The sequence below is a fragment of the Vicia villosa genome, linkage group LG4 (genome assembly GCF_029867415.1).
Source record: "Vicia villosa cultivar HV-30 ecotype Madison, WI linkage group LG4, Vvil1.0, whole genome shotgun sequence".
Classification (NCBI taxonomy): Eukaryota; Viridiplantae; Streptophyta; class Magnoliopsida; order Fabales; family Fabaceae; genus Vicia; species Vicia villosa.
This window is the reverse complement of record NC_081183.1, coordinates 182,125,641-182,197,729: the sequence shown is the minus strand read 5'-3', so window position 1 is coordinate 182,197,729 and position 72,089 is coordinate 182,125,641. Positions and strand designations below refer to the sequence as shown.

Below are 72,089 nucleotides of genomic sequence, written 5' to 3'. Positions count from 1 at the left end.
CCTCTCATTGAACTTAACTTAATGGTCCAACTAATCACAGTCCAGTTAGTCACAAAACCCCAGTCAAATAATTCATTTATAATTAGTGTTTTACAATTAATTATAATATAATTTATTAATAATTAATTGTGTCAATTCACATTCGATTAATAGAATAATTAATCTAACAATCATCCACTTGGATGATAATAATTAATTATTAAAAATAGGGTTAAATATGTATGTGGTACTTCTAAATATCTCAAAATTTGTTTTTAGTCTCTCTAAATATTTCCTTAAAGAATGGTCCTCCTAAAATTTCCCATCCACACTTTTGGTCCTTAATACTAAAACCATTGCTAAAACTATCACTAATTCATTCGCTAAGTAATAAACCGTCGCTAAAACCAATGTTAATTATGTTGCTAAGTTGTAAAAACCATCGCTAAGTTGCAGGAGGGACAAAAAATGTGAATGAAAATTTTTAGAAGGACCATTTTTTGAGGGAAATATTTTGAGATACTAAAAATAATTACATATATCATACCTATTAAAAATTAATTACATTTAATCATAAACACTTTTATAACGCATTATCATCCTGGATAAGAGTATTCATATTATACTTGTAATTTTGTATTTATGACCTCAGGAGTGTGAATGGTGAAGATATAATAACACAATATTATTGCATGCTAAAAAATTATTGTATCTTTTCAAAATCTATCGAAACATCAAATTATGATACTTCCTAAGATTAAGAGAATAATATATAACTCAGTATAACTAAATAATACTTTTTAAAATTATTGTATATTTTAAAGTCTTCTTAGAATATGTCATACTTATAGTGTGTACACTACTACAATAAACACATTTAACTTCGGAAGCGAAAAACATTTAACATCGACTACATAAGCATGGTAACGAAGGTGTCATGAAAAGCGGCCACTTTACCCCCCGATATTTAAAACACAGAGGGTTAAAGTTATCTGCATATGGGTTCGAACCCTAACATCTGCACTTTTGTTATTTTCAAAACTAGCGCATCAATTAAACCGAGAGAGTAAGATAATTTTTTTTTAAACACGTTAAATTCCTTACACAGAATACTAATAAATTAATTTGTTTACAAACTAGATTGTTTACCCAGACTATTACATTGTTTACACATAATAAAATTAAAGTTAAAAAGTGATTATTTTTCTATTTTTAAAAATAAATTTTATAAAAAAGTTTATTAAAATATTACAAGTTCTTTTATATTCGTATTTTTAAAATTGGGAGACTAATTTTGATATTCTATAACATAAATATTTATTATTGAAATTTAAAATATAATAAAATCGTAATTTCTTTAAAAAGTTTTATTTCAAAAATAATTTTTTTAAATAGCTTTAAAATTAAATAACTGTTTAAAATTTTAATATAAAAAATATCTAAAATAATATTTTAGAAATAACTATTCAAACCAATTTTCATTTAAAACAATAATAAAAAAATTCTTTGTAAATTATTTTTCACAAAATTATATTACAATGTAAATATCATTTTTAAAATTATATTACACTATAAAAATTTATTTCAAAACAAAATCTCATTTTAATAATTCGTTTAACAATGCAGATAGGACACTCGTTAACATTATTCTAGTTTATATTATTCGTGACATTTATTCAAGCTTAATTGCGGCTGATTCTGTTTAATAATCAAAGCATATTTACATTGACTCTTAGATCATTCAACTGATTCTGGCAGACTTTGCCATATAGCCACTAAAATTTTAAGCTTGCCGACTCAAAAATTGTACAGATGTGTGCTTGTGCATTTGTAACTCACAAAATTTCCTAATTTGACTTCAATTATTCATCTTAACAACCTTGTAATGGGAATGAAACAAGACAAACACTATACCCAGTTTACATTTCTTAATTTGAACGTAGCTGGAAACTACATGCAAAATATCCCAATTACACTGTCTGTCAAATATATGCACCAAAAAACACGTTTGTAGAATATGTATTTTGTCAAATAAAACAGTTTGTCAATATGCATGTAATCCCTTGTCCTATTAAGGGAGAACTAAGAGGAATCCACGGGGCGGAGCAGCTTTCTCAGTCCCCGTCCTAAAGTGTCTTTGGGGAAATTTTTCTCTCCATCCCGTTTTTAAGAGGAAAAAATCTTACTTCAATGTTTTAAATAGACAATTTCATAGAGATTTTCATCAACAGAAATTGACATCCCTACTATTAATGACTCTCTGCTTCTACTTTTTTTTCTTCTTAAGAAAATATAACTTTTATAACAACTAGTTAATCAGTATTTGAAACTGATTTTGTCTCCTATTAAAGAAACAAAATTGTAATGAAAAAACCAAACACTTTATTATTTTCAGATATGTTTGAAAAGTTATATATTTAGTTACAAGTGATAAAAATTAACTTCTATGTATTAAATAAAAAAATATGCAAAATATCACATCCATTACTTTTCTACGATGGTGATTGGTTACATAGAGTTTGAGTCGTTCGAATGTGAAATTTTAGTGTAAATTTTTTTAGGTTGATATTTTATTTTTTTGTCTTACTTTATATATTTTTTTAATAGGCAAAGAAATATATTGAACGAAGACGAAGCATAAGGGGTGCTTCACCCGATACAAAAGAACTCTTTCCACTACTCAAAGCAAGTAAGCGGAGAAATGTGCCAAACATGAAAATTACAGATTTTAACTAGCTTACCGCTAGAACATAACAAATTCCAAGAACTATGCATAATATCCGTCATACTATCTAGGAAGCTAAAGTTACCCTCTTTAAAAATTATCGCGTTTCGGATCAACCAAATATGCCAACACGTAGCAAGCCAAATAGCTCCAATAATCTTCCTTTTAGCCGAAGAATGAACTTTATCGGATATGAAAGGGAAAGTGATGAAATCTAACAACGAGAAATTCGCAATGCTTCCTAGCCAATCGAAAACCTTCAACCAAATCGGTTTCACCACAAGACAACCACCTAAGAGGTGAGCTAGACACTCCTCTTCCACCGAACAAAAGGCACAATTAATCTCGACAATGTCTAAAATTCCTTTCTTGAAGAGATGATCTTTAGTTGCTAGTCTATCGTGAATTAATCTCCATCCAAATAAAAGAGATTTAGAAGGAGCATCAATCTTTCAAATAAAAGCTGCAGCTTTAACGACACTCGCAAAAATGGGAGGCCCAGAAAGCTTAGAGAAAAACCTGTGATAGCAAGAGGAAACAGAAAAAACCTCCTCCTTATTTAGCTTCCACCGGAACACGTCATCGCTGCCAGCACAAGGAGCAGCCCGGTCCAAAGTTGCCAGCAGCTGCTGCTGATTGTAGCTCGCGGTGCTGCTGCCAGTGTTAGTGTTCTGCAGCACACGGTCCAACCGCCACTGCCATCCCTCTCCTCTCGTCCAAACGCCTGCCTCCGCCACCAACATTCCATCCTCCGCTCCCTGCGCGTAAAGATCAGAGAACAACTCCATTAAAGGCCTCTCGTCCGCCCATCAGCCATACCAAAACGGGGTATTATTGCCACTGCCAACAAAGCACGTCACCGCACCTGAAAAATTGTGGTTCAAAAGTAAATCGTAATTGTCAGATATTAAAAGATCCCGCATCCAAATTGAGTCTCTTGTCTTACTTTATATGTTCATCTATCAACTAAGTTTTTGTAAATAGTTAATTGTATTGTTTTTTCTAAACAAAACTTATATTATATTGACTTAAATAATTTACTTATATTGAGTAAACAGATAGAATTAATTATATCTTTCAAGAATATATTAATAATGATGAAATAGGTGAAAACATTGCATGAAAAATATATAAACTATTTTTTAAAACGGATAGAATTAATTTTATGTTTCAAGAATATATTAATAATGATGAAATAGATGAAAATATTGTAAGAGAAATTTATAAACTATTTATAAACTTTATAAAATTATTTTATATTGAAATTATTATTACTTAGTTATTAGATTAATAGTTTTTTGTAGTTATCGGGTGTTGAACCCATGTCATCTAATAGAGAAATAATTTTTTTGAAAAATGAAGATGAGTTTTTAGAGGTCCTATATAGAAATATATTTGATGTGACATAAATTTTTAATGATGTGGCAAAAATAAGATTATATAGCATAAAATGTTGGGGTCTGTTTTAATATATATAATAGATTGTAATGAAAAAATATATAATTTATTATTTCAAATAAGTTTTAAAAATTATTATTCAATTAGAAGTGATAAAAAAATAACTTCTATATATTAAATTAGAAAATGCCACAAAATATAACGTCCTATATTTTTTCTAACTCACTACTACGAAAAACTTCTATTATCGCAGTTGTGAAAGTCATATATTATGGTCTATTGGACGTGGTAATAAATATTTTTGCCATATATTTTGTTTGACTACATTAATAACTTTTATCACAATACATAATAATATATTTTTAACACAATAATAACAAGAATAACAAGAACAACAAAAACAATAACAACAACAACAACAAGAGCAACAACAAGAACAACTACAACAACGACAATGACAACGACAACAACAACAACAAAAACAACAACAACAAGAAAAAAAAACAACAACAATAAAATAAATAGATAGAGTCGTTTAATAAGAACATTTTATCTGTTACAACAACAACAACTAACGTTGTTAAGTTGAATTCATGTTTTCCATGTCTCATTCAATTTGGATAAGAGATGATGGAGTTCCGAAACTCATTAATGAAAGAAAGGTTTTTGAATTTCGTTTTTGGAAGAAATGATGTTTGCAAGTTTGGTTTAACGGAGGAATAAATGTTTCATAAACGGGAGAAGTTTGGAGGAAGCAGATGAAGTTTGTCTAAGTACGTCTACGAAAAAAGTGAATGGACTAGGAGTAATATATATACATATATATCTTTAAAAAAAATGAAGAAGAAGGTGTCACTTTTCACCACGGATGAAATTCCATCCGTGATGAAAAGTGACTTAAAAATAAGTAAACAAAAATAAAAGAAGTTGGTACTGGCATTCGAAACCGTGACCACACGAATGAATAAATAATGTTGAAAATAATGTTGAACTTAATTACCCTTTAGTATTAAGAAGAAGAATGACGATTTCTGCATGTGAAAAAATACCATGACCATTCCTAGATTTCTCCTCCGTTAGCAAACAACCAAGGGGAAATGTTATGCACTTTCTATGACACATTTTTTTTACCTCACATACGAAACCGATGTGAAATTCCGTTACCAATCGAGGTAATATCACTTATTCATATATAGTAGTGGTTGCAACTATATTTAAAGACTGAGTTCATTGAATCGATATGGTTTGTTTTCATGTGACCCTTTAGTTGATCCTCGTTAAATTCCCTTGTCTATTTTTATATTGGAATATTGTCAACCCACCCTAAAGCTCATACGTTTTACAATCTTATTTTTCCATGACAGAGAAGGAATGTTGGATGGTTTAAAGCATACCATGTATTCTATATATTTAATGTAAATCTACAAATATAATTTCTGATTTTGAGTGTATTGAAAATAGAAATCCTTATCCAAATTTGTTTTTGATCACTCTCACGAAGTTCTGGGAAATGTGTCTTATGAAATAGACATGTGATGATGGTGGATTTTTTGAACCATAACTAGATTATTGTACGCACTCTTAATTGATACGTGCATGTTTGAAATCAAACATAGGCCATTCATAAAGGTTTTGGCATGTCACAATGTGCTTTTTCCTTTTGGCATGCAATGAACCTTGTTCCCCACTATCAAAAAAAGATTATCGATCCAAAGATAATTTCTAACAACTCTAAATTCATGCAAATCACATCCCTCTAATGAGCAAAGGAGATCTTGATTTACTCCTAAAGAGATAGGCTTAATCCGAGAGGGAAACCAAATAAGGAGAACGAATCTATAAAAAACTCAACATCCATAGGTTCTTTAAGAAAGTCAACAAGATACTGAGACAATTTCTCCACCCTAATCGAATTTGCCTCAACTTCAATCCACCTACACATTACGGAAAGATGAACTATGAGCAAAGGAGATGGTGGCAACAACAGGTGTTTACTTTGATTGAGGATTAACGGTGTTAAAGGCCAACTCCAACCGCTAGGCACAAATCTTGCAAGGTTTTCCCTTAGTTTACGGTGGTCGAACCAGACATTCTCTAAAAGCTCCTGAATGTATTTAGCATTCTTCACCCCTTTGAATCTAACAAAGTCAAACTCTCTTATATACGTATCTCTTTTAGCTAGCTAGGATGAATACATCAAATCTTTAATTTAAGACGGACAAAAGAGATTTGAAACCTAGACATGGTAACTTCAGCAGAAATATTTGTATAAAGGAAGGAAATTGCATCCTTAAGGGACCTAGCTTTTATGACATGTTTGAATAAACAACTTATTTACAACTTATAGCACAAATATTTACCAAAATAAACACTTATGTTTTATAACAAATGATAAAAAAAATTAAATTGTTTTTTATTAACTATTGTTTGTTTTCATAAATTTTTCAGATAATTTTTAAAAATAAATATAAAAAAGTTTATAAAATATATCTTAAATTGTTTTAGTAATGTCTCCTAAATAATTCCATAAAATATATGATAGTTAATAAATTCAAACAAATCAATATAAAATATAATAGGTTTTTTTCTTGGCAAGAAATCCACGAGGATACAAATGTTATACAATAACAAATAACCTCTCTCACCCTAATTAGAATTTGCAGTATGCCACTATTACAAAAAGCGATTCTAACGTCGAACGCCAAATGCATCTTACCTCAGAAAAAGAATCGAGGTAACAAAGGGCGTCATGAAAAGTAATGACTTAACACCTCGGTTTTTAAATCACCGCGGTAAATGGTTGATTATGGCATGGGTTCGAACCACAGCTTCTACACTTTTATTATTTACAAAAACTAGCGTATTTTTTATCTCAGTCTATTATAAAAACCGAGGGATCATTAGTTTTTTTAATAAATCTTGTTATAGTGTTTACACAGAAAATTAATAAAAGAATTTGTTTACAAACTATAGTGTTTACTCGGAACAAAAAATTAATTGTCCATGAAGATCATATGTTGGATCTTCGATCCTTTGATATTCTCCAAACAAAAAAAAGGGTATTCTCTATGGCTTTTACTTGCATTTGTTTCTAATATGAACAAAAAAAGGGTTAGACAAATAAATAATTTTCTACTCAAATAAGAACACAAACCTTATACTCAAATAATCTTCTGCTCTAGCAATCCATTATAGAAAACTATTCATGGCAAACACTCTTTTGCAAACCTTCAAATCCTTAATATTCTGGGGAATATAAAATGATGGCTGCATAATATTTCGGGCAACAAAAAAAAAAGGTTAGATAAATAAATAAAATGATGTTGCAAATCTTAAAGTGGATGATAGTTTAGGTTTTACAATGTTTCAGAATGCTTCTATTATGGAAGTTATTTTTGTTTCACGCGGATCACTAATAGTAAAGTCTCGAGTGTTGATAGTAATGAAATGGACGGAAAGAATTTGATTACGGATGGGTTAGAATATTTATTTAAAAATTAAAAATACAATTAAAAAAGAGGTTCCAATCATTACAAGAAATACTGCAATTTGCCAGGGGCTAAACCCCTCACTAAAGGCAAAAACCCCTCACAAATGCACAAATTGCGAGGGGACAACTCCCCTAGCAAAACAGGGGGTCGCAAATCCATTACCGAGGGGCTAACCACTTCGCTAAATTGCCAGGGGCTTCTCCCCTCGCTAAATGCAAAGTCAATATTCTCCTCTGCACCTTACAGACGTAGGCATCAGCTAGCAGTCTGCAAGGGGCAGACTGCGTCAGATATTTTGCTTGGGGATTAGCCCCTCGCAAAATGCAGCATATAATTTTTTTGCTTGGGGATTAGCCCCTCGCAAATTGTTTTTCTTTTGAAAAAAAATATAATTTTCAAAATCATATATAATAATTAAAAAATATATAAATTAATATATATATATATATATATATAATAATTCAAATTAAAACGAAATTATTATAATACATATAATAATTAATATTTAAGCAAATATAATAAAAATGAAACTCCATACAAAATTACAATAATATTTAAAAATAAGTTCAAAATAGTTGACACAAATTGTTCCATACAAATTAAAATAAACTTAAATATGTAAATTTAATTATTCCCCCCATCTTGTTCCTCCTCTTCTTCATCAACTTCTCCATATCCACTAGTTCCTCCAAATCCACCACCCATATTTTGTGAAGCAAAAAATTGATCAAACCTTTGTGACCGCTCATTTGTAATTCGCATTGCTTCTTGATACTCTTGTGCCTGCCTCCTCATTTCTTCCTGAAATTTTCTCCTCATTTCTTCCCGTAATTCTCTTTCTCTTCTTTGCATTTCCTCCTGCATCTCTAATTGTTTTCTCTTCATCTCTTCAATTTCCAAATTTCTTGCTGCTACTTGTTGTGCTGCCTCAGTATTTGCCAAGTTTCTCACAGTTTCAAGCATTTCGGCGGTTAATATAGGTGGAGTGGATGATCCTTCTCCATCAGCATATCTCATTTTGAAATCTCTACTACGCCGCTTGATATTTTTGGAATACCCTCCAGTACAATAAATTCTCCCATTTTTCTTCTTTCCACCTGAAACCTTATACCAAGTCTGAAAACCAATACTAGGTACAATACATTCTCCCATTTTTCTTCTTTCCAGTAAAATATCTTTGATATAAAAATAACTCACTTGAGTGGTTTTTGCGCGCTCATCAATAAACTTTCCATTTCTCTTGAGATGAGTCTCCATGTGGAGCTCATTAAGAAGTGGAGTTCTGCCTAATTCTTCACGCTAAATAAGTAAAAAAATTAACTATACATAATGCAACATTTAAATAATAGATTTAATAAAAAATTAATAAATTTATGTACCATTCGCGCAACTTCAGCCACACTAATACTTCCTGCTGCGTAGTTGCAGCCACCAACTTTAGATGCTCTATTTTTCTTTGTCTGCTCAAATATTTCCTTAAACTTATCAGAATTCCAATGATCAATAAGCTTTGGGAATATATCTTCTCCTATCCAACGTGGACGTGTCCCTTTTGCTTCCCATTTAAGTCTAACATTCCTCATGGTATCATAAAATCGAGCAGCACATTTTGAGTGAAAGTTTTCTTTAATCGTGGCCTCATCTCTAACATCCCAACAACATTGCTCCTACATTGTTGTATGAATTTAAAAATATTAAATAAAGTAGAATCATGAATATCACAAAAATTAAAAAGGAAATGTCAAAATGAATAAGTAAGTTATACCTGAAATGCCTGAAACCATTTTTCCCTATCATCTTCATGTACAGCTCCATAAGACGGCCAGAATTGTGTGTACTTCTCTTTAATAATATTTGTTATGATCGATACCGCCTGATGTGAGGGAACAATTCTAAACAACAAAATCTTGAGTTAGTATTGATTAAATAAAACTCATATTTAAAATATAATATAAAAACACAAAACTTACGATCCTGAATCGGGATAAATGATTAGTCTTCCCTCATGATACTTAATTTTTTGAGTCGTATTTTTTTTCAAAATACGCTTCCTCTTCGTTTGCTCCTCAGCACTAGTATCTCCAGGAGCGCTGGTATCTCCAGGAGCACTGGTATCTCCAGGAGCACTGGTATCATCCTCTGAAGGAATGGGTAATGGCATGCTAGATCCACCTGTCTCCATATGCAAGGGTAATGGCATGCTACTAGATCCACCTGTCCCCATATGCATGGGTAATGACATGCTAGATCCACCTGTTTCCATAGGAAAATATGTGGGGTAAGAGTAACTAGGAGGACAAAAAAAACCTGATCCAGGGGGCATGGATAGTAATCCAGTGAAAGATCCATACATGGGTGGTGTAGGATTCATAAGCGGTGTAGGATGCATAGGCGGTGTAGGACGCATAGGCGGTGTAGGATGCATAGGTGGTGGAGTAGAGCGTGGCATAGGAACGAACATATCTGAGTTAGGAACCTCCTCTACAATGAATCTAGTGCGACGAGGCTTTTGTTGACCCTTACCTTTTTCATCTTTTTTGGGTGGCATTTTTTCCTGTTACACAAGATAATATTTGAAAGATAATATTGCACAAGATAATATTATCAAGTTAATATTACATAAGATGATATTTAAAAGTTAATATTGCACAAGATAATATTTGAAATTTAATATTACACAAGATAATATTTGAAAGTTAATATTGCACAAGATAATATTTAAAAGTTAATATTACACAAGATCCTATTACACAAGATACTATTACACAAGATAATATGTGAAATACTCAAGATAATATTACATATTCAATTTATTAATCATCATAATCTTCGTTGTCTTCATCGCATGTGAATATTATTGTCTTCAGACTCTCCTAGTTCTTCATGCTCTTCTTCCATAGTATTTGTTGACAACAAGAAACTTTTGTCAACTTGTTAACCCTCAACTGCAGTATCACACAAACTTACAATCTCCTCAATTTCAATTACCTCATTAACAAGTGAAATCTCATCATGTTGGTATGCAACATCTTCCATTAACTCATCAGTCTCAATGTGACCCATTGGGTTAGACTTGATTACAACACACCATTCTCGTTTGCGTGGGGTAATTGAAGGATAAGGTACATAATAAACTTGCCTAACATTATGTGCCATAATGCAAGGGTCATACTCTTTGTACTTTCTATCTCTTTGAATCTCAACAATGTTATACTTTTTATCAATTTTTGTTCCTCTAGAAGATGGATTATATCAGTCACAATAAAATAAGACAACTTTATTTTCCGAGTCCATATAATTATAAACCAACTCGTAAATATGTGTGATAACCCCATAGAAGTCGTCTTCACCACCCTCTGTAACTCCTTTTACGACTACACCACTGTTTACGGTTTTCTTCCCTACACTCCATTCCTCGGTGTGAAATTCGTAACCGTTTACAAAGTATGTGTGCCATTCATTTACACGTTGACTAGGGCCTTCAGAAAAATTTCGCAAATGTATTAAGTCAGGACTTGGTGTAACAATACATGATAATTGTTGCTTAAACCATGTTGGAAAATAGGCATGTGTGTAACCAGTCGATGGTTGTTCGCCTGTGCTTTGATAATAGTAGGTACCAAATACCCTATTTCGAAAAGAAAAAAAGGTTAGAGAAGGTAAATCTTAACCAATTAAACATATACACTTAATTTAAAATATACTTACTCAAGATATGGTTTAACTTCAGCGCAATTAATCAGCACATGAACATGAGCAGATTGCATTTCTTTTTGTGAAAGCCAATGCTCACTCTTCTTCCCTGCGGGACGGCCTGGACGATCGAAATTTTTGTGAAGTGTTTTGCCCCTGGCTAAATTCCCTGGAAAATTCAACTATTTCTTGTAGTGAATGTTCCCTTGGTTTTTTGGAAAACCGGCGGGTTAGATCATTTATTTACAAAAAAAATACATCTAAAAAAGTGGTTCCAATGTTCCCTCTATTATTTTTTTTGTAAAATTGACGAGTTTGAACATTTACTTACGAATAAAAAATACCATTAAAAGAGAGGTTAGAACACCGACGTGGCGCACATGGATTGAAATTATATCACTAGAATAACAATGATCAACTATATTTTAGTTGTAATGTCTCTTTTGGGTTATCAACGAGGCTTTGAGCTATTTAAACGTCTCGTTATGATCTTAAATATTGTTTCAAAATATTTTTCTATTTTCAACGTCTCATTACCAACTCTTTGTTTCTTGTTTGCTTGTTTCAAAGTCCTATTGTTTCACAAATGGATGAAAATATGTTGTTCTTTATCAATGAGAAGTATGTATATTTCAATGATTTCGATCGTTTTAAACTAAGGAGAGATATTAATAAACAAAGGATGAATGGTTACTTTCAAATTCTTCATGGCCCCTTATACACTAATCTCGTTAAAGAGTTCTGGATGAATGTCTCCGTTATGCTAACTGGTCATGATGAAATCATCCAGTTCTATATCAACGGCTTCCATTTCTTCATTACTACTCCATCATTGATTACAATGACAATCAACTGTCAACAAACAGGTAGTTATGTTAAACACTTTGAAAATAACAATATCTACTCAACCCAAATTCACCGAATTTATGCCAAACAAAATAACCTCTCCAGTCTTGCTTCTCTATTCCCTATTGTAAAATTTTGGTTTCAACTTGTAGTGGAAAATCTCTGCCCAAGAGAGAAAGACCTGGAAACGTTTACTTTGTATGGCAAGCATCTCTTGTTATTCATCATTTACAACATAAGAGTTAATATTTCTCTTACCATTTTTAACTTCTTAAAGGAAATGATAAATACTTCTCGGGAGGAAACGACTTTCCTCATACCTTATGGAAGAGTTCTTTCTAAATTTTTCCTCATACCTTGTGTTGTTTTTTTTATATTATTATCAATGAAATATTTTATTTTTTTATTATTGTCTATTCTTGTTTATTGATAAGAAAGTTTTAAATGCGAAAACGGGGATTCGAAGCGAGGTTCTTACAGGTATATTATCTCAGTTCTCAAGAAAACTAAGATAACATATTTATTAATATTTTATGGATAAATAAAGGCGCTAACTTATAGCTGTGTTATCTCGATTTTGTATAACACCGACAAAACATATTGTTTAGCTTATTAAAAAAATAAAACATTGCTCTCCCATGACATATCCTCTCAATTTTTAGCATGTTGGAGATGAAAGCTTTGTCATAAAAAGTTTTATTTGTTGTAGTGTGCAATGATGAGAGACTAGTATTCTATTTATAAAAAAACTAACACACTAATCTAATGGACTTTTACGCACAAACCCATTACACAAGTTAAATTATGGAACAAGTTAACTTAAATAATTGGGCTTAACAAATATGCCAAATTCGACATGCTAACAATCCTAGAATTTCGACTACTGCATACTTGAGCATACTTCGACTACAACATGTGATCACACTTCGACGGCATGCTAAGATCCTGTCGAATTTTAGAACCAAGAAGCTACCCTTCGACCATACTAGAGTTCGATCCAATATCTCACAAATCTCCACCTTGAAACAAACTCTATAACATCTAGGAACCAAACTAGTTTTCTTCCTGCAACTTTATCAACTGCATATCCTTCAACGTTTCTAACCAATCCTGCTGAACCAGTAGAGTTTTCATCTTCAAGTACCACAGACTGAAACATTTCACTTCGATGAACTTTTCAAACTCATTGTTGACGCCATTTTTCTCCACGCTCACCGCAGCAATTTGTTGTGAAATCAATGCAAAGAACAAAGTATAATACGTTTTTTTTTCTTGACAAGAAACCCATAAGGGTAGGAAAGAGGGAAGAAAGAAAAACACAATGAGATTGGTTATAAATTATTGTTTTTTACTTTCTCTTTGAAACAAGATTACACTAATACAAAACGCGCATACAACATCATAGTCACCACGGTTCATCCCAAACCGTGGTGACACTTTTAAACTCATGCGCCAAATTTTTTTTATTTTTTAATTAAAAATTTTAAGGGTATAATTACGGTTACTTCAATAACCGTGGTGATACAATCAAGCTTTCCTAGGTTTGAACCTCAACTTCCTCAAATAATTTATTTTACGTTAATGCGCGCCTTTAATTTTTATTTGTTATTTCAATAAAAAATAATAGGGATATATCTGCGGTTCTTTTGTAAAACTGTTGTTACACACTGACGCTTCTTTATATATAATAAGCACTAAGTATCCATTTTTTCACTGATAAAAGAAACAACCCTAACACCAATGCCATAGTCATCGTTGGGAAGAAGACAACAACATCTACATAGTGTTCTATTTTAAGGTACGTCAAATATTTTCGATATTGCTGTTGTTTAGTTTCGTTTCAATGTCGAATTTGAAGACAAACTCATCCAAATGTGTTTCTATGTCTTTTTTCGCTGTAAAATCTCGATCTAGAAATTTTTGTGGTTGTGATAGTCGTATGGTTTTGTATCAATGTAAGAAGGCATAAAATAAAGGCAGGCTATTTCAGAGATGTCCATTTTGGAGGAGTGATGAAATATGTAACTTGTTTATATGGGATGACGATATGGTAGAAAATGGGGAAATGAAGATGAGAGCATTATGAAGTCAGAGTTGAAAACTTTGGGCTATTTGAAGGTTATGTATGAAGATTCAAACAAGAAGAACAAGAATTTGAAGAACAAACTGAAATCAGAGAGATTTTCTGTAAATTTGAAGATGTTATGTTTTGTTATCTCCTATATGTTTAATATTTGTTATGAAATTTAATAGTTGAAGATGTTGTGTTGTTTAGGGTTTGAATTGCTGTTGAAGTTGTTTGTTAGTATAATAGTTTATAGTTTAGGTTGACAATTTAAGTTGTCAGTTTAAGTTGATAGCTTAAGAGAGTCATAAAACCTTAAGTTAAGAAGAAAGATTAAAATTTCATTACATAAACTTTAATTACAGAAAGCTTTAATAATCAAATCTAAATCCTCTGGCTGAGAAGAAGTTTGACCAATCATAGTCTGTTTCATCCTCATCATCAGAGTCGAAGAAAATCAGCTGCCTTGCCAACCTTTTTCTTCTTCTCCTCAACGTGAGAGCTCTTTGGATTCTTTCCTCTTCTTGATTCGGAGGATGGTTTTACAGCACAACAACTTGTACATTAACAACATCTTAATTCTGAGGATGGTTTTGCAACACAATAACCTGTACAACAACAACATCTTAATTCTAAGCATTGTTGCTAGCTTGAGCTGGAGAGCTCATTTTGATTCCTCTAGATGAAGTTGTTTTTGTGTTTTGGTTCTTCCAATTTTATATTTTTCCTTCTCATTCTTCATCTTCTTCTTTTGGAAGTTTAAAAATCAAAAGATGCATGCATGTCAAGCTAGCTTGCTCATTAATGGTTCTTTAATTCTATACACTTTCTCTTCTCTTGGAAGATGGGAAGATCATTTATCTACCTCGAGCTGTTCAAACTTATTCTTCCATTCTTAGTTATTCATTTTACGTATATTTTGATGTACTTAATGAAATTGTGTGCTTAATACAACTAATTTTGATATCAATTCAGAAATGATGTATTGTTGATTTTGGTATGATACAATTGACATTTATTAATAAACAATATCACAATGGTTATTAGGCTTAATCGTTGTTATATGGCGCGTACTTTTCAGTTTTCTACAACGGTCACAAGACTATGATAGAAAGTACCGCATAAACAATAACACGATACATAACAACGCATGGATCTACGTGATTATATACCTATTCCAATCGTTGTTAAATGTCTTTTTTGTAGTAGTGTTACAAATGTTACAAAATAACAAATAACCTTTCTCACCCTAATTAGGATTTATAGTGTGCAATGATGGGAGATTGGTATGATATTTGTAATAAAACTAACACACTAAACTAATGGACTTTTACACACAGACCCATTACATAAGCTAACTTAGGGTCCGTTTGGTTGGAGGTAATTGGAGGGGAGGAGAGGGGAGGGGATTTTATTAGTTTATGTGTTTGGTTCAAATTTAAAGAGGAGGAGGGAAGATAGATGGAGGGGACCAAATTCCCTCCTGACCCACTTTTTGCTACCCCCCGATTTGGGGGGATTCGGAGGGGAGGGGAGGTGATTTATATTAATTATAATTATATTTACATATTTACCCTTGTTATAATTATAATTATATTTTTATGTTACTTTTAAACTCTTGTGAACTAAACAGATTTGTAAATAAAATTCTTCCCCTCCCCTCCCCCTTCATATTTTGAACCAAATATATATGTAATTAAAATCTCTCCCCTCCCCTTGTTAAAAATCTCTCCCCTCCCCTCCTCTCGATTGAACCAAATGGACCTTTAGAGAACGAGTTAACTTAAATAATTGGGCTTAATAAATATGTCATATTCGAGATGTTAACAATCCTAACATTTCAACTACTGCATACATGAGCATACTTCGACTACAACATTGCAGGTTTTCAACTATAGCATGTGATCAGACTTCGACAGCATGCTAAGATCCTGTCGAATTATCAAATTAAGAAACTATTAGAGTTCTATCTAATATCTCACGCCAAATATATAATTAATCTCTAATTCACCCTCCCCAATAATAGAAATAAGACAATCATTTCCAGTTTTTCTATTTGAGTATAATTGGCTTGGAACTACTTGCAAAATATCCCAATCACAACGTTAGTCAATTGTGTATTAAAAAACACGCCTATCACTTATGTATTTTAGTCAAATAAAACAACTTGTCAATATGTATGTAATCCTTTATCCTTTTTTATAACTCTGCTATTACTTTTTTCTTCCTCTTCTTTAAGAAAGTTTAACTTTTATAGCAACTAGTTAAACAGTATTTGAAATTGATTCCGTCTCTTATAAATTAAACAAGATTTAAATGAAAAATAAAAATAAAAAATTTCAAGTAAATTTAAAAAATTATATATATAATTAGAAGTTATAAAATTGACTTCTGTATATTGAATGAAAATGCCACGAAATATGGGTTGAAGTCTTTTCCATTTTCTGTTGTCTCCATTAATTCTTTTATTATTACAGTTTCAATGCTTAATAATAGCATACATTTCTAAAATATATGACATATACTAGAAATTTATGCCATTTTAGACATACAAAACTATAATAATAGAAATTCTAATTTCTTTTAAAAATGGAGATCCTCACAAAATAGACATCCTACATTTTTTTCTAACTCACGGTGAGCATTAAATATATTTTTTTCTAACTCACGGTGAGCATTAAATATTTGGGAATATTATAAGAATATTATAGACATCCTACATATATGTTTAATTATGAGAATATTATAACAATATAAATTATATTCAAAAAATTAATCTAGACCGTCCAAAACCTACCAACCCCTTCTCCAATGAAAATACTACTAACTATTGATAGAAGAAATTCTTAGTCTTTTAATAGCCACTAAGATATAAAATCATTATTTGTTTTCCTATAAATACAGTCCAACTCTCCCCTTCCATTCTCATCCATAGTTCAACATCTAAACACAAAACATTAGTGTTTATATCTTAACAATGGCTTTCAACAAGCATAGTGCACTCATTATATTGCTTTCTCTTCTTTCTTATTCCATATTTTCACATGCATGTGAAACATGCAATCCCAAACCTAAACCTAGTCCTCCACCACCTTCCAAAAATCCTACGCCTTGTCCTCCACCACCTTCAACAACACCTAAGGCCAGTCCTCCTCCTACTCCATCAACAACACCTAAGGCTACTCCTCCACCTAAGGCAAGTACTCCACCTCCTTCAACTACACCTACAGCTAGTCCTCCTACTCCTTCAACATCACAAAAATGTCCTAAGGACACATTAAAGCTAGGTGTTTGTACTGATCTTCTTGGACTTGTTAATGTTGTGGTTGGAAGTCCTGCTTCAAGCAAGTGTTGTACATTGATTCAAGGTTTGGCTGATTTGGATGCAGCAATATGCCTTTGTACTGCTATTAAGGCAAATGTTCTTGGTATCAACTTGAATGTTCCTGTCACACTCAGTCTCTTACTTAGTGCTTGTCAAAAATCTCTTCCTTCTGGTTTCCAGTGCTCTTAGACTCTCACTTATAAGTTCAAGCAAAACAAGTACTTATGTTACTACTACTTTCATGGTTGTTTTATTATAGTTATTGTTTTTGTTAATAATTGGAGGCACTATGATTTTAACAAAATCACGGTAACATCGTGATTATGCTAAACGATCATCAATCCAAATGTACTATTTCAATTCTTGTGTGAGATATATGTCATTTCAATAATAGGGTAAGTATGTTTGCCTTATTTACCAACTTTGTTCTTTTCAATTTCGATATATTTTTGTAAACTTTTATTAATTTGTGCAATGAATGGATTATGGTAATTTTTTACGCGTTAATTGAATATGTGAGAATTGGACCAGAGCATGTAAGTTGCATAGTTAAACTGAATGGTATCATCTTAAAAATAAGCGTTATAGGAATATGTTAAACTTTCTTTGGACCACACATTCATGAAGGTGACATAATCCTTCGTTCACCAAAATAGTTGCTGGGCTTCTTTCCAATTATTTGAGTTGTCTTATAATATAATCCACAAATTTTCTCTCTTCGTGCTCAAATTACTTAAGACTAAATTCTATCATTTTTATATTTTATGTGCTAGCCAAACACTCTCAAATATTTTCATTTTTAATATTGCATCATCTAGTTTACCATGTATTCAATGTAACATTCTAACTCTACTAAAAAATTTACTGGCGTGTTGGATTCTTCACCAACTAACATTTTATCATTCTAACATCGTTAGCCTTACGCTTGTTCGATAAAATTTTGCATTTAGTTTAAGTGATATTTTCCTATCAAAAAAACACTTGAGACATTCCTCCATTCAAACACTTGGACCGAATTTATTAAAATTGTTTGACATGTGATACGATATGATATTCGAATTTTATCTCTAGGATAAGTATGTAATTTACGTAAATATTTATTACTACAAAATAATACATTTTATGATAAACATTTCACCTCTCCACAAAAAAACTGGGGTATAAACAATAGACGCACAGAAAATGAGGAAGTTTCAGGATTTTTGTGCAAAGTCTTTATCACCTCAAAAAAAAAAGGACACTTGTAGGGTGTTAATCACCTCGCAATCCAAAATAAAAAATAAATAAATTTAAAATATTTATCACCTCGCAAGTAAAGGTGAATGATTCAAAAAATTTGAAAACTAAATTTCAAAGTGACAAACACTCCGCAATCTTTTTTTTAAAAAAAAAATTATAATTTTTTGGGGGGAATTAACTCGGTCGATTTATTGAGTGTTAGGGGGAAGACGACCGTTCTGATCACCTTTAAGTTGCAAGGTGTTTATCACATCGCAAGGTCTAAATTCTGACACAACGTTGCCAAGTGAATTTCACTTCCCAAGTCACTACAAATACTTGGCATTGCGAGATGAATTGCACATTGCATGCTTCTTAATATATCTTCTTTATATATATATATATATATATATATATATATATATATATATATATATATATATATATATTCTCAACATCCTCAACCTCTTGAGAATATTAGAAATAAAATTAGATGGGCAAATTTTGGGGTGCAACAGCTGCCCCTATTTAATCGTCTTGAACATGAAAGTGAGATTGGCGCTAGCCTTTCGAACATTTAAGGTAGAAGAAGATTAAATATCAAGAGAACCTGAAAATTTGCCTGAAGAATGATGAGATAGGATCCACTGGGAAAGAAATGGTGTCAACTCCACTGAGAAAGATTGTATCAATTCTGGGTTGATCAAAGTAACTCTGGGTTAGAAATGAAATACATATCAACTCTGGGTTGAAAAAGAAAAGTGGGTCGAAGGAAAGGCACCTCTGGGTTGGATACGAGGTAAACATCAATTCTGGATTGAGAACGGAAATAGAAATCAGTATTAGTGAGAAAAGATATAGGTATCAGCTCTGGGTTGAGAGAGAAAGAAGATCAACTCTGGGTTGAATGGGGAATCGGATAATGACTAAGGGTTGAAAGAGGAAAGATGAACGTCAACTCTGGGTTAAGTGGGAACAAATGATAACCGTCAACTCTGGGTTGAGAGGGGAAAGGAAGGGATCAACTCTGGGTTGAATAAAGGTAACCGTCAACTCTGGGTTGAGTGGGAACAAATGATAACCGTCAACTCTGGGTTGAGATGGAAAAGGAAGGGATCAACTCTGGGTTGAATAAAGGCAACCGTCAACTCTTGGTTGAGTGGGAAGAAACAAAGGATAACCGTCAACTCTGGGTTGAGTGGGAAAAAACAAAGGATAACCGTCAACTCTGGGTTGAGTGGGAAAGAAAGATCAATTCTGGATTGAGTAAAGGATGACCGTCAACTCTGGGTTGAGTGGGAAAGGAGAAAAGATAACCTTCAACTCTGGGTTAAGTGGGAAAGACAAAAGATAACTGTAAACTCTGGGTTGAGTGGGAAAGGATAAAAGGTGACCGTCAACTCTGGGTTGAGTGGGAAAAGACAAGAGATAACCGTCAACTCTGGGTTGATTGGGAAAAGGCAAGACATAACCGTCAACTCTGGGTTGAGCGGGAAAAGAAATCAATTCTGGATTGAGTAAAGGAAGACCGTCAACTCTGGGTTGAGAGGGAGGAAAGGATAAAAGGTAACCGTCAACTCTGGGTTGAGAGGGAGGAAAGGATAAAAGGTAACCGTCAACTCTGGGTTGAGTGGGAAAATATAATTAACTCGGGGTTAAAAGATGAGAGGAAAAGTCAACTCTAGGTTGAACATAAAAACATCAAATCTGGGTTGAAGAAAGATGAATATGATTGACTTTGGGAGATGACACCACAATGGTAACTCTGAGTGATCCAGTGGAATATTAATTGAATGTTTTGTAGAGAACCCATTTGATGAGTAACTTGGCTTATGCTTCACATGCAAATGTTTGATTTGTTTTATGCACTTCTGGAAATGTAATGCAATGAATTTTATATGCAGTGTACTGATTGTTCAGGGTTTCTGCTTTGTATGGAATAGATTAAGTGGAGTTCTAAACCTCTGTTTGATAGTGGGGTGGGTGCCCCTGATTTGTTGATGATTGGATCATTGTGGGAGATATACCAATGAGAATGCGATGATATGCATGATGCGTGTATGATTATGAATGGAATGATTGTTTCCAAAATACAAGGGATGGATGGAGAATGCCTTGCGGAAAGGTCATTGCTTGTGAAAGTGTTGGTGATGCTGAGGTGTTTGGCTTGACTTCTCGACACCTATCTCGATATCTGACACTTGATTGAAGATGAAGAAATGACTTGTTACTAACTTGCCCCAGCTTGTGGGATCTCTTGAGAAAGAACTTTGGTAATGCTTGAATCATGGAGAGTCGAAATGGTCTCCCCTAGTGTAGATGAAGGAATGAATGCCCCAGATTGAAAGGAACTCTTCCACCGAATGGATGCTTCAGGTATTTGCTTTGCGGATGACCAACCTTTGCCTTTGTAAGATTACTCGACAGAATTTTGATGTTGAACTTTCCTTGGTATCAAGTACTTACTTTCAAGTTGGAGACAATTCTGTTTTGAAAAGGATAATGAGAATGCAATGCACATGTTAATCTCAAAGGAAAAGTTTTATTTGTCAAAATATTGTACTGATATTAACACAAGTGACACAGCAACATTAGGAGTCAGTTTTGACATGATTTCACAGTTTATATGCTTTCCGAACAAACCCTGCTTCAATTAGGACTTTCGAGGGTTGTAACATGGCCGGGTTCCCGGTTTGAGAAACAAAGGATAAAGGCTCAAGTTCTACTTAACCCACCCCTTCTCCGTGATGTCCTCCAGTCCTACGTTCAGCTAGTTCGACACGAGTATTCACCTTTCAGGAAGGATTGTGATGGATGAGGATCCTTTATGGCTTTGATGGAGGTGGAAGTCACCCTTTGGTGCTTTTGTTGATGGTCATAGCGACTTGTCCCTTGGAGGATTTTTCTTTTGCTTTGTCTTTTGCTTTCCCTAATTTTTGCCTGGACAAAAAGTTCTTTTGATTTTGGTTTTCGTTGTCCAGCGGGATATGCCCTAATTTTTGCCTAAGTCGTTTGCTTTCAAGCTTTTCCTTTTTTTTTTGACTTAGCGGGCTATTGTTTCTTTTTTTTATTCATAATTTTCTTTCATCTTTGGTGATTGACTTGATGAAAAGGTTGTGACTGCCTTCTTCTTAGTGAATGGGAGACATCCATTGTGGATTGTGCTCTTCTTTTTTTGTTGTGAGATCTGAGATATGATTGATTCTCTGATGGAATACCTGAAAGTTGAGCGCTCGGTCGCACTAACTGAAGACTACCCTGCCCCTGGTTAAGATTGAGGGTTTTGTATTTTTGAAAAGAAACTACTACTCCTTAGGCTCAAAGGGGTTGACGAGGGTTTCACTCCCTTATAACTCCAGTGTTTGGGAATTGAAATAATGCCTGTACATCGTCAGCAGGATCTTTGTTCCAAAAGCATACAGTCAGTGATTCATGTGTTTTTTGATTTTCATCATTCTCCTTTTTTAGTTGCTTAAGACAAATGAGTTGAATATCAATGAACATAATGACAAAGATGAAATGATTTGAGAAAAACATGTATATTGCATTATTTTTATTTATTCAAACAAAATGAATTTCTTACAATGAATAGTACTTGATAACAACAAAAGTAATACAATTGAAAATACTAAAGAATTCTATACAATGGCAAGCTTGGCCTTATTCTGATGCAAGCGAAATGTTCTCTGACAAACACAAAGTCTTTAGGCTCCACTTGTGGAAGACACCCTCGTGAGGAGGCACGGGGTTCTTAGATAGTAGCTTGATCTTGTTTGTAATTCCCCATGATTCTCTGTCTGTTGTCTTTTGTCAAATATCAGTGTGGAGGAATCATCTTGATTGATCCGATGGAGAGGGAGAGTAGTAAGAGTCTTGGTAACCATGGATGCACATGCATGAATGCAAAAATGTTAATGAAGATGCAAATGTATCATAAATCAGGATCAAGGATCAAGGCCTCTTGGATAACAGCTTCTCATGGTCAATAAGATATGGTCGAATCCTCCAGATTCAGAGGTCCGACGTTGCTTTCTGGATAAATATCTTGTGCATAAGTCAAATAGGGTCGAATCCTCCAGATTCAGAGGTTCGACGTTGATTCTGATAGATAACTGATGTAGAACTTCTATATAAGTCAAATGTCCCAGGATCAAAGGTTCGACGCCTTTTATTAAATAGCAGAAATTCGGGTATTATGAAGGTCAAGTTTCCTGTCCCATCCCAATCTCACGGGTATGTAGTCTAGACACGGACAAGTTGTTCCTAATGGTCACCAGGGTTAACGATTCCCATGGGGTACAATGTGTTTGAGGCACAAACGTGCCAGACACAATGTTCCATGAAAGAACCTCGCCTGGTCGTGGTACCCCATGTCAAGCTCGATCGTATCAAACGCTACGGGAGTTGACATGGGCATCCACACTAATACTATGTGTCACTGGCCTGGGTAGTGGGCCTTTTACCTCACAAAACCCCCCACCTGCAAAACAAAGCAGAAAAATATGTGGCCCCCACGGGGGCCCATAATATAGTCCAGAATGCGAGAAAATAAACATGATATGCAAGCATAAACTAAACAATGCAAAACATAAACAATATATAAGCACACCCAATAAACAAACAACAAACAAAGGCTAGGATCGACTCGCTAAGTACGGACCCGCAATAGGTCTGACGTCCCCAGCAGAGTCGCCAGCTGCCGCACGCTCGCGAAATGAACAGACAGAGTCGCCACTAACATATCTATCCTAACAGGAAAGGAACGTCAGCAAACCTAAGATGAATAAGAACGAGGTCTTTCGACCAGAGATAGGGTACGGGAGTCGGTTACGCAAGGGGAAGGTACTAGCACCCCTCACGCCCATCGTACTCGATGGTATCCACCTATGTTTGTTACTATCTAAAGGGTGTGTTAACTATAAATCTAGAGCTTAATGCTAAGGGAATGCTTGCAAATGAAAGAAAAGAAACACGGGGAAAATAAGGGTTATAAATAGTTGTGCTCGCTTAGGCCCCGCGACCTAATGCCTATGTATCCTTTTCAGGAATCAGAGCGTCGTAGTTCGGCTCTTTAGTTTTTGTTTGTTTTTGTGTTTTTTTAGTTGAACAGTTACATTCGCACTCCGTTGCTCGACCTCTGGAGTCTTAAGCTAGGAATGGAGTGGAAATAACGTGTCCGATTGAGGGAAAGAATGCCCTGAAGGCAAGAGAGAGAAGAGAGAGATTTGTCGAGCGTTTCGAGTGTACCCCTTAAACAAGGGAGCCTCGAATTACTCTTGTTGGTGTTTTTTAAGATTGGGAACTTCCACTCAAGTGTTCCCCTTAAACAAGAGGGACGAGAGTTTCCATTCCCTTTTTCATTAGTCAAGCATTTATTAGTCATTTTTTAGGTGTTTTCTTGGTATCTTTTAAGGGAAATTAAGTCAAGTATTTGTTAGGTGTTTTAAAGTTGAAAAGGAAAAGAAACTAGCCTAATATGAATTAACTAGCCTAATGTTAAAATGAGAATTTCTATATCCTAATGTTATCATGGTTTCTACCTAAAGTGTTAGGATTAAAAGAAACATGAAAATTAAAGTCACAATTAGAAACAAAAATGAAGAATGATACAATGGTACAAAATTACACACAAGCATGAAGTAACAAGTCAAAATATAGTACAAAAAATGAATTAAAAATACTACTATTTTTTTACTGATTTTTATGAAAGAGAAAAGAATTCTAAATCAAGCAAAAAGGATTAAAACAATTAGCCTAAAACTAATATTCTTTATGACTATTTTCTATGTCAAGATATTTATATTAAAGTCTAAAATGATAGGAGAAAATTAGTTTTAATTACTAAAAAGGAATGGCAAAAATCTAGTTACCTAAATCAAAACTAATGGAAACAGGGGGGGTGAAGAGTAATTCGTGGCCCAGGGATAATTGATTATAGTCCAATTCACATATTTGATATATGATGATTCCCAATCAACAACAATTAATCAGACTTTGATGATTCCATTATTCCCTAAACTTACAGTTAATCTTAATTCAATTCACATTTAAACTATAGACTAAAATAAATAAATAAAAATTAAATAGAAAGGGGGGAAGAATTAGGGTTACTTGTGACATTGAGCTTTTGAAGAACAACATCCTCCCTCTCTCTCACGAAGGCACCGGCGGAGACTAACCTTCTTCGACGAAATCATACCCCCAGCCACCGTAACCAAGACAGTTGATCACTCGCTCTCTCATCTTCCCATACTCATCCCTCGTCTCGCCGTTTCTTCTATCATCGAACGGAGTTACGTCTTCAACGGTTTTGATCTGAAATCCGGTGAAGTTGCTTCAACTTTCAGGTATGAGTATCGCTCAGCCTTTGCGTTCTAACTTCCTCTTCTTCTCTTTTTTTGAATTCTGAGTAGTTGTGTTGATGATGATTTCTTAGCGATGATTGATGAATCGCAGATTGATGATAACGTTGAAGGAAAAGCTCAACCTTGAAACATAAAGATAATTGACGATTAATGATAAGGATTGACTCAGTTGCAACTTCACAAAGGTTTTTTTTTTGTTGCAATTTTCAGATGACGATGAAGATTATGGAGAATGTGGTTTCGGTTTAGAAGGAGAGAGCAAGAGATTGAGATTGATTTGATAATGCGTTTAGAAGCTTTTGGAGATTGAAGGTGTTGGAAGAAGGTGTTGAAGCGGGTTTAAGATGAAGGATATTGAAGCTGAGAGAAAATGGGAGTGAAGGGAGAAGGTTGCAGAGAGGGTTGAAGATGACGAAGAACGATTGGTGTTCGTGGAGCCTTCTCCTGATTCTCGTTTCCCTCTGTAGTTCGAAGGTCGAACGGATTCTTGATGAATGATTCGATGTTCTTTGATTGAAGATTGGAGAAAGTGATAAAGATAACGAAGGTGGCCGAGGAAGATGATCGAGGGCGATTAGAAGTGAGTTATCTGTTATGAATTTTTTGTTCTTTTCTATTATCCTCCTCCTCTGAATTCTATTATGCTGATAAGAATGGACCTTTGCAGAGAGAATTGAAGAAAGTTGAGGAAGGTTGAAGAGGTGTGGTGAGGAATGAAGGTCGATGAATGAAGAGAGTCAGAAGTGAAGAAGAGTGGAGAATTGGTGATGTTGCAGAGAGTGATGAATGAACAAAAATGGTGGAGGCCGAAGGTTGGTGAATGAAGTGGAAATGGTCGAGAGTTGATTCTGAAGGAGGAGCTCAAGTTATATAGAGGTGAGTTTCTCTGACTTTTCTGTTAGGATTCAGTTGAACTCTATTATTCTGTTTTGAATTCAGTTTGGCAGTTGGGGAGTTAGTTACATAGGTTGGTTACAGTTAGAGGGTTAAAATTCTGTTTTTTCGGTTATAGATTAGGAATTAGGTAGTTACAAATTCTGTTAGGTGGTTAGAAGGTAGTTAGTTGTTATAACTAACTTTTTGGTGGCTGTTAGAAATAGGTTAGAGGTTATGCTGAATCAATGGTTAGAAAGGTTAGGTTGAGAAACAGGGTTGGGACAGTTAAAAACTGTTATGTTAGTAATTAATTATGAAATCTATTAGGTCAATCAGCTGCTAGCTTTGTGATCAGTCGAACCGTTGCTGGCTGCGGGGTTTTTTTTATCTTGGTCTGCATATATGAAACAGCTAGTGTATAAATATGTTGAATCCTGAATGTGTATATATGTATTGAACCCTGAATGTGAACTAGGTTTTGGATATGACTTTGTTTGGCTGAATTTTGAACTAGTAATGATGCATTATTGTCTTCCTGTTTTGATGTAGGTATCTCATGTGAATGTATGCAGGTCTTTTGATATGTGGCTGAGATTCTTTGGACAAGTATTCAAGAAAGAAGAACTTATATTGCTTAGCCATGAAGAACTTGAAGCAAATTGAGATTGGATCATGAAGATGCTCAATGGAAGAGAGATATGTCTAGGAGATTCGTGTCAAACCGAGTCTTGGTCAACACTTTGACTAAAAGTCAGAGTTGACTTTTTGTATTATTTATTTTTTTGCAATATGATGTAATGGTGGAGACCTTGTAATGTATTTTGAACATGTTGGCATTTGAATATATATGAAAGAAGTCTTGTTAATGAATATGACTCTTGACTTTCTCCATTGAAACTTGAACTTCTTGCCTTTCTTTGAATTAATAGCATGAACACCCTTTGAATGATGAATAACATGAAACTCCAATATGGTTATGGCCAAAATTCAAGCTTTCAAAGTTATCTTCAATCAAGAGTTAACGACGTGACCAATGCCTCTTGGACTTATCATGATATGGCTCTTAAAACACCTATAACCTAACAAAAAATCTTTAATTAGTCAAGCCTTAACAATTCCGTGTAAAACCAGATACATGCCTCAAATGATGGTAGGCCCCCACAAATGAATAAAAGCCCATGATGATCATAAACCATATTCCAAGATTCATATGATAATCCTAAGCATGAAGTGGATTTCAAAACCTTCAACTGAACAAGTCTGCATAGTATGGAAACCTCACTCATTGTGGAGCCTCAAATCCTTCCAGGACCGTTAATCTCTTGTTTTTAGACGTTTTAATCAATAAATGAATGCATGATATGTGAATGACCTAATGGAGATATGCGGATGAAATGCGAAGTTTAAGCCAATTAGAAATAAAATTAGATGGGCAAATTTTAGGGTGCAACACACCTTTGGTGCACTTGTTTGTATCTTGTACTCTTTTCTTTTTCTAATATATTTTCTCTGTTATTCCATTCAAAAAAAATCATCATGTCATTTTAAGTTTTAAAAACATTTTAAAATATTCAAGGATGTTATTGTTAAGTTAAGAAATAAACAAACACTTATATTAGACACTTACATTTTAAAAAGTATCTTTTTGTAACACCACCGAATTTTACTTCACCACGACCAAAGGATCCACCATGGTAGAATCTATTCAATTAGACACTTTTCTTTTATTTTAATTTTTAAGCCTACTTTCCATCACAGTTGGAACCTCCAACCATGGTGAAAAATGGCGTCTGGTCATGAGTTCGAATACTAGCACCTACAGTTTTGTTTTTTATTTATTTTTAAGCCAATTTTCACAACGGTTGGAAGTTCCAACTGTGGTAAAAAGTGGCACACTGTCATGAGTTTGAATCTTTTTATTGTTGTTGTTGTTCTACTGCTACATTTTTTATATTTTATCAAAAGACATATAACAACAGTTGTTTAATACAACTGTTGTTGTCTGTAACACATTGTCATGAGTTTTAATCTTGTCGTTGTTGTTCTACTCTTGTATTTTTTTATATTTTATTGAAAGACATACAACAATAATTATTTAATATAACCATTTTTGTATGTACTACGCTTAATGAGTTTTTTCACTATCTTTAAACAAATCTTTGTCGTCCATTTAGTGATTATCAACGTTTTAGACACTACTATTAGTGATTTGCATGAAACCTAAAACTTAGACAAACTTCCAACTTAGACGAACTTTATATTCTACTTCCAAACGTTATCTTTCATTTACGATATTATATTTCTTCACTAAACACAACTCAAAAACATCATTGCTTTCATAAGCAAAACTCGAAAACATCATTTCTTTCATTAAAAAATTTCAAAATGTTATCATCTTTTCTCCAACTTGAATGAAACAAGGAAAGTATGGGTTCGAGTTAGCAATGTTTGTTGTGTTCTTTTTTGTTATTGTTTTCTTATTGTTTTTTTTTGTTATTATCATTGTTCTTGTTGTAGGTGTTCTTCTTCTTCTTGTTATTTTTGTTGTTGTGGTTGTTCTTGTTCCTGTTTTTGTTCTTGTTGTTGTTATTCTTCTTGTTGTTGTTCTAATGCTGCTTTTTGATTTTATTAAAATACATTCTACAGCGGTTGTTTAATATAATCGTGATTGTATGTAATGCGCTATCCAATTTTCTACCACGAGCAATAGAATGTAATTGTAAATAATTCACTTACAACCACACCCTACCTAATAACGGTTGTTCAAATGTTATTATAGGTCTTTCACGACCGTTGTTATATGTGTTTTTTATAGTAGTGACATTTAATAGTGATGTATTTAATAAAATTGATAATCATACATGTGTCAATAATAATAAAAATATAAATATAAAATATATATTATGCGGGTATGAGGCGGGGTGGGTACTAAGGTACCCGTACCGATGCCCATATCCACTTATTTTAGTGGGTAATTGCTCGTACTCATTTTGTGGATCTTTACCCTACCCATTGTGGGTAATTTTTATTGATGCCCACTGGAGACAGATCAAATTGTCATAACTCAATCATACTAAAATTATCTAGAGGAAAGAATTAAAAGAAAATAGAGATCAAATTCATAACTGATTAAGGAGAAGCACTCCCCTCCCCCCACCCCCAAACTTACATATCGAGGATTCCACGAAATGAGTTGCTTGGTAATTAGCCTAATCAAATTACAAATGGCTTCGGAACTTGGATTATCACCCACTAGAAGACCAAAATACTAGAAAGCGATAGACTCCCGATTATAGTGCAGGAAAACTCCCACTATAGCTGTGTAATTTGGTCCTAAATTAAATTAAATTTGATTGATTTTAGAACAATTAACAGTAAGCCTCGAGGTTACCTACAAACCCTAAAGGATAGCTTTAATGATCTTAAATTTCTCCAAATAAGCATCAGCCAAGATTAAGGCGTCTTCTAAATTTGGAGATAGGATCAAAAAATCAATGGAATCCAACCTAAACCCATAAAGGAGGCTTAGATCTGCCACATTACCAATCATACCACCAAGAAAATAAGTAACATTACCAAAGGGTCTCCTTATTTAAGTCCCCTTTGAATATTGATATCTTGGTCGGACTTTAATTAAAAAACACCATAAGTTTTAGAGAAAACACAAGCACACATTCAGGCACGTCATTTATCACAAAAATTGAACATACATAACATTAGTCCAAGAAGCTCTTTCTAATTAAATCATATGCCTTTTTCAAAATAAACCTTGAGAATAAAATTGTCTTTGTTATTTTTGTTGCCAAATCAACAAGCTTGTTAATTTCCACTACCATGTCGACCAAAAGTATATAATTTATTAATGGGGGAGATTAATTTATCCATCACTTTGACTGGTATGGCTTCTAAGACTTTAGCCACAAGCTTATATAGAGATCCAACAATAGAGATAGAACGAAAATCCACCAACTGAGAAGAAGAGTCCACTTTGGGAATCTAAGTAGAAAAATAGGAAGAAAAGTTGCATGGATAGAATGCAACGCAAAAGAACTTATTAAACGTCAATCCCAAATCACCCATTAGAAGATGCCAAAATTTCCTAAGGAAGAAGATGTTGAACCCATCAAGAGTTAGGATTTTATTCCCATCCTATTGAGTAAATTCCATGTTAATATTAGTAAGGAGGAAAGGAAAAGATGGAGCATTATTTTCCTCCAAAAATATAAAACATAAAGCCAACTTCATTTTGGAGAAACATATTAGCTAGAGACTTCAAAAAATCGTTGGTAAAGTAATTCACAACTTCTTATCGGATCGCAAATACCCCTTCCACCCAAACATTCCCAACACGAATATCCAGAATCACATTCCTCCTATTTATACTCTTGGAATATGCATAGAAGAAACTAGTGTTAGCGTAAAAAATTTATTATGTCACTTAGAAATTCAAATAAGAAGACTTGATCTTGAATAAGGCCAGTGCCCATAAACTCTTAAGAAAGACAACAAGATATCGAGACAAGTTCTCTTCGCTGATTAGATATGCCATAACTACTAAAATCGGCATACACATTCTTGATTGAGAAACCACCAAAGGAAATAATGGGGACAAAAAAAATTTAACAAGAACGTGATCGTCTTGCAACGCATATTTTAAAGGTATTCCCTACACCACTAACAAGTTTCCATTTCTTTTTTATGATTGATTTTTAAAGCTATTAGAGCCCAACTCTAACCGTTAGGAAAAAGCTGTTAGCGATCCTAACAAAAACCTTCAAGGTCTGTCCATAGTTTTAAAAATCAAACCATGCATTCCCCAATAACTCATACATTTTTATATCATGTTTACTCATGTAAGTATAACAAAGTCAACCACTCTACCATTTTATCTCTTTTATCAAAGACGAACATGTCAACCAATAATCTGAAATAAAATAAGATTTGAAACTTAGACAATGTAGCGTTATCTTGAAAAAATTGTAAAACTAAAGGATATTATATTCTCAAAGGACGTAACATCTAGTCTATAACTTTCCCTTGCATCCTTAAGGGACATAACATCTAGTCTACAACTCTCCCCCTCCATTGATAGAAATGAGAAAAACATTATAAGCCAGTTTATTTTTTATTTGAATGTAATAGATTAGAAACTACTTGCAAATACACATACACATAAAGGCACCAGAGGTACCATGATAACGTAATGGAGAACTATAAAATAAATAGGTACAAACAACTCAAAGCAAAAAACAAACAAACAAAATAAGATCCTTGCACAGAATCACCAAAGAGCATGGGCTAGGGAAAAAATCACCCGACCAAAAAAGAGAATCAACTTGAAACCAACACCATAATCCACGATCGAAAAAATTAAACCATCCAAACAGCAACAAGAACATTCCTTCACGATAAAGGGGATGAAACTCTCAAGAAATTCTTGTCTCAAGCAAATAATAAAGTTAGTCTATAAGACAAAAAGATAACATGAGTAGACCAAATATTTTAAAAGATGCCATTTGTAAGTTCTATACATTTATAGATGTTCTTGAAAAACAATATCATGATTGCAAAAATTCCAAATGGATCACACCACATAATTACGAATCCTAGATATCCCTAACTATGACCAAAGACAACCTAAACCACCTAAGAATCATATACCACTATTTAACCGCAAACTAATTAGTCACAAACAAATGAGACACGACTTAAAGGACCAAAACACACCTCATAGGAAATAACACCATCAATAGGTAAGATGTGTTCCTTAAAGAGGTTCTCTTTTGTTGAAGTCTTATCTTGAAATAGTGACTAAGAGAACAAAACTACTTTGTATGGAGTCCAACTAACCCAAATTATAAGCAAGATTAAATCCCCCTTTATAATCGACAGTACGAACCCCTAGGTTAATTTCATGAAATGCATTATAAGTTGAGGCGACATAGAAAATACCCTATTTACCATGCCTCCACCACTAACGATCATCATCCAAAAAGATTTCAACCCTTTGAATCCTATAAAGAAGGTTAGAAGCCACCATTCATTCCTAGACCAAAAAAAAACCTAACCTCCAATGAATATTTCAAACAAAAACTCCATCAACCCAACAACCAACCTCACCCATTTTCCTATCCTTATGATTTGAAATATGATTAAGTCTAGGGAATCTATCCTTAAGGGGAGTTGGCCATACCCAAGGGTTGTGCTAAAATGTTGTGAGAAGCTATATTCCCACTTTTCTCTGCAAACAATCCATAAACCAATCGATGGAAGTCCAAATATTTGAGCCAATAAGAGATATTATATTCCACTTGGTAGAAGAAGCTTGAAAGCTTGTTGACCTACTGCTTGAAGGAGAAAACAACATGAACCGGGTATATATCTTGCAGAAAGGAGATCACTCCATATGCCAATATACTTACACACCAAGTTCGCCTCCATTTACCTAGTAGAGCGAGATTAACCAAACAAATATCTCACACTCCTAACCCACCTCTGCTTGGTCTTACAAACTTCAGACCATTTAACTCAAGCGATCTTCGATTCACCTTTCACCTCACCACAAAGGAACATTTTTTGAATGATGTACATCTTCTTCCGCACCATAACCGACATTTTCATGAAAGAAGGAAGGAAAATTAAGATTGAGCTAAGGACATAGTTGAGCAAGACCACCCACTACCCGGAATGACATACATATGGATCTACGTAAAACCTTCCTTTTAATAAGACTAACAAGAGGATCCGAAGTGGTCTCAAGACGCGTATTTTAGGGTCGGTCCAATATATTTTGAGGCCTTAGCCAAAATTACCTTAAAATATTTTAAATATATATTAATTAAAAAATAAACCAACATTTTAAATTTTTGTTATTTATTTTAATTTTTTGTGATTTATTTTAATCTTTGTGTAAAGAATTTTAGATTTTTTTAAAAAAAAATTGAAAAGATGACTATTTTTTCAAAATTATATACTTGAAAAACTATTCTAAAAATGGAAAACAATATTGATTTATGAGTGGCACACGCCAACACGAATCGAACCCATTCGCAATAGTTTGCAAGACAATATTCTGAAACTTTTATTAAATATATAAATTTTGATCGGTAAATTCTGAAACTTTTATTAAATATATAAATTTTGAGGTCTCATTTATATACATTTGAAGCCTATTTTAAGAGCACACAATTTAAGGCCTACTGTGATGGCCTCACTCACCTTGGGCATGGGTTGGCTCTGGCAAATTTGCATCCATCAACGGACCAAGATACTTGGAAGGATGGATCTCCTATTTAATATTAAGAAATCCCCCAACTGTAGTAATCGAATATGGATCAACATCTATCTATCTATCTATCTATCTATAATATAAGAAAATTAGATGCTCTGGAAAACACCAAAATAACCTTTTTTCTTTGCCCTCCACCTCATCAATTTAAGGGCATTTTATGTCCAAATAATACTTTTTGTAACTAAATTATACTATTGGTTCTAACTCAAACATAATTACTTTTATCTGTGTACAAATTGCAAACCCATTTTATCTTAATGATTCAACTACAACTAAATAATAACTAAAAAAGTACATTATTTGAATTCAAAACTACTTTTTGGGTGAACAGTTACCACTCTTCCCCAAACTAATTTTTTTCTGAACCAAAACCTGCTTTACAAAATAAACACAAACGCAAACTCTCTTCTCTCTCATCTGAACCCTTCTCTGTCTCCACATTCCTCATTCTTCCTTTTTTTTCAAACTTCTCTCCTCCTCTTCTTTCTTCATGTTCTTCTTCTGCTATTTTGATTCTTTCTGCAAACATAGTTTACGAAAATACTTTATAACGTGCGGTGTGTGGTTTAACGGCGGTAGTAGATCTGTGGTGAAGGCAACGCATTTCTGGTGGCGATGGTGATGGTGGACGGACCATATGAGTTCAAGCGATAAACCTATTTGCGGAACTTTGTTTCGATTTCAAGAAAAAAAATGGAGTTTTGCTTTTGGATTGTTGATTGGATTTCAAGCAAAGAAGATGGAGATTTGTTTGTGGGTTGTGGTTTGTTTCAAGCGAAGAGTTTATGGCGGCGGATCTGAAGATTTTGGCGATTTCACAGCGGGGTGCGATTTTGCGATGGTAGATTTGTCGTAAAGCTCCAAACTATGTGCATATATTTTGTGAATATTAATTGGTATTTTATATGTGCAGATTTTTAGGGTTTCTTCTCTATACATGTATTCTGATTTTAGGATTTCAATGTGAGAAAAATGAAGCAGCAGCTTGGAAGTAGCTCCAAAGCGCGTGTTGGCCAGCCACGGTTGCCGGGAAAACTGTTGCTGTTAGAATAGAGTCAAGGTGAGAAATTCATCAAGTAATTGGTTACAAAGGTGAGAAATTCTATTTTAATGTGATTCTGTTTTGATTAACATTGAAAGTTTTTTCGATACTTAGATTCATCGGATGCGCGAATTCGTTGGACTGGCTGTTGAAACATGTCACAGAAGTACTTGATATAATGATACTTAGATTCATATAATGATGCTTTTGTTTTTGAAGTTTGCTCAAATTTGAAGTACTTGATCTGCTGCAGGTGCTCTTTATGCAAGTATACACTTTATGAAGGGATTAATAGACATCTGGACTCCATTTTCAAGGACATGGTTGTTACAGTTAGGTTGTGAAAATTATGGATCTCCATTGCCATGGCCGAGAAGTGGATGCCTTCAAAGGTTTCCTTCAACCATAATCTGTTTGTTTCCTCTTCACCTACTATCTATTTTCTCAGCTAACATTAATAATTTTCTATTTTCTCAGCTAACATTAATAATTTGTGCGGATCTATGACCTTGATATAAATCCTAGAGCGATAAAAATATACTGGATAAACCTTTACTTGAATGCTTTAGTTGAAAATGGCCAGATCATCTATGACTACGAGAACAAAACTCTGTTGGATAGGGTAGAGTTTCACGAATCAGATCTTCTATCCTATTGTAGAGAAAATGGAAAAGACATAGCAAGTGAAAACAAATTACGTTACTTTTATATTTGTTGTTAGTGTTAGTTGATGATGAATTTGATGTTACTTCTCTTTCCTTGTGATTTGTGTATATATTGTGGTTCAATATGGTTCTTCAATTGTTGAGATAATATTAGATGTTCACGTTTTTTTGTCTGTTTGTGTGCTACTGTTATTAATTTATATGACAGGTTGTTTCGAGTTGGTTGGTTGATCTTTTCTTTTATTATCTTCTTTGTTTAGAATATTGTTTAAATGAGTTTGATAATTATTTTTTACGGTGCAGATATTCATGTAGTTTGCATTTGCTGTGGTGCGGTAGCGGCGTTTTGCGTCATCCATGCTTCGAATAATTTTAACATTTGTATTATGGGGAATGAATTCTGATCGATACGGTCGATAACCTATTTATGATCCAGGTATTTGAAAAAACACATATTTCTTCATCTACTGCACATAATATTATTCTTTTAACTATCACTATCCTGTTTTCTTCTTGCAGTTAGCTGAGAAGTAGCCTTTTTTATTTCCAAAGGGTTCATTGTGGGATAAGAAAGTTAAAATTTACTGCATTTTAACTTAATTTCGTGTAATATTATTCTTTTAACTATCATTCTCATGTTTTCTTCTTGCAGTCAGCTGAGAAACATCCACTTTTATTTCCAAAGGATTCACTGATTATCACATTGAACTTGCTCTTTCCACTTTCAAGGTACCAATAAACTTACTTAATTACCCCATGTCTTTCTTAAATTTTCCAGAATCTACTATATTTGAGATTCAATTTTTTTCAATTTGTAGGATTCTACTACATTTGAGTCAGCTCTTGATTGGTTATTGCTCAATTTGCCCGAAAATGAACTTCCACTCAAGTTTTCCACTGGGACTTCAAATCATTATAATCAAGGTTTGTGAAGATTGATTGTTTGTGTGTTTATAATGCCTCATACTTATTGTAGTTCATAAACTCGCTTGAATTTTGGAGAATGATTGTATGTTTATAATGCCTCTGCTAGGGGTTCTATTGGTGTTATAATAAACCAACATGACACTTCAACTTCCTGCTCACTGCTATAGGTTGGAATGCAGTAGCAATGAGTTTTGCTTCTCCAATTGGCGTTTATTGGTGAAAGTGCTACATGATTTATTATGTCAAATCAAAGTATGTTTTATTAGTAATCACATTCTATTAGTAATATGTATTTCTAAAAAGTCAATGATAATATTGGCAATGCCCTCCTTATCCTTAACCCATAATTGTTTCTTGTCTCTTACATGAGTTATGATGCCGTTACTCAACACACAGGATATTTGGTAAGGAACTCAACTTCTAGCTATTGACGTCGTCGCCGCCGCCATGGTTTTAGTTAGAAGAACCATGTTAGGAGATGAATTTACTGAGAAAGAGAATAAAGCACTCAAGAAAACCTTGTGACTGACATGGCTTCGGTTATTCCGATTGGATTTCTAATGCTTCTTCCGGTGAGTCCTGGGATTCAGCGAGGGGACCAAATGACGCTTCGAGATGCATTGATTTGACAATAAAAAATTCAGAAGGAGATTGAGCCTAGCAATTGCGTTTTGAATTTGAGTTTTATTTCACCATGAGGTAATAAATAATTTGTGGTCTCACATTTCTAAAGTGAAGAAGCCCATGTGCATAGTAGATAGATACTCATTTCTTCCTTACTTTACTATTATTCCCTCTATCTCACTTAATAAAAACACATTCAGATTCTTGATTTCTGATCATTGTTTAAGATATTGCAAACTAAATCAACAGCCTGATTAATCACTAGACATTGATTTGTAAATGATACAAAGGCTGATGAGGATAAGTTTTTCTTGCATCTTACAATTAACTTAACAAACAATGCACACTAAATTCAATTATAAGAACTGGAGAAGGAGCTAATGATATGCATCATTTTGTTTGTATGGCATAAGTAACTAGAAGAGAACTGAATAATTTTGAATGTAAAAGCTAAATCACATTCTTAGGCTGAAAAGAATCCAATCATAGAATTACAAAAAGAACTGCACCAGTTTGAGAAAATTAATCACAAGAAAATAGTATGAGAAAAATCATATTAAGTCCTCAATAACAACATTATGGAAAAGTGAAAAAGAACCAAAAAAAAAAAACTCAACGTTTATATGCCATGATAAAGCTTTTGTTACCTATAATTGGGCTAAATATGTTTTTGGACTAAATATGTTTTTGGACTTTGCCATGTGAGCACATTTGAGGGTAAATTTTTGTAACACTTTGGTTATCAGTATCAACTGTCCATAATCCCATTTGTGTGAGTTAAGTATGATAAGAACTTAGCTATTTTTGCATATGAGGGATGCACTTAAAATAATAAATTGTAGAGTCATACTCATCGACTGAAAATAGCCATATTAAGTTGGTAGGTTCTTACAGGTTACTGGTATTGGATTTGTGTGATGTTCTAAATAGCCATATTAATGTTGTTGGACATGCAGCCAACATGCTATTAAGAAATATGACACCCAATGATATGGGCTCAGACGAGGAAGTAAAAGAAATTCATTCCACATGTCTGACATTTTCGATGAGCACGAACCGGATACAATTTTGCAGGGCTCAATACTTAAAAGTGTGGTCATCTTTCCTTTATACCGACATATATGTGATGTTCAAAAATTGGAAATTTCCTTCAAGTTGTTGCACTCGGTACAGAGCCATTTTGTATCAATGATTACATGTGAATGCTTTTCCTATATTCCACGATTGTTGATTTATTTGAAACCTAACTAAATATATCAATAATTTATATTTATTTTTTATTTGTACTACTATTATTTATAGTCAAATTCTATTAATATCATATTTTATAATCTTTATATGTATACAAGACATTAATTTGTATTTTATACATCTATTTTTATCTTTTTATTATATAACTATATATTAAAAATATGTTAGAATATATTTTAAATTAACAAAAATATGGTAAAATATATTTTTATTTTATAAATTATATACTCAACATTTAGAAGTTTTATATTTTATTTTAGAAGTTTCACTAATACTTAGTATAATTTAACGCAAAATAGATAAGTTGTTGACTAAACACAGATTTAAAAAAATTATGATAATATATAGTACAAACTAATTTGTATGTAAGACTCATAATTATTTTATAATTTTTTTAGGAGTGCCATCATCTTCTAAGAGGTCCAATCTCAAATATTTAATAAAATTAATATCAAACTTTATTTTTTTTACAGCTCACCTCTCATTGCCTATCAATTTTATATTGTCTTCTAACACTATAAATGACTTTACAAAATTAAACATGTTTTTAGTCTTTTAAGTATAGCAATTTTGTTTTTCATCTCTCTAAATATATTTTTAATAATATGGATTATGATTTTTTATACACGAAAAATGGTATTCATGATTCAAATTTTTTATTCAGAAATGGTAAGCGAAAAAAATTTATTATTGATATAAATATTTTTATATACGAAAATTTACTATTGATTCAAATATGTTTGTACAAAATACCTAAATAAAAATAATATTCGTATAGGAAAAAAAAAACTAATATTGATTTAAATATTTTTATATACGAAAAATGATATTTGTGATCCAAAATTTTTTGATTAAAATATGGTATACGGAAAAAAATCTATTATTGATCCAATACTTTTATATATGAAAAATTTAATTATTTATTTTGATCAAATACTTTTATATATGAAAAATTTAATTATTTATTTAAATATTTTTTCTAATTAACATTCTATTTAAAATAAATATATTATGTAAATAAATACGCGTACCGGACCAGAACCCGTGCGTATGCACGGGTTTGTTACTAGTTTATCTCAATAAAACTACTCTTAGCCAAATTAACATGCAATTCAGAGGTAAGTTCAAAAACCTTAAGAATAACTTTTGTGAGGTAAAGAATTTTATTCGTAACTTTTGCCAAGATAACGACATTGTCCACGTAGTAAAGGTATGTGACCAGTGACCACAGATTCACTAGAACACACGTTAAACCCTGAATATAAAAAAAGGAAAGGTGTTAAGGGGTCACCTTGTTTCAGACCCTGTTAATAATAATCTCTTGAGTCGAATAACCATTGATAGAGACTACAAGATTACACAGACATGCATCCAGACACAGGTAACATATATTTACTTTTTATATTTCAGTAAATTAAAAAAATTATATATTTAAAAATTAAAAGTTACAAAAATTAACTTCGGTATGATGATACAGACAGAAGAAATTATATATATTTAATTAGAGGTTATGAAATTAGAGAAATATTTACATGGATACGAACCTAAATTCATATTTTTAGACACAACCAATAAAAAGTGAGAAAATTGACATTTGTTAAAAATTTAATTTCCTTTGTAATTGCTATCATAGGGGTGGTTGGTTTAATGGAGGAGAGAGACAATTTTGTTTTAATTTTTTAATTAATAAAAAAATATAATTGATTGTGTGTAAATTCATGTATTATGATTTTGTCCATATAAAAATTTTCTATGAAATTAAAACCCTTTTGCTTTATATTTTATTATAGAGAAGTATCTCTCTAGGCAAGGATACCTGTAGTTTTCTCTCCAAACGATTCATTATTTTAAACAATGCATACATGAATAGTGGCTCGTTTGTATTTTTTTCTTTTTGATTTAAATAATTATGATTTAAATATGTGGATATAATATTTATTATTTTTTTCCTATTACTATTCTTGGTTATTACTTAATTTACACTACAATAAATAAATACATTTTAATAAATAATATCAACTTTTTTTATTACAATAAAATAATTTATAATTTTCTTATGAGCTGCTATAATATAATAATATATCTTTTATGTGATAAAATATTAAGTTGAGAGTTATGTGTGGTGTTAGTAGAACTATTAAAATGGGTTTGGTCGAGACCTTCCACATATTTTATCGTAAATCGGGTCGTAAAAAATTTTAAAATAAAACACAACATTATTTTTTTTATCCAGTTGACCGGACCTATATTTTTTTAGGTGTCGGGCCGATCAAGTGGAATTTGGACTGACCCATTAAAAATAAAATTTTAAAATAATTTAATTAATTTTGGAGAAAATATTTAAGTAAGATATAATTGCACAAGTGTATTTCAAGTGAAAAAAAAGTTAAAACATAAGATATTTTTCAAAAAGATATGATTAAAGAAATAGTTGTGATATATAGAGAAAGTTTATAAGTATTGGAAATAATTTCTATTTTTACATGTATATCTTCGTGTGATTCATATGTTGAATTTGATTTTATCATTACTCTCTACTTATATTACGTAGATTTTATCCAATACATCGGACTGGTTCACCGAGCCACAATGCTTATTAGTGATTGAGCTGGACTCATTTTTTACTGTCCATAAAGTAATCGGACCGATACACTTCAGTCCTTTTATATGTTTTGGTCTCCGAACTAAACGGACTGATCGAACCGACCTATTTGACAGCTAGTAAAAGAGTACAATTAAAAATATTAATTCATAATACAATAAAAATGACATTTAATATCTGAGCATGTTGGGGAGGCAGCCCGGTTGAAGGTTTTCGAAAGATTGTGGAGGATTAAAATTCCATTTAGAATCAGAGCATTTGGATGGAGGTGTATATGGAACAGAATTGCTACAAAAGATAATCTAGCAAAAAGAGGTATAGTTAGTAACCCATCTGATATATCCTGTTGTTTCTGTTCTTTTCATGAAGAATCCATCCATCACATTTTGCTGTCTTGTCCGTCGGCAAAAAAAATTTGGGAAGACGTCGGAGATTGGTTTGGAGTTACAGCAGTTTCCGACCTCTCATTAAGCTACAGTTTCAATTTCTGGTTTGAGTTCTTCAGCAGTAAGAAAGTGAAACCTGGAAAGGAAGGATTCATTTGGATGGTAGTCTGTTGGAATATATGGAATGCTCGCAACGAGATTATCTTTAAGAACCAGACCGTTTCGTTGTCGGACTTACGGTGGAACATTAAGATCAAAGCTTGGAAATGGCTTATGGTGGAGGATATTACTCATACCAATAGTAATTTCTACAACTTTTGTAAAGATCCCTTCTTCTATCTTACTTAAGTTTCTATTGGTTATGTAATTTTCTTTAGTCTTTTCCTCCTTTTGTATCTGGGTTTTGAGTACCCCTAGTACTCAATATTAATATATCCTAGCTTACAAAAAAAAATAAAAAATATCTGAGACTATTTTTTTTCACATAGAAATATTGCGAGTGGTACTTTAGTGATGAGACATTCTAGATGTCATAGTAAAAAGACTTACAAGTCAACGGTTTAAAATAGGTGTAGCATTTTACAATATAAGTAAACTAGATTATCCCATTTCTTTTCCTATAAATATAGTCCAATAATTCCGTTTCCTTCTCATCCTATTTTTCAACATCAAAACACATGAAAAAAACACATTAGTATACATTTCTTAACAATGGCTTCCAACAAGCTTAGTGCACTCATTATACTGCTTTCTCTTCTTTCCTATTCAACATTTTCACATGCTTGTGGCTCATGCAATCCAACCCCTAAACCTACTCCTCCACCACCTTCAAAAACACCTAATGCTAGTCCTCCACCTAAGGCTAGTACTCCACCTCCTTCAACACCACCTACGGCTAGTCCTCCTACTCCTTCAACATCACAAAAATGTCCTAAGGACACATTAAAGCTAGGTGTTTGTACTGATCTTCTTGGACTTGTTAATGTTGTGGTTGGAAGTCCTGCTTCAAGCAAGTGTTGTACATTGATTCAAGGTTTGGCTGATTTGGATGCAGCAATATGTCTTTGTACTGCTATTAAGGCTAATGTTCTTGGTATCAACTTGAATGTTCCTATCACACTCAGTCTCCTACTTAGTGCTTGTCAAAAATCTCTCCCTTCTGGTTTCCAATGCTCATAGAATTTCATGATATAGGTTCAAGCCATACAAGTACTTATGCTACTACTATTTTTATTGTTTTTTTTCTTCATTTTAGCTATTGTCACTACAAGAAAAATGACCTTTGGTGACGGCCATTTTTGAATGTTTTACCTACAGACAACAAAAATCGTCACTAATTCTTATTTTAATAGTTTTTACTTATCTTTATTATTATTATTATTTTAAACTCAGATCTCTCTCTTTTGACAAAATGCGAAGAACCTTCTCCTAACGTGCCACTCGTCTCTCTCTTTCTCGTGCCGACAAAACGCAAAGAACTTTCACATAAGCGCTTTTCCAAACACGCTTTTTCCTCAAATCAATTCTCACGGAAGTTCTCCAATGTTGCTTTTTCCCCAAATCGTTCAATCGCTCGACCCTAAAATTGTTCAATCGCTCAACCTCAAAATCGTTCAAATCGCGTAAACCTCAAAATTGCTCGTCCTTATTTTAATCTCAACTCTTTTAGCTTCAACCTAAATCACTTGAATCGTATCAATGGCTCAAACCTTAACAATCAGATCTGAATCGTTTCAACATCAAAATCAATCATTTGAATTGCTCAATCATCAAATCTTTTGTGTGAGCTCTGTTTATCATATCATGTTATAGGAGTTGTAGTTAAAATAATTCAATTTGATGTTTTTCATGCCTTTAAGGTCGAAGACATCGCCATTTTATGCGCCTCGCCGTCCCCGACACAAATCAGGTACTATAAACTTTTAAAACTAGTTTAAACGTATTTTTGAATGTTTATCTGACTATTGATTTCATCTAAAATTTGTTGTTTTTGTCACTAATTTATACTTGTTATTGAATTTGAGTTCATGGTTATGCGTTAGTTTTGTCATGCTGAGGAAGACTGTTGTTATTTTTCTAGTTGTGTATTCATTTATTGTTGGTAATTACTTGCATTCACCAATTTCGGTTTCCAATTGCATGTGTATTTACTAAGGAAATGGTTGTTGCTGCTTTCACTATCAATGTAGTTGATGACCCCTGCACTTTGAGTAAAGTGTTGTACTTGAGACCCCTTGGAAATGTTTATGAGTGGAATCTAGATTTTGTATATTTACGTAAAGTTACGTAGCAGTAAATTCATTTCAACATTACCTATATACTAGTGGAATCTAGATTTTGTTACTTCTGAGGAGTATGTCTAAAGTTACATTTTCTCCTTCCGCGGAAGCAAAGATCCATTCACGATGGAGACAAATCCAATGCAATTCTCCATTCATAGTTTCAACTCAACTCAACTTACAATACCTACAACTATCTAGTAAATCAATTTTATTCTAAATATGGTTTGGAGTTTGACAAGTCTTGGTTTTTGGTATTGTTCTTTCTATTATACAGGCAATTGGCACAATCAACATGGCTACTGAGTTAATCCAAAAGTTGGGCATTTTTTCCATTGGAGGTTAGTATTTCTAAAATTTCAGATTGGTTCTCATTGGATACAATTGTAAATAAATAAAAAAGCCTAAAGTTTAGAGGTCAAGATTTGAATTTGTGATTTTCATTTCTTTCATGCTAGGGTATCCTAAGATCATAGGGGCATTGAGTTTGTTCAAGAATATATGTAATTATTAGTACTAAATACCTGACTAAAGGAAGATTAAAAGGGGGTTAAAATTAAGCATGCAATTAATCAGAAAATAATTAAGCATGCGGTTTATTGAATTATGGGATGGCACCAACAATCCTTGTAGACTTGTGGTCCATCTTCCCTCTCGTCACATTCACATGTAATGCCTTGGATTCATTCTTTGATTATTTTCTTTCAAGGAGACATGATTGCCTTATAAAAAAAGTTTTAGGTATCACTTCCACATTAAGAAGTTAATTTTGAAGAGCAAAAGCAAGTTTAGCAGATGATTATTATTGGGATAAAACAAGTTTCATCTTGTCAAAAGACAAAATCCACAAAGAGTTACTCCTGGATCTATATATTTCTCATAGTTTTTATGCAAATATTTCTTATAAACATAGGTGAAATCATAGACATTGGAGGTTAGTATTTCTAAAATATTTCTCAAAGCTGTACTAAAGTTACTCCTGGATCGAAATCAATGGCATAGGTGAGGCAAAATCAGATTTAGAGAGACTCATCAATGTGTTGAAAAGGATTGAAATATATAGACATGAAATTTGGCCTTGGGCTTGATACCACTTAGCTCTGCTAGTTGAAAATAGTACTTACTGTTCTCTCTTTATTAATTAATGTTGACCTATGATCCGCTCTTGACTGTTTGCAACCGTTGGTTCTATTATGTATGGAATCCTTTGATCTGCATTTTCCTCCATTTGTGGTTGAGATAGGTGTAGCCCGTTCCTTAGAAGTGAAAGAATTCTGTTAGAATTTAGAGGGCTTTGATTGTTCTGCTGCAAGTTCTTGTCAGTCTTTGTATGCTCCTTGAAACTGTGAGTGATGACTTGTTTGACTGCATCTTGCAGATTATTTAGTCTTGAAGTTTCAGCCATCTTCAACCCTTCATTTCCGAACCTAACCGAATCTGCTCTAAGAATTAAACAATGGCTGACTGAGTTTATACATGATGCTTTGGCTCATGACATCCAAAACAGACATGGTATGTAGGAATAATAGGCATATGGACATGATAACCAGAAATCATTGCATAAGTTTTTTTCCCTTTTAAGAATTTTCATATCATCGTGATTGAGAGAGCTATTTTTTTCTGTGCAGATTTAGTGTTTTACTATTCATAGTTGTAAATTATTCCTATCAGTTAGCTCACCAAAAAAAAATAGGAATTTGAACTTTTATTCACCATGTTGTAAGGAATCAACCCTTGTCCCTTCCTCTGTTAGAACTAGTCATATATGTGCTCAATTATTTGTTTTAGTCATAAATTACTAAAGCATTCACCAACTGATTTCAATATCAATATATTGGTTTTTCTCTCAAGTTAGTGACCATCAAAATTAGTCTAAATTAAAATTCTCGATAGCATTTATCATAATCACATGTTGCATCCTAAGAACAATTTGAATATTTTGTGAAATTCCCTAAGCTCTTCTTGACCATTAGCAAAGACTTGTCTTTTTTATACAGACATTCATAGCATGACTCCAAACATAAACATTAGTTTGCTCATCAACATTGCTTGAGATAGGTGTAGCTCGTTCCTTAGAAGTGAAAGAATTCTGTTTAGTTTGCTCAGTAAAATTGTGAGATAAATGTAACTTATGATTAGGGGTGTGCATGGTTGGTTATTTTCAAAAACCAAACCATAACCATTTTAAAACCATTTAACTGGTTTGGATTTATAACCATAACCACATTTTAATCAAAACTGGTTATAAAACCGGTTTTAAATTTGGTTATGATTATATAACCGGTTTTTTTAAAAAATCCAGTTTTGAAAATTATTTTTTTCGAAAATATTTTTTTTCAAAAAAAAATTAATATTTTAAAAATTAAAATATTTGGATTTGGATAATAACCGGATTTTAACCGAATCCAAAATAATTTAACCGGTTAATAACCATTTAATTATATCCGGATTATATGAATGGATAACCAAACCATTAATAACTAAACCGGTTAATAACCATTCAATTATATCCGGATATTTAAAAGTGGTTTAGGTTTGGTTATAGATTTGGACATCAAAACCGGATATTTTGCACACCCCTACTTATGATACTTTACTATTAGAATGTAGAGGGCTTTGATTGTTCTGCTGCAAGTTCTTGTCATTCTTTGTATGCTCCTTGAAACTGTGAGTGATGAATTGTTTGACTGCATCTTGCAGATTATTTAGTCTTGAAGTTTCAGCCATCTTCAACCCTTCATTTCCGAACCTTGCCTTTGTTCTATACTACCTTGCGGTTTTTTGAATTGAACCTTTTTTTTTTAATTTAATTTACACAGGTTGCTGAAAGATTTGTTGCTGCTATTGATGAATCCGCAAAACCACCATTTCAAATGGGATTCTTTATTGATTACAATATTGATGATATACTAAAACAAGCAACTGAATCTACTCTTAGGTATCAAAGAGGTACTTTATAACATCTCACCCGATCAGGATCCTTATGTTTACTCCTCGTTTATGCTTTCGTGTTATGTGTACTCAGCCAAGTTCAGAGGCTAATCTGATGCAATAATATTTTTGCAGGGGAACCAATCTCAGTGCTAGACGGAGTACCTGTTGCAATAAAGGACGAGATAGATTGTTTACCGTATCCAACAACAGGTAAGGCAGTGTACTGTTTTAATGATTTTCTCAGGATCATCTATTCAAATGATTAAGCTGCTGATTTCATAATTCACTAAAGCATCTTATAATGGTGTGTTCAAGGAGGTACAAAGTGGATGCATAAGGAAAGGCCTTGTAAAGACGATGCATGTTGTGTTAAGCGCTTAAGGCAATGCGGTACTATACTAGTTGGGAAATCCAATATGAACGAACTTGGGTCTGGAACTAGTGGGATAAACCCACACTATGGGTAAGAAGAACACCACCATCATCAGCATGTGTTACATTCTTTCATAGTGTTTACATATTTTGTGCCTTTGAACTGTGAGTGATGTTGTTTCGGTTTTTTGAATTGAATCCATGCATGTTTTCTATTTCCGTACGCATCCAATTCTTGCATATATATTGTTCTGGTTTCGTGTTAATTTCATGAATATTTGCTGCTGTTGATACGAATGATATTTCGTGCATACTTATGCTGCTGTTTTAAATTAGGATTGCTCGGGTATATGTTACTTCTGTCCGAAATAATTTATGCATATTAGCAATTTATGTTTCGAATTAATTTAGTGTGTACCAGTTCTTTATGTTCTTGCATATGCCTCTGTTTCAGGAAAATCTTGGTCGCATTCGTAAGACTCTCGCTGACTTCACCAGCTTGAATCACTGAGTAGTTAATGTACTACTTATGTCGGGTGGACTCCATCAATGCTTTCGAGCCTGATGGTTAAAATCCTCTGGATTATGTTGAACCTTTGGGAAAAGCTTGTGCTTCTGGGTTTACACTAAATAAAGCTGGTGTTTCTGGTACTTTGGGTGGACCGTTTCCAGTGGGTTTACACTAAATAAAGCTGGTGCTTCTGGTGCTTATGTTGAATCCTCTTGAATATTTTACTTGGTCATTGATTAGATTCATACAAAATAGGGGTCTTTATAGTTATACTTATTCAAACAGAAAATAAGAAAATGTAGTTGAAATTCTTTGTTACTATATTGAAATATTTGAATTTAATTGAAATTGATATAATAGTTTAATTTTAATATTAAGTTAATTTGTCATATTTAAATTGAAATAATAGAAAATGTATCGTAAAAATTTTTACCGATTAATTGAATTTTAATATTCTATTCAATTATAAAAAAAAATTACTTTATAATTTTATTATATTTTGGTAAACTAAAAAATATTATTTAACAGAGTTCTAGTGACACCTATTAAAACAAAAACCGTAGGTAAAAATAGAAATATTTGTAACACTAACTCATGATATAGCGACATTCAGGTAAATATTTGCCCGTAGCTAAAAGCTATCGTGACACTTCTTACACCGTAGCACTACACCCCCTTATAATTGACGCTAGGGGTGGGCGTCACTCAATGTTTACAAGACTTTTACCTACGGATTATTGATTTTTAGTGACACTTTTTGAGTGTCACAAAAAGTCAATTTTCTTGTAGTGATGTACTTCATGTTAATAATTGGAGGCACTATGATTTTAACAAAATCGCGGTAAGATCGTGATTATGCTAAAATATCATCAATCCAAATGTACTGTATGTTATTTATTTCAATAATGGAGTAAGCATGTTTTTCTTATTTCCCAACTTTGTTCTCTTTAATTTTAATATATTTTGTGGACTTTTATTAATTTGTGCAATCAATGGAATATTTTAATTTTGTGATTATTGGATATCAATGGTGGATCTACTTGAGAGCTGAAGGCTGCAGTGGCACCCGTCATATTTTTACTTTTAAAAAAAATATATTGTGGTTTGTGGTTAGAAAGAAAAAGTAGAACTAGAAAAACATAGAGAGGGAGATCATTAATAAATGGAGAAGTATTGGAAGAGAATAAAAATATGACACATTAGGATTAATTTAAAATAATTAATTTTAACTTTTTTTTTAACCCAACATTTTTTTTCTTTGAAAGACCCACCATCTTTAAACTAATTTTTTTAATTCAAAATATTTTAATTAATTCAAAAAATTAAATATGTAGAAGTACAAACCAAAAAGATCAAAAATGACAAAAGATCAATTTATAACATATCATTAGATTAATTAGATGTGTCTTTAACTTTTCATCTGGCCACCTGTTTAGAGTTGTTAAAATGGAGATTTCTCTCGGAATTATCTGTTTGGAGCATTGAAGTTGAAGATTTTTTTCTCCGCGGAGATGGGGATGGAGGAAAATGTTCCCTCGATGACATTTTGGGGCGGGGATTGGAAAAGTATCTTCTGCTCCGTGGATTCTACGACTCCGACTATATTATTTAACTTTTATGTTTTGTATATTATATATTATATAATTATAAAAGGCTACATGAAAAATATTTATGTATTAGAAAATGAAGAGTCATTAGTGGAACATTTTATTTTTATGTTTTATTGTATAATGTATTGTTTTACTATCCAAGTACCTAATTTTAGAAAGTGTATCTAATAAATAGAATGTACATACCGTCTCCTCCTTTTCTATTCTCAATTATCTTTGTCTTCTCGATTCATCATCTTCTATGTTCTCTCCGTCATCACAACATCCACTCTCTTTTATTCAATACACTTGTGGTAATTACTCTTCAAATATATGATAATAACGAAATATTTGTGTCATAGTTTTGATTAAAAAGTATAGCAATTTTTTTAAGATTCGATCTCTATTAGAGTTATATGGGCCTTAGTATCTTACTATGCTTATTGGGCCTTAGGATAGGTTTGTTATTCTATATAAGGCCTATTCCATTTGTATTACTGTAACAGAGTTTTCCAATTCAATATTCAATTTTCAATTTTCCTTTCCCGCCTAATGGCTCATCTTCTTCTTTTGCCACCTGCAATCTATTGTAACATGGTATCAGAGCATGAACCCTACACAACCTAATCAAGTATGCAAGCTTCTCAAATCCATTTATGGCCTTAAACAATCTAGCCGCCAATGGTTTGAGAAGCTATCCAAAATATTACTCAATAATAATTACAATCAATGTTCTTTTGATCACTCCTTATTTATACATGTTTCAAAGCAGTTTCACACTTTTATTCTCATTTATGTAGATGACATCTTAATTACAAGCAACAATTTAGACATCATTAACTCAACCAAACAGACATTACAACATCATTTCCACATCAAGGATCTTGGCCCTATGAAGTATTTTCTAGGAATGGAGCTTGCACGCAATAATGAAGGAATCAATATCTGTCAAAGAAAATACACATTGGATCTGCTGGACTCTGCTGGCTTGCTGGGATGTAAGCCTTGCTCCACACCTATGGCTCGTGACACGAGGCTCACTTCAACAGATGGTACTCCATTGACAGACCCCAAACCATACAGACGTTTAATTGGTCAATTGATTTACCTTATAAACACACGACCAGATATCTCCTATGCTGTACAACAATTAAGTCAACATATGCATCATCCAACTGATTTGCACCATTCTGCGGCTATGCGTGTTCTACGTTATCTCAAAGCTTCCCCTGCTCAAGGCTTGTTTTTTCCCAGCACATCAACACTTCAACTCAAGGCTTTTTCAGACTCAGACTGGGCAACATGTCCTGAAACAAGAAAATTTGTGACCGGATACTGCATATACTTAGGTAACTCCCTTGTTTCCTGGAAATCCAAGAAACAGGCCACCGTTTCTCGCAGCTCTACTGAAGCAGAGTATCGCTCCATGGCTTCAACAGTCAGTGAACTGCAATGGCTCCACAATCTCCTCATAGAATTACGCATCACATTCATCACACCAGCCATTCTCTATTGTGACAACGCCTCTGCTATCCATATCACAAACAACTCTTCATTTCACGAACGCACAAAACATATTGATCTCGATTGCCACTTCGTTCGAGAAAAACTGCAACAACAGCTATTTCGTCTGCTACCTGTCTCTTCAAACCAACAACTGGCAGATGTTTTCACCAAACCGTTAGATCCTAAGCTTTTTTTCGAAAATGTCTGTAAACTTGGCTTAAACTCCATATACCCAAGTTTAAGGAGGGGTATTAGAGTTATATGGGCCTTAGTATCTTACTATGCTTATTGGGCCTTAGGATAGGTTTGTTATTCTATATAAGGCCCATTCCATTTGTATTACTGTAACAGAGTTTTCCAATTCAATATTCAGTTTTCAATTTTCCTTTCCCGCCTAATGGCTCATCTTCTTCCTTTTACCACCTGCAATCTATTGTAACAATCTTCATGGATATCCGTGAGGATGCGTGGGGATGGGGGAAATATTCTCCCGTAACAGAGATTGGGAATGGAGACGAGAATAAATTTGGGGGTGGACCAGAAAACGGAGAAACATCATCAGAACATTCCCTATCACATCCCTATTTGTATACTATAGTTTCAATAATTTTTTCTTCGTTTCTATACCGCCATACCTCTTAAACTCCTTCCGTAAAGGCAGTATTTTAGCCTGACCCCCTTTCCTTTAGACGGCTGAATTATCCACTGCAGCAGCTCATGATTGCAGGCCAGAGATTATGATCCACATTAATCCAAATCCAAACCTTGTTTTAAATACCTTTCAAATGATTGCAATTAAATAACGATGATAGTGTTTCACCATCACTGCAGAAGCAACAACGAGTATTGTTAATTACACCATACATATGAAGTCTATCCCGAGTAACCAATCTTTAAACTAATATTATTTAATATCTTTAACTATTATTATTTTATTATTATTATTATTATTATTATTATTATTATTATTATAATAATAATACATTGAACTGGTGAAAAAACTCTTAGCTTTCTAAAAAAAAACAAGTTTTATTATTCTTATTATTATTATTATTATTATTATTATTATTATTTATTTGATTTTCAAATTTTAATTTTAATGTTGATTTGGCTCAGCCACTTTTCTTTTCTTCTTTTCTTTTCTTCTTTTCTTTTATAATTATAAATGAATAAAAATTAACAAATTATGTCATTTTTTTTTTTATATTAGCATATACTCCCTCCGTTTTTTATTATAAGTCGTTTTGAAAAAAAATTATATTTTAATATAAGTCGCTTTACAAATCCAATGAATAATTAATGCTATTTTTCCTATTATATCCTTAAATATTTATTATTCTCTCTCCTTTCAATTATATAAATTTATCTTCCACATGTCATTAATAAAAGATAATTTTGTAAAAACCTTCATAATTTCGCATTTTCGATCATACAACAATTATTATTTTTCTTAATCTGTGTGAAAAGTCTAAAACGACTTATAATAAAAAACGGAGGGAGTAATAATAATGTAGTTAATTAACGAGTCATCGATTCAATCAATTATGAGATTAAATTAGACTTGATGATCTGAGATTAAATTTAGACTTGATGGTCTAAATTGAAAGTTGCTTCAAATTAAACCTAAGAAAAATTGATATGTAATCATTTGAATTAATTTATATCTAATGGTCATCTGCATCGCTTGCCCACTTTCACTTTTTCAGTTGCAAACTCTCATATTTAAAGAAAATAGCGCACCTTTTTTCAGGTATGAATTTTATTTTTCATTGACACTACATTCCTCACTTTCTTACTAACTTTGATGTTGGAGTGCTAATCATATAAGTTGACTCTTCTTCACCGCATCGAAACTTTGGACCAGCACTGCATTGTATCATCAACATTGCGTTTTAGAATATATATATATATATATATATATATATATATATATATATATATATATATAGAGAGAGAGAGAGAGAGAATATATGGGTGATGCACTGACAGTGTAAAAAAGTTTTACACAATCAACCAATCACAACCATAAATCAGGATAAATCAGACTATAATTTTTAAAAAGTTTATATGACATGACAAAACGATTTGTTTCTATTGGATGACAGTGTAAAACTTTTTTACACTGTCGGTGCACTACCTTTAACCTCATATATATATATATATATATATATATATATATATATATATATATATATATATATATATATATATATATATATATATATATATATATATATATATATATATATATATATATATATATATATATATATATATATATATATATATATATATATATATATATATGAGAAAAAGGTTCATACACTAACAGTGTAAAATAATTTTACACTGTCAACCAATCACAACCTTGTATCAGAATAAAGCACACTTTAATTTAAAAATTCTTTTAATGACAAGGCACTTTATTTGTTTTCTATTGGATGTGTCAGTGCATATAAATTAAACCATATATATATATATATATATATAATTTGAAAGACATTTATTTAATTAAACTTGTTTTAAGGAGAATTTTGAGAAAAAAATAGTTCATCCATTAAAAAAGTACATACTAAATTATTATTAAATTGATTACTAAAAAAAAGCTAGAGAAATAAAATATAGTTAGAAAAAAAATTGAATACCTTTGTAAATTATGCATTCGGCACACCAATGTACTTTTTAATTTTCAAGTATCGTTCTAACTAAGTCCAATTGGATTTTATCATTAAAATAAAGAACACAGCGTATAAAGCTCAAATGTTAACGCTGTCTTACACGTTCCTCAACACTTTCCTTGCTCTTTCCTTTGTTCCCTGCCTTAAATGTAACGTGTTTGTCCAACTCGCCATTTTAGATGTTTCTATTTGAATTAAGCAACCATATAGATTCTTCTTCCCTCAAATCAATACTATATATACACATTTTTTCTTCTATATTTTTCAATCAGATAATTACCAATTCCATCATCTTCTCTCATTCTTCAACTCTTCCATAATTCTTCTAACTTCATTAGTCATCATCATGAGTCAGTTTAACAATCAACAAGAAACTCCTATATCATATCCACCACCAGGTGAGGCTTATTCTACAGCTCAATATGTTAGTGCCCCACCACCTATGGGTTACCCTTCCAAAGATGGTTCTGAAGGGTACCCTCAGCAAAGGATTCCTGATCAAACCACAAGTAGGGGTGATGGTTTCTTGAAGGGATGTTGTGCTGCTATATGTTGTTGTTGTGCCATAGATATTTGCTTTTAAGTTTTTTTTTTGAGTTATAGATCAAATTGTGCTTATATGAATTCTTTGTAGTTTGTAAAAGAATAAGATTTTTTTTTATCTTCTTAATGATTATGTATGGTTTTTTCTTTAGCCACCTCCCTATGGGGGTCACCCCAGCGAAAAATCCAAATTATCCCTGTTTCGGAAATGAACTTCCGAAGCACTTTTTTTTTTAAAAAAATTTCTACAATTCGGAAGTGCATCTCCGAAAGCACCTCATGGGGGGTGTTTTCGCAGATGAACTTCCGAAAACACCTTTGTTCAGATTTTGGGGGGTTTCGGAAATGAACTTCCGAATTATGCAGAAACTGGTTTTTTTTTATGTTTTTTACAGTCTCGTATTTTTAATTAAAGGAAACCGGGAAATAAAATAAATGACATATAAACAGAAAAAACTAATATGATAAAAAAAAGTAATATATACAAGCCGATCCAAATCGAAATAAAAATAGTGTGCTAAAGATACAATCCGAAAACAAAAAATAAATAAACCCGACCACTACTGGGTGTGCCTAACCCTCTCACCCTGGGCCCTCCTCTGCCGCCTGTATGTCGCCGCACGGCCCGCATCAGTGACGATCATCTCCATCACGGTGATTGCCTCTGGACCGCCCTGATGAACGACACCTCGATCCAACGCGTCCCGCCCAAGCATCTCTATCCGCTGGCAGATCGGCAGGAGATCAATGGCGTGGTCATCCTCGGCCTGCTGGTTCTCCAGGATCTCCTCGTGTGCTGGCCTAGGAGCGCCGGGAGCGTCGGGTGTCAGCAGAGGATGAGACACCCGGTAGAACCATGTGACGTACCCCTCCACACTGTGCCAGTCCTGATGACCCGCATGAGACGGTACTCCTCCGGTACCACATGATGCTCCCAATCGTCCCACATGGCAGTGAGCTGCACTCTGGTCAGTGTGTCGGGAGCAGCCTCGAAGGGTGACCTAGGTATCATCTGCACGAATCCGAACTGCCGCATGCACCGCTCAGGGAGATACCGGACCATGATGGTAGTCCCGCATGCCAACCAGCCAGAATATAGAGATATGCCGTCAAAGGGGACAATCTGAGTGTAGTCGCTGAACGGCCTCCAGGTGATGTCGTCGTGCATCGTGCGGTCCAGGTACCCACGGTATGGTCCCACCGCATTGTTCCCCCTCTGGAGAACGTATCTGGCAGCCCTGGGCATGGCTTCAACGTACGCAGGATCGATGTGGAAACCGTGGATGCGGGAGAAGTAGGAGATGATCCAGCTCTGAAACATAAATAAATACGAAACATAAGTAAATAAGAAACACAAATACGAAACATAAATAAATACGAAACAATTAAAATGAAACGTACCGTGAGTAGTGTGCAGGATCCAACCAACTGCCTCGTCCTCCAGTTGGAGGCCTCATTCAGCTTCTGGTAGAGGTATGCCAGAGTAGCTGCCCCCCAGTTCCACTAGTGAACGGTATCCAGGTCCATGAAGTAGCGGAGGTAAGTCACGTCGACGTACCTTGCACTCTTGTCCACAAAGCATGCAGCGCCTACCACATGCATGTACCAGCACCGGAGAGCGCAGCCGCGGTGATACTGTGTGAATAGATCGTCACCCGCCTCCTCAGCCTCGGCTGCCACGTCCAAGTGGTGCTCGAAATAAGCGCTCAGTGTGGTGAACCGGATATGAGGCCCAGATGTCGTGATGCAGTCATAGTCAGCAGCTTCGGGCTCCATGCCCAAATAGAGCGCCATCCACTGACTGGCTTCGACCCTCTGGATCCGGGTGTGGGCCAACAGCGGACCCCTGATCGGCAGGTGGAGAAGACACTGCACGTCATGCAAGGTGATCGTCATCTCCCCAACCGGCAAGTGGAAAGAAGACGTCTCCTTGTGCCAGCGCTCCACAAAAGCCCCCTGCATGCCGTTGCTGATGGTGGTGTACCCCGTCATGCAGAGCCCGCTAAGCCCTGAACCTCGCACCGCGTCGTTAAACCACTCAGCTGCTGGTTTAAACAGACTGAAAATCTTTCGGGCGTGGTTCACCATTTTCAAAGGATCTCTCTCCTGTTACAAAAAAAACAAATAAAAGCATATGTTAAATAGACCGTTAAGAAAATATCGAATAAACGTCTAAATTATAAACGGTTAAATTAAAAAAAAATACCTCTCCCTCCCAGATACGCCGAGCGACGTGATCGCGGTAGGATATCAGCACGGAAGTGTCAAAGGGCCCTCCCGGGTAGTTGTCCTCCTGCCCATCCTCCTCCCCGGATGGAGGGTCAACATCCGGTACCCCCTCCGGCTCGTGGTATGCCACTGCCACCTCCTCCTCCTGCTCCTCCTCCTCCTCCTCTCGCTGGCGGGAAGAAGATACCCGAGTCAGCCGACTCCTAGATCTAGATGAAGAGGTACCCTCTCCCACGTCCACGGGAACTCGCACACGGCGTCCCCGGCCCTGCCCCCGTCCCTGGGTCGACGCCAGCTGCGCCGCCGCCCGCTCGCGTCTAGCCGACGCAGTCTGGGACTCTCTACCCTGTCTGATGCGTGCTGGTTGGTTGCCTGACATGTTCCTGTAAACAATTGAAATCGATTAATATGCGCTATAGAGACTTGTGTATCCTTTGTACCCTAGATAGTTCGGCGCATATTGTCATCGGCTCATCGCACACTTTATGATACTTTAATTTGAGATGAAGTGGGGACACAATTGCATGCAACATTACTGCAAAAGGCATGTCCATAATAATGTTATTAATGCTTTTGTAGTGAACCATTAGAAATTGCAGGTCAACTATCCTGATATCTTTTCCTTCTCCTAGGGTGACCATCACCTTGGTATACCCCCAGGTTTTCAAGTCATGTCCTCCATAGGGCCAATTTTTCTCCTTCTTCAGCTCTATTTTTTCAAATAGCTTTGCTTACATGATATTGCAACACCTTTAGTCGTCAATGAGGTTCCTGGAGACATCAAAATTGGTTATGGTAGCTGCTATGACCAGAGGAGAGATCCCGTTCACAATCCCTTCTACCTTTTCACTATCCCAAAATTAAAGGATATGTATTTCTAGTTCCCTAATAGAAGTCTTTTCTCCTTCTATGCTCACAGCCATCAGCTCATAAATTTTTCTCTTCATCATCCCCTTGAAGGTGTTCTTTTCTCTTTGAAGACCTCTATTAATTAATACGATGTATTGGCGATTTCCTTTCTGATCTTCCTCTTCTTCTCTACTGATGTATCCCCCCTTTTCTCCAATCATAGCCTTAATGTCTTTTTTAGGGGGGGTGATTTTTCTCGATGAGGGGAGTTTTTTTTTGTTAGTGAATTTTCTCGCCTCCTACGCCTTATCATATGTTCCCAACCTCCTTTCTAGTCACCATCTCGGGGGTACTTAGTAAGTTGCAATGTCTTAATCATCTCTTATATTGCAACCTTCAAATGGATGCATTCATTTTTTAGGGTAGTGTAGGCATTGAACTAAGATCAGAGTTTGTGATCCTTGTCTTCTTTATGCCAGCCATTATCTCTTTTAGGTGCCTGACCCTATCCAAAGTTCCAAGCTCCCCCGCCTCTCTCTCTCTCTCTCTCTCTCTCTCTCTCTCTCTCTCTTTATCAAAGAGCTCTTATTCATAATTGATAAATTATAGAGCCATATTCGACAAATTACTTAAAGTAAATGCTCCCTTGAACCTCGCCTTTCTTGGAACATTTAATCAATGTACTGATGCATGGTTTCCTTATTTTTCTTATTAACCCCATTGAGTAAGGCCATGGTTGTGGGTTCCAGCTTTTGGGCGATAAATTGGATAGTGAATGCATCGGATAGATCCTTCCATGAATATCTATACACTTATTTGAAAGGGTTTTAAACCACGTCATCGCGGATCCTATTAGGGTTAATGTGAACAACTTGCACTTCACTTCCCCTTGGGTGTGGTAGTAATCATGCAGATTATCTATATGTTCAACATGTTTGTTTGGATCTATGGTTCCATCATAACTCTGCGGATGTAAAGGCTTCTCCAAAAACCTTGGAATTTTGTTGTTGAGGATGTAGATAGAGAACATGTTATTTTTCCTCTCTTGAGGTGGAACCTCTGCATCATATCTTTCCATTTTTCGAGGATGATGTACCGATCATAAGTTGGTGACCTCAAAACTTCTCTCCATGGAATGGTTGTCCCAACGGAAAATAGCTCTAATGCGATAACATGATCTCACGGGGAGGTAGCCTCCCGCACAATATTGTCCCTTGGTGGAGCGTATTGAAGGTTATCTTCAATTCTGAGTATCATTTGAACCGTGATTTCTGATTTCTAGTGGTGCACCAGGTTGTAGACGGTGTTTAAAAAATCAATGGATTCTTGAACTTCGAGATTCGCTTGCAATAACTTAAGGTTTGGAAGAATTTCTTGTCTATGTATTACATGTAGCGGAGAAGAGGCGTGATGGCTTTCCTTGGTAAGACTTTTGTGTGGATCTGAAGAACGTGAGAGCTAAGAATGTTCCTTGACCATCTCTTGGAGGAGAGGAATCATGTTGTGTGGGATCAGTTGGAGATGCCACCAAAACTGGATCGTCTTCTAATGGAAAAAGAAGGAATATGCCGAGTTTTGAAATGTTCAGCGACTGCAACAGCAGCTTGTTGTTGAACAATTGATCGAGTAATTTGGATGTCACCATACTTGATGAATCTGAGGATAGATATGTTCGAAGAGGGGATAGAAACTTCAAGAAAAAAATATAGGTGATTTAAATCTTTCATGGAGAAGCAATGGTTTTTCATGTAAATTAATGTTGGAACTTATAATATATATATATATATATATATATATATATATATATATATATATATATATATATATATATATATATATATATATATATATATATATATATATATCATTTATTTAACATCCTTACAAAAAAAATTATTTAACATAATAGTTCATATAGATATTGTTCAAAGGAGAATTTTTTGAAAAACAGTTAAATAAGTAAAATAATTCATCTATTAAAAAAACATTTTAAAATTTTAATAAATTGATTACTAAAAAAAGCAATAAAGTATGCATGGTAAGTTATACATTCGGCTCACCCATCAAAACATGGGTAGATATTTTCAAAACAATGAAAAATATAAAATAGACCAAATTGAATTAAGACGAAATTAAATTAAGAATAGACTATGTCATCATTGGAAAAAGTCATAATATTAAAAAGAAGAACATAGAAGTCAATTCCTCCTCTTCAACTCCAATTGAATTTATCATGAGCAAAGCATATAGCGTATGAAGCTCAAATGTAAACACCGTCTTACATTTCATTTATTGACGCGTTTATTCAACACGCCATTTAGATTTTTTATTTATTTGAATAAGCAACAATCTATCGTTTTGACCTCCCTCAAATGAAACCTATATATACACATTGTTTCCTCTTTATTTTTCAATCAAATAACTACCAATTCCATCATCATCCTCTTATACTACAAAATTGTTCATAATTCTTCTAACTTCGTTAGTCATAAATCACTATGAGTCAGTTTAACAATCAACAACAAACTCCTATATCATATCCACCACCAGGTGAGGCTTATTCTACAGCTCAATATGTCACTGCCCCACCACCTATGGGTTACCCTTCTAAAGATGGTTCTGAAGGGTACCCTCAGCAAAGGATTCCTGATCAAACCACAAGTAGGGGTGATGGTTTCTGGAAGGGATGTTGTGCTGCTATATGTTGTTGCTGTGCCATAGATATCTGCTTTTAGGTTTAGATTGTGCTAATTTGTTACTTAATTACCACAAATTTTAAATCTTTTGTTTCCTATTTGTATTCGTTGTAGATTGTATGGAAGAATAAGGATTTTTATCTTTTCAAAGATTATTTGCTTATTTATCCATCTTATGGTGTACTATTTTCGTGGTATTAACTTTATGTTGTATTTGAAAAAAAAAAGGAAATTATATATTTTTTCTCTTTTTCATGCATGTGCTATCTCTATCTAAGAAGGTCTTAGTTGGGGACAGAAAATCTTAAAAAAAATTTTGCAAGGAAATGTGTCTCTTAAATTGCAGAAAAAACAGAGTATTTCTAGTTGTGTCTCTTTTATTTTTGGTTTTTAGATGGTATTTGTTTGATAGATTTAAATAAGATTTTTAAAAATGTGAGATTGAAAATCTCATATTTTCATGTTTGTTAGAAGTATTTTTAGGTATTATTTATGAGAAAATGGGTGATGCACTGACAGTGTAAAATAATTTTACATTGTCAACCAGATACAACCATGTATCCAATTATTTCACTCTTTTATTTATAAAAAAATTAATAACATGACAGACTGTTTGTTTTCTATTGGATGACAATGTAAAATTATACTGTCAGTGCATATCCATTAAATCCTTATTTATTCATTAAAATATAATTTTCTCATATAATTTTAAAGATTTATTTTCATATTGATGGGTGAAAATTTTACATTAATCAACTATAACTATCACTTATATACTATTTTAATATTTTAAATTTGTTTTTAAATTTTAAAATATAAATAAAATAAATTTTCAAAAATATTCCTAAAATTATAACTAACTTGCCAAATAAATTAATGAAAATTATATTACCAACAATAAAAATTCTTAAGCATAGCATCTCCGAAATTTCAAATAAACACATCATTAAGCTTTGGGCTTGGAGCCTATACACTCACACTAAAGGATGAAAAATATTGAGAAATTGACCTAGTATTCTATAATTTTATAACACACCTCCACACTTTGGATGGAGTGATTATATTGCCTTTCAGACAAAAAAAATACAAAATTGTCAAATTTAATTTACATTTCTGAGTTTTTTAAAGTTTTTGTAAAATTTTGGACTCTTTTAAATTTGGATGGATTTTTTTTTTAATCAGGAGGGCCGGAGCCGAAAACAAAAACAAACTACAAAGTTATACCTCTCGAGGCAAGAAGGCCCAAAGAGTCCTTATGGAGGAGAATCTTGATATGCTCAAGGGCATCTTTAAAAATGAGATAACCATTCTACAACTCTCGCAGATCTTGCAAGATCATCTGTGACACTATTAGCTTCGTGAAATGTATGCTCCTGAATGACAACGTCGTGCTTGGCCATTAACAAACGCATTTGACGGATTAATGTCAAGCTAGTGTAGCCATGATTATCCTTCAGCTTAATTGCATCAATCACTTTCCTAGCATCCATATTCATAATGATCTCCGCATAACCTCTAGCCAGTGTGATTTTGAGGCCTTCAAGCAAACCCCAGGCCTCTGCCGTAAACGCACTACACTAGCCAATAAACTTGGAGAATCCACAAATCCACCTGCCACTACTATCGCGAATGACACCACCACAGCCAGATATATTATTTTGCCGCAGGATCCATCAACATTAATCTTAACAAAATCCGATCGAGGAGGGATCCAACGGACAGTACCACAAGCTGCTGCTTTTCCACTATGTTTTTCGAAAAAACCATGACTTAATTATATCGTTCCACTCTCTCATCAATGATGTTTACTGAATTGAGAGGTCCTGCATGGTTAACAACATTGAAAATTCTAGTAACACGCGATGAATGTCGTATCGGATGTTATGACATCCACTTCAGCACAGATTATAAACTTTTGCTACGAGTAAACAAAGCAGTAAAGAACACAGATGATTGTTTACCCAGTTCGGTGTACAACAACACCTACCCTAGGGGCTATCAAGCCAGGGAGGAAATCCACTATAAGCAGTATTAATTCAGAGCTAAACTACCCATTTACAACTCTTCGCTTAAGACCTACCCAATGCAATTTCAATCTAGTGCTAGACCTGAGTCCCTACTCACTCCCCCTCAATCACAGCAGTGATAACAAACAGAAAACTATGAAAAGCAAATTGAAGACACACTTCGAACAAATCTTGATCTTGCTTAAAAGCTTCAATCAAGATACACAGCACTCATGCTTAAAAGCTTAGAGTGACACAACAAATTACAACTCAAAACACCCTACTCCAATATAATCATCAACGTGATAATTGCTTGGATTACAAGAAAACACTAACAAAAACACACGTGAAAATAAACACAAAACACAGAATTCTTCACGCCAAAATCTCTACCTCTGAAAGTAGGATTAGCAATCTTCTTATAGGCAGCACTTAGGTCTTGGACCTTTCAAACATAAATTAGGGTTAACCAAGTTAACTTAATTTCCACATCATCAGGGTGTTCGCATATGTTGTAGTACGAGATATTTTAGCGCAACCCATACATCATAAAATATATAGTTTCCTAAACTGTAGCCTGAGATAAATAAGGAAACATAACAACCAAAATATAACAGTCACTGCTGTCAGATACTGATGTCATGATATCGACCATGACATCCAACCAAAACCTGTATTAGCTCAACCATACAATCCTGCACAATACTACGCATAGTGTGTCGTGACATTAGTCAAGACATCAAACACACACAGAAATGTTTTACCACAAAATGCAGCCAATATAAAAGCATCTACAAACATGGATATCCTTGTTTATCCATGTCCAATTTGCATGGCACCATGTCGCCCACTTGTTGCACCACCCAGGATAGGCACTAAAGTAATTCATGTTAATACTGATCCAATCCTGCAAGTTTCCTGCATAAAAAACGTTAGTAAAATTACTGGGAACAATCTTATCCCACATTTGTTTCACCACCGGGCAGTCTCGTAACACATGTAAAGTTGTTTCACAAACGTTACCGCATAACTGACAAGCTGCATCACCAATACCACATAAGCTTTTACGGTAATTTGTCATCAGCCTATCATGGTCAAGAAGCTAGATAAACAAACGCACTCTCTCTGGGACCTTCAAGCTCCAGATTTCCCTCCAAGCTTTATCACTTCCAGCTTCATTACTATTCTGCATCGTCCTATACGCATCCCCGACTGCAAATTCACCTATCATTGATCCGCCAAACTTAATTCTATCTTTTGCCTCCAGCTCCATCGGGGTAAAATCGCTTCGATAGTATAGTGTAAATTAGTAGGCATCCAATCAGTCATAATCTCCCATTTCTAATCACCATCCTCATTGATTAGATCTCTAACCTTTTCATTTTGTAATTCACTAGGAATATCCAAACCACAATCAGCAATTCTTTTATCAAAGTCAATCCAACAATCACTCCACCCGTGAATATCACCTCCATTCCCAATTCTCCACACACTTGTGTCTAACAGCTCCGACATACATTTCACAACCGTGCGCCAGATGTTAGAATTTGTATTACACCCGCTCAGCTCCTCAGTAAAATTTTCCATTTGATATTTGCTTCTCAGGACCTTGCACCATAAATCTGTCGCATTATTCATCAACTACCAACTCAGCTTCATGATACAAGCTTTATTCATAACCTCGAGGTCCCGCAAACCTAATCTTCCATTGTCCTTACTAAGAGTAACAATATCCCATTTAACAGCATGCACTTTCTTCTTAGCTTTAGTATCTCCCCAAACAAAACTACGTTGAACTCTTTGGATATCCTTGATACAGGCTTTTGGCAAGATGTTGGTCATCATAGGATAAATGAGGATAGCCTCTATAACACTCTTGGCTAAATTTATTCTACCCACCATGGATAAATTGTTATCTTTCCAACTGGCTAATTTGGCGGACACTTGCTCAATAAGATAATCATAATCGTTACGCTTAAGCTTTCTCCCGCTCAATGGGACTCCAAGATATTTTCCAAACTTCACCGTTTCACAATAACCAGACAACTGCAGCAACTTCACACGCATGCTTCTCTTGACATTGTCTAAAAAAAAGAATGCTCTATTTCTCTTTGCTCACCTCCTGCCCATAGAGCTTACAAAAAGTGCTAAGAGTTTTGATTACACAATACATTTATTTTTCACCAGCTTCGCCAAAAAGCAAAAGGTCGTCAACAAACATTAGGTGAGAAATTTTCAATCCCTTCCTACCAAATTGCACACCTTTCCAATTCTTTTGGTGGACTTCATGCTCTATAATATGAGACAGCTTGTCCATACATAAAACAAAGAGATACAGAGACATCGAATCTCCTTGATGAATATCACGGTGAGGTCGTAAAAACTCACCTCTGTTTCTATTCCAATTAATATTGGTATCAACACTAGTAACACCATGCATTATAATGTTAATCATACTATCAGGTAGCCCAATTTCTACAAGAACACGCGAGATGAATTCCCACTTAATCTTGTCATAGGCGCTGGCAAGATCAATCTTAATAGCGAAGTAACCTTTATTTCCCTTCTTTCTAGACATGCTATGAAGAGCTTCTGTAGCTATAATTATGTTCTCGTGGATTGATCTTCTAGGAACAAAACCGGTTTGGAATGGGGAAACAAGATACGACATATGTGGCTTAAGTCTCTCAACAATCACCTTGGTGACAATCTTGTAAATGGTATTGCAAAGAGAGATTGCACGAAATTGACTCACAATCTGCGGTTGCTTCACCTTAGAAATCTAGCAAATATCAGTTTTATTCACATCACTTATAGCACTCGGGTTTCTCCAAACATTTTGAACAAAGTCACAAACATTCCTTCCCACCGTTTCATAAGCTTTTTGATAAAAACTAACTGGGAAACTGTCTGGGCCAGGAGCCTTCCAAGGTTTCATTGCAAATAAAGCTATTTTTACTTCATTTGCCCTAATATTATTAGCAATGCTACGTAAACTCTCAGCACTAAGCTTCGGATAGGAAACATTCGTCTGAAACCACTGACAGCATTTGTTAGTGCTATCAAACATGGTTTTAAAATACTTAGTAACCAGCTACTGCAAGGTATCATGATCATCCACCCATATCCCATCTTCATCTTTGAGCATAAGAATCTTATTTCTTTTCCTCCTTGTACTAGCTTTCATGTGATATTACCCCGTATTACGATCTCCATCAGTAAGCCAATTGGTTCTAGCTCTTTGAAACCACATGAATTCTTCTTGTTTCAAAATAATGCTTAGTTCTTCTTGTAAATGAGCTTCCAATAGTTTCATACCTCCATAATTATAGTGCAGCTGAAGTTTTCTTTGAATACCTTCTAATCTTCTCATAACTTCTACCTTATTCCTCCTAACCTCCAAGAAAAACATAGGCCTGATGGGCTGACCCAAAAAGACAGGGTCGTATTTTTTAAAGATATTTTGCAGCTCGATCCACGCTAAATTGTCGGGCTTATAGATCGGTCCGATGGGCCGAGTCTATCTTGACAACTCTAATGTATATAAGGATAACAACAACTAATAAAAAAATGTTTAATTAAAACAATATACTTTATTCTTCGCATTCTATAGATTTATGATTAAAAATTAGATATATTATCACATAATACAAAATAATTATTCACAATTACATTTTTAAAAATTTCAATTAAATTATTTTTTTCATTTATATGTTTTATTTTAAAATTAATTTTTCATCATCAAAGATCACCCATAACTACTTATATTATTATTAATTAATTAAATATTGATAAAAAATATTGTTACTGATATTAAAATTACATAACTAAAAAAATTGAAAAAATAATTAAATATATTTAATAATAAATCCTATATACTTTTATTTTAAGAATGTATATGATAGTTATATTATATTACAAAGTCATAAATATACTGTCACACAAATTAAAATCTCTTGCTTTGTCCTTATTTATAGGAATCTTTTAGGCTTGGATCTCAGACACCTATGAAGTAGCAACTACTCTTGAGAGAGCGTGGGAGCAGGCAATTACTCCATATAATTTAGGAGTGTATTGACATTTTTACATGACTTCTTCCATACCGTTGTGGACTAGAGATACATCACTTCTCACATTTTTCCGCTTTTATCTCAGAAGTGGATGGTGTATTTGAAGAAGGTGTGTCATATCTAATAAATGAGCGATCATCTAAAATACGGGCGATCAAGAAGGTGTTGTGGGTGAGACGTTGCCCTACTTGCCTCTCATGTAGTTCCCTGTGAACCCTTCATAAATATACCAATACAAATTGCTTTTGCGGTGGTTCCATAAATGTTATCATTGTGACGTTGATGGAGGAGAGTGAGTGAGTTTCACATGTTGAGGCTTGTTGAGTTGATTCACAAGAATGTTGGCCTAGTTTTATCTCTAGAGCTTGTGGAACACCATCCACTTGTATTCTTCTAAACTCACAAGTGATAGGACAAGCCTTTAAAACAAATGAGAAATTATTATTTATTAGAATCTTTTCACATCTTTTTTATTTATCACTCTTTTTTCATCTCTAAAATTGGGCGGCTAGGTTTCCATCCTAAAAATCACAAGAATCCAAATCAACAAGGGTTAATGTTAATTTAGCATAACCATGCATGCCACATCATCAAAATATATATACTTTGTTAAAAGATCTAAATTAAAAGTGTTTTAAAATTCCAATAATTATTTAAAGGAATATTTTACAAAAACAAATTAAAATAACCTTACTTTGCAAGGATATTTTACAGAATTAAACTATTTTAATAATCACAAATGTGAATATGATTAATCATGTTTTAAAGTATCAATAAATAGTTTTTGTTTTGTATACAAAAATAGTTATATAATTCATATGACTTTTATAATTATTTTTGTCTAATATAACCGACTTAGATGTAGTGACATGGTATTTCAAAATCTTTCAAACAACTCTAGTTAAGAAATCCTTACCCACACAATTGAACTTGGACAACAATGTGGCAACATGACATGGGTCCAAGCCAGAAAACCCTAGCCTCTTTTTCTTCCTTTTCTCGTCCTATGATAACAACAATATAGTAATGATAATACATTATTTATAATAATATTACTAATGCTTACTCATATCTGTATATCCATAACCAATCCATATCCACAGTAGTTCCATTACAACCACTAGAAAAAAGCAAAGTGTAGAGCAAGCCAAACCAACGTCAACGAATTGGTCGAAACATTTACACGTGTTATCACCGTATTTCTCCTTTACGTCGACCAATTTCCACAGTTCACATTCACATTCCAAAATTCATTGGCCACCCATAATTTTCTTCTGCTTATTAATTAATTAATTAATTAATTAATTAATTAATTAATTATTGGTCGAAATTTGACAACAACCGCATATGTTGATTGGTTGCATTTTTTTTAAGTTCAAAAAAGAAAAGCATTATAATTTAAATAGTCCTGTAATTTGCAAAATAAAAAGAAAATATTTTTTTTACATTTTAATTTAAATATTATTTTTAAAAAAATTAAGTAAGCTCAAATTCAAATGATAACTGATATTTTTTAATAACAAAATAATATATATTAAGAGCCTATTTGTCTCCATTTTTATAATATAATAATATATTTTTATTTAAAAAATTTAATTTAAATAGTTATTCTAAAATGTTTTTTTGAATCTATGTCAAATAGATTTTTATAATAATTATTTTTGAGATCTATTTTGTTTTAAAATAAATTATCATTTCCACTATAATTTAATTTTCAGTATTTATATTACATAATATTAAAATTACTAGTTTAATTCATAAATAATGAATTTAAATTTTTAATATTTTTAAAAGTATACAAAAAACATTTTTAAATAAAATTAAAACAAATGATCCTAAATAAGAAAAGAGATGGGAAATCTACACCAAAAAACAACAAAGTTTTTTTTTTTTTTTACAAACAACAACAACAAAGTTGAATAGCACAAGTAGTGGAAAAAAATCAGACAAACAATCAATCTCGAATTGACAAAAATATCAAAAAGAAAAGTCGGAGAACTAAATAAGAAGCAACAAAAAAGCATTAGAGACTCCATAGAGATCTCGCATGATCAAACATCATGTAATAGAGACCTGACTAGAGTTCAAACCATCAAACCTACCATCGACAGACCAGAAGACAAACTAATACCATAGACCATTGAACAACTCTAAATATGAGTGAGAATAAGTCATACCAGATCAAACTTGACTTTAGAAGATTTGAATCTGATTTACGAAACATTTTTAAGGTCATGAGTCTGACTATAACCTATTATAAACTTTTGACCTGATCTAACTTTTTAAAAATCTAATCAATCATAGAAGTCAGTTTAAAAGCTTCTTTCACATTAAGACATTCAAATAATTAATTTTACTTATTTTTAAATAGGTAACACGATTTTTTATATACTATTTAACATATTTTCTAATAGACACATATCGATCATTATAATGCTTTATTTTAATAGTTGAAATTTGACCTGCTTTATTAAATTTTTAAAAAGTCTAACCCTAAATTATTATTATGAAATATTTTAAAGATCAAAATTCTTCTTCTAATACACTCGATGGCGGATGGCACCCCATGACAGAAGCCAAAATTCCGTCATACTAGCTGTAATTGGGGATTATGATGGAAAATTTTCTAATAACGATCGATATTTACCATTGCGGCTAGCTCAAAAACCACTATGTATATCGGTTTTAGCGGTCATGACCGAGCAATTTGATAACACTAATCTAATTTAAAAAGTTCGAATCTGCAACATATTATTTATTATAGAGAAATGCTAATCAGTGCCCTTGAGGCACTCTTTAAGTGATTAAAGTGGTAAATTTTTAAAAAAAATGTGTGTACTTAATGAATTGAAAATACATTGAAAATTAAGATATTAACTTTTATAAATAATAGTTTCTTTATTTAGTATGTTTAAAGTGCTCGGAGAGTATCCGTTAAAAAGACTCTTTATTATATTATTAAATTTCACATTAACATGCTAAAAGTCTACTCATAATATTTAAATTAAATAAACAATTTATGTTTAATTATTTGAGGCAACAAAAGGTTAGCGTAAATATGACAAAAACAATATAATTTTATAAAACGAATATAGGGTATCGCTTTTTCGTGACCAGGAGGAACACCTCAAGCTTTACTCATTTCAATCCACCTGACCTCTCAAAAACTTTTCCTTTTTCTTTGTCTCAATAAACATTTCTTTATTATTATCAACCTTTTCTATAATAATCCTTCACCTCCGTCGACCTTCTTTTCCCCCTTATTATCATTATTAAATTCCATTCAACTCTTTTCATTTTTTTAATCTGCTGAAAATTTGAAGTCACCAAAACGACCAAAACCACACTCGTTTTAACGGGTTTCAAACCAACACTATAGTTTCTGGAACCTTCTTCTTCTGGCGGCGATTAACTGCAACCGCAGTTGAGACCTCACCGGCTAGCGAATGCTATGACTTTCTCCGCATCTTCTCTTCGTCCTACCTCTTCTCCGTCCTGCTCACAGGTTCTTCTTCTTCTTCTCTTTCTATCTTTCTCTTTTTTTATTTATGTATTTACGTTCTCTATACTCGTAGATGTAACACTTTCGTTAAGATTTATGCAAAAAAAAGGTGTGTAAAAAAATGAAAAATCTACAAATTATTACTATGTTTGTTACGGGTTTTGATTTACGGTAATTTAATTTATTTAATCTCGTTGGATTTCAATTGGATTAATTATTGAATATGTATTTAAAATTAATTAAGGAAAATTTGATTCTATATTTGCTCAATTTTGTAGATTCAATAATAGTTTTGTTAAGATTTTCTCAAAAAGGAAATTAAAAAAGAAAAACATGCAAATTAATACTATTCGTGTTCTGGAGTATAGCTTATAGATAAGAGATAGCCAATCATAAATTAATTCAAGTGTTTGATAAAAGTAGTTGTTTAACTGGCACATAAAAGTGAAATAACATAAAAGTTATTTAATAAATAATTGTTTTATTTTAAATTAAAACTATTTATAAAGGATAAAAGGGAGTTTTAGTTAAAATAGTAAGTGTAATAATTAAAGAAAAAATATAAGTTATAAATTATAAGCTAAAACATTATTTGAATTTTGAAATAACATCTAAAAAATAAACTATAAGCTAGTAAAATAAATTATAAGTTCTTGATGAAAAGACTTCTATCAAAGAAGTCTTTTATTGTCATATGAATTTATAAATTATAAGCTATAAACTCAAAATATGTCATGCCAAACAGAGCCGTAATCTTGTTGGAATTCGAAGGGATCAATGAATGCTTAGTTAAATTTTTAAAGCAAGATTGGTGAATTGTGAGATGAGGAATGCTTGTTCAATTTTTCTGTGAATTTATTATGCTCTTAGGCTCTATATTTTTCTGTCTAAAACAAAGTTATATTGTTTTTGTTTAAATCATAAGATGTTTTTATTAGTTATCTTAGAGAGTTTAGGAAAATAAGTTAAAAACAGCTTATGAATACTGTCATAAGCCGTTTTTATATGTTCTCTCAATCTGTTTTACATAACCTATATACTTATAGATAAGTTTAAATAAATGGATCCATTTAGGTCTAAGTGTAACTTGTGGAAATTTGACAGATTAGTGAATAATCAATTTTTTAATAGCAACTTTGATGTATCAGTTTGGAATATTAAATAATGAATATTGATTTGAAATGATTTTGTTTGTGTGTGCAGTTGCTATGCTCTCTAAGGTACAATAGGAAGCTTCGGAGCCAAATAGGTTTTGTTGTGACTCAAGGAAGAAAAGATCGCTGGTTAAGGAATGGTGTTACTGTTAGATCAGTGTTGAGTGACAATAGACCTAGTTTTAACAGTTATGGTGCGCCGGAATCTGCAAGGCTTCTTGAGAGGTTGTTTGAGCAGACGCACAAACTGGAGAACCGGATGGCTGGAGAACCGTATCTTCGTGATTTTGAGTCGGATCTTTTATCGGCGCTCATGGAATTGAAGGAGAAGGAGGATCATTTACAGGAAGTGGAGAGAACTGTTTTATTGGAGAATGGAAAATTGAAGCATGCTAAAGAGGAATTAGAGCGTCAGGAGAGTGAAATTGAGGCTGCACGCAATAAGTTTGAGAGGCTTGAAGAGGAGATGAAGGAGGCGACGGCTAGTTTGGTTTCTCAAACTGGACAGATAGAGGAATTGAAGATCCGGCTAAGGGATCGTGATAGTGAGATTGGTGGTTTACATGATGCGTTGTCTTTGAAGGAAGAAGAGGTGGAGAAAATGAGAGTTGCTTTGGCTAAGAAGAGTGAAGAAGCTGCTTATGTTGATTCTGAGCTTAGGCATAAGGTTCGGCTTCTGAGTGAAGCAAACAAGGTTGTTAGCAAACAAGAAATCGAGCTTCAAGAACTTCGGCAACTTGTACGACAAAGAGAAGATGAACTGCGTGTTACGGTGGCTGAGAGAGCATCTGAAGGAGAAAAGCTCAAGATCGCGGAGGCCTCTTTAGAAAAGCAAGCGATGGAGTGGTTGTTAACACAGGAGGAACTTAAGAGACTTGAAGAGGAGGCTTCAAGGCATGCGCGTGAGAGTAGTGAAACACTAGAGGATTTTAGAAGGGTGAAAAAGCTTCTCAGTAATGTGAAGTCTGAGTTAGTTTCATCTCAGCAATCGCTCGCGTCTTCTAGGAACAAAATGGAAGTACAGGAAAGGTTGATGGATCAGCAGCTGGCTGAACTTGAAGACCAAAGGATTAGCGTCATGTTGTACATGGAAAATTTAAAACATGCCCAAATAGAAGTGGAGAGTGAAAGAACTAAACTTGAGGTTGCAGAGGCTTTGAACAAAAAACTTGAACTCGATCTGTCTACAGAGAAGGAGCTCATGAACGGGTTACAGGAAGAGCTGAAGAAAGAGCGAGCTTCTTTAGAGCAGGCTGTCCAAGAAATGTCTTTGATTCAACAGGAATTAGATATAAAAAGTGTCGAGTTAAAGAAAACAAGTGCTCTTCTTGATGTTAAAGAGTCAGAGCTTGTTGATGCTAAGCTAGAAATCCAGCATTTGAAATCTGAAAAGGCTTCTCTTCAGATTCTTTTAGAGGAGAAAGACATGGAACTTTCCAGTGCTAGGAAGATGCTGGTGGAACTAAACCAGGAAATCTCTGATCTTAAGATGCTTATGAGCAACAAAGAAACGCAGCTTATTGAAGCAACCAACATGTTAAGGGAGAAAGATGAGCATGTGAAGACAATCGAGAATAAGCTGAATAATACAAGCCTGAAGGCTTCCGAAGCTGAAACTGTAGTAGAACGAGTTTTAGATCTCACAAACAAACTGGTTGCTTCCATTAAGAATGAAGACATCATCAATTCATCAAGACCACTAGATGAATTGAGCGGTCACCTAACCATGCAACTTTCCGAGGTGCGTACTAATGAATTGAGTTTGCAACAAAAACAGCTTGAGAATGTGCTCGAGTTGACCAAGGAAGACTTAAAAACGAAGGAGATGGAAATTCTTGCAGTACAGAAGGCTCTGACAATGAAAGATGAGGAGCTTAAAATGACTATTGCAAGATTGGAAGCGAAAGAGGAAGAGTTAAGAGGAGCAAGGGACAAGGTGACAGAAGATGCTAATGATCATAAAAGGCTGCATGCTTTGGCGCAGGCGAGAGTCAACGAGAAAAATATGGATGACTTGGCAATCGAGAAGCTTCAACTTGAGACAGCTCAGCATGAAGTTAAAGCTGCTACTAGTGCTCTGCAGAAACTTGCTGAAATGAGTCAACAACTTTTGAATAAAACCATTCCGAGTGCTGAAGCCGATAGCTATATCAGTGCCATGCTAAATAACAATGATATTAAACTCGATTCAATCACAAATATCAACTGCATCGACTGTTTAGCCGTAGTAAAAGCAGGAGTTGCTCGACTCTCGGCATTGACGGAGCAACTTGTGATGGATGCTGGTCTTATTGCTGCAAGCTAGAAGATATGTTAAATGGACGTTTCATTGTGGAAGGACATTGTATTGTTATTTTTTGTGGCTAAAAGCCATTGCAAGGTTAACCACAAAAAGTAGGTTA

The 72,089-nt window shown here is 33.7% G+C and overlaps 5 protein-coding genes and 1 long non-coding RNA gene across 8 annotated transcripts in view; all 6 read left to right on the top strand.

Moving 5' to 3' along the window:
* The first annotated feature begins 17,113 nt into the window (after positions 1–17,113).
* On the top strand, positions 17,114–18,034 carry LOC131600474 (pEARLI1-like lipid transfer protein 1). Of its 2 annotated transcripts, XM_058872633.1 has the most exons (2): positions 17,114–17,334; positions 17,371–18,034. In XM_058872633.1, the coding sequence occupies exons 1-2, from the start codon at positions 17,175–17,177 to the stop codon at positions 17,709–17,711; spliced, it is 501 nt and encodes a 166-aa protein (XP_058728616.1). In that variant the 5' UTR covers positions 17,114–17,174; the 3' UTR covers positions 17,712–18,034. The 2 variants fall into 2 exon arrangements, with proteins under 2 accessions (XP_058728616.1, XP_058728614.1); XM_058872631.1 differs by having other exon boundaries at positions 17,116–18,034.
* Positions 18,035–33,676: 15,642 nt separating this feature from the next.
* On the top strand, positions 33,677–36,902 carry LOC131600473 (uncharacterized). Of its 2 annotated transcripts, XR_009283151.1 has the most exons (9): positions 33,677–34,113; positions 34,227–34,332; positions 34,429–34,480; positions 34,568–34,706; positions 35,283–35,415; positions 35,499–35,708; positions 35,798–35,903; positions 36,013–36,158; positions 36,303–36,902. It is a non-coding gene; the product is annotated as an uncharacterized LOC131600473 (long non-coding RNA). The 2 variants fall into 2 exon arrangements; XR_009283152.1 differs by lacking the exon at positions 34,429–34,480 and having other exon boundaries at positions 34,227–34,364; positions 36,013–36,902.
* A 4,554-nt stretch (positions 36,903–41,456) lies between these two features.
* On the top strand, positions 41,457–41,962 carry LOC131596277 (pEARLI1-like lipid transfer protein 1). The gene has a single exon (XM_058868888.1). It carries the CDS (start codon positions 41,481–41,483, stop codon positions 41,946–41,948), a length of 468 nt encoding a protein of 155 aa, XP_058724871.1. The 5' UTR covers positions 41,457–41,480; the 3' UTR covers positions 41,949–41,962.
* A 215-nt stretch (positions 41,963–42,177) lies between these two features.
* On the top strand, positions 42,178–47,213 carry LOC131596278 (fatty acid amide hydrolase-like). Its single transcript, XM_058868889.1, has 7 exons — positions 42,178–42,678; positions 43,326–43,389; positions 44,427–44,560; positions 45,868–45,997; positions 46,115–46,192; positions 46,298–46,445; positions 46,809–47,213. The coding sequence occupies exons 3-7, from the start codon at positions 44,525–44,527 to the stop codon at positions 46,855–46,857; spliced, it is 441 nt and encodes a 146-aa protein (XP_058724872.1). The 5' UTR covers positions 42,178–42,678; positions 43,326–43,389; positions 44,427–44,524; the 3' UTR covers positions 46,858–47,213.
* Positions 47,214–58,632: 11,419 nt separating this feature from the next.
* Positions 58,633–59,483, top strand: LOC131600472 (protein CYSTEINE-RICH TRANSMEMBRANE MODULE 9-like). The gene has a single exon (XM_058872630.1). The coding sequence runs from the start codon at positions 58,758–58,760 to the stop codon at positions 58,992–58,994; it is 237 nt and encodes a 78-aa protein (XP_058728613.1). The 5' UTR covers positions 58,633–58,757; the 3' UTR covers positions 58,995–59,483.
* An 8,648-nt stretch (positions 59,484–68,131) lies between these two features.
* LOC131596275 (uncharacterized) overlaps positions 68,132–72,089 on the top strand; it is a 4,175-nt gene continuing 217 nt past the window's right edge. Inside the window, exons 1-2 of the mRNA XM_058868884.1 lie at positions 68,132–68,536; positions 69,737–72,089. The exon at positions 69,737–72,089 is cut by the window's right edge and continues 217 nt beyond it. Coding sequence (XP_058724867.1) covers positions 68,483–68,536; positions 69,737–71,992 — 2,310 coding nt within the window. The 5' untranslated portion in view covers positions 68,132–68,482 and the 3' untranslated portion in view covers positions 71,993–72,089. The remainder of the gene's footprint in view (positions 68,537–69,736) is intronic.

Coding starts and splice junctions, on each gene's coding strand:
- LOC131600472 (XM_058872630.1), top strand. CDS start 58,758: ATGAGTCAGTTTAACAATCAACAACAAACTCCTATATCATATCCACCA.
- LOC131596277 (XM_058868888.1), top strand. CDS start 41,481: ATGGCTTCCAACAAGCTTAGTGCACTCATTATACTGCTTTCTCTTCTT.
- LOC131596278 (XM_058868889.1), top strand. CDS start 44,525: ATGATGCTTTGGCTCATGACATCCAAAACAGACATG. Junction 44,561..45,867: donor TGACATCCAAAACAGACATG/GTATGTAGGAAT, acceptor TAATTTACACAG/GTTGCTGAAAGATTTGTTGC. Junction 46,193..46,297: donor TTTACCGTATCCAACAACAG/GTAAGGCAGTGT, acceptor GGTGTGTTCAAG/GAGGTACAAAGTGGATGCAT.
- LOC131600474 (XM_058872631.1), top strand. CDS start 17,175: ATGGCTTTCAACAAGCATAGTGCACTCATTATATTGCTTTCTCTTCTT.